The 72089-nt window shown below is 47.0% G+C and overlaps 1 protein-coding gene across 1 annotated transcript; it reads left to right on the plus strand.

The window, feature by feature from the left end:
* Positions 1-4494: 4494 nt before the first annotated feature.
* On the plus strand, positions 4495-58442 carry LOC107191723. Its single transcript, XM_015580822.1, has 13 exons — positions 4495-4729; positions 6878-7120; positions 43553-43702; positions 45384-45578; positions 46411-46496; positions 46798-46994; positions 47272-47389; positions 47611-47850; positions 49603-49760; positions 53913-54028; positions 54170-54384; positions 55366-55814; positions 56366-58442. The coding sequence occupies exons 1-13, from the start codon at positions 4495-4497 to the stop codon at positions 58440-58442; spliced, it is 4479 nt and encodes a 1492-aa protein (XP_015436308.1).
* The last annotated feature ends 13647 nt before the right edge of the window (positions 58443-72089 follow it).

The raw sequence follows: 72089 nt of genomic DNA on the forward strand, positions 1-72089 counted from the left end.
GGGTTCTATCCGTGCCTCCCCCATCCCTGCATGGTAAACGAGTCTCACTGGTAAATATTCGATACGGGGAGGGGTTCAGTTTCTGAAGTGTTCCTCTTATTCAGATCCGTCGGCTGTTGTTCGCGGTATAATAAACAACGCAGTTAAATATTGACGTAGTCGCGAATCGGTGCTGTACAGAGCCGAAGACCGACGGAGGAAAATGAAAAGAAGAGGAGGAATCGCGAAAGGGAGTCGTGTTTTATGCGGTTCTGGATCAACAAAACTTCAAAGCAAAAGGATATTTCAACAACTCCGACAACTGAAATGCCAATTAACCGGACAGGCTTTAAAGAAAAGAAAAAAAAAACAACGCAGCTGTTGTCCCAGGGACGGACCCATGCGAGCAGGGTTTCACGAGGCTGGACTTTTGTTTTCGCGGGCCCGTCTGTCGGTGTGCTTCTCTCCCCAGCGCGCCAAGTAAGTTCATTAACGTAAATGAGATGTTCCTGGAGTGTAGCCACTCATCGGGGAACGCCTCGTGTCTCGAGGACCTCTCAAAGCCTTCTTATCGTTGCTTTAATACGTCGTTATACGCGACGAACACTGTCCACCGGTGTGTCCCTTTACCGACGCGAACTAATGCACGACGAAACTTTTCTAATCTCCGCCTGGGCCACGAGGCGAGGCTCGGGGCCGATTTTTATCGAGTGGACGACGACAGGGGACTCTGGGCGTTTCCATTAACGCGCGTCGTTAACCTCGAACCGTGTCCGGACGACAACGAGGACGATACGAAATGTAATTGAACGCGATTATTTTATTCCACGGGAGAATAGAACTGTCCGACAATTTGATTAATACAGGACTTCTGTGTCCCTTATACTGGTGCGCGAGCGCACGCACACATTTCCTCGTGCACTTCAATTATCTTAATCTCAATAAACAATGGTTCCAGGAAACCGGTGTTTCATTTAAACCAAACACTTCCGGCCCCGCGGACCGTATATACTAATTCCATTAGAGATAAAATGTTTAACTTCGTCCGGGCGTCGGGATCCTAAAGAAGGGAGTCTCTCCGGCACAGCTAAGATTAAGCTAAATTAAATTGCACCCGATCAAAGCGAGGGCTGCCACGCTTTGAGATCGCGCGAGAATGTGTCCAGTCTCCCTTTCTTTCTCTCTCCGAGCGCGAGAAACTTATTTGTTCGTGTTACATGGTCGTTCTAATATAGGTATACCTCAAGGATGTATTAATATCTGACATTCAGATTCGGAGCTTCCTTTATCTCGTGCTTTCGAGGTCGAAACTATCACGTTCTCTCACGTTACCCAACAACGAGGAACTAACGTATTAATGGTAATTTAATAATATAATGTACAACATAAATTTCTGCGAAAAATGAGTTTCAATTTAATGAAATTAAATGACACATTAAGGAACTTCGAGGTCAGAGTTTTATGGTGCGGAACTTTCGAGCTTGCACTTTTCGCTTCGGAATATCCGTTCCATATCGCCGATCGCGAAACCGAGAACCGCGAAACTTTCGCACGATAGGAAACGTTGTCGGTGAACAATTTTTTTTTTCCTTCGGAATACACGATGCATTGGCGCGTAGGCGAGGGCTCGGCCGATCGCGGTACGTTTCTCCGAAAATAAAAGTTTCAGCTTGACACACAGCACCGCTCGGCGGCGCTTCCTCCTCGACGACGTTCCCGATTTAATTTTAGCACTCACGGACTCAGTTCACTCGCGGGTACCATCGAGGCAAAAACTGAGTTCGCGAACGCGATATTCCGTGAGTCATCGTGTGCTCGACGTATACTCGGGAATCGATTCGAAGACGTAGAAAACCAGAGGCAGGCGTAGCTCCACGCCGCCATTTACAATAGTTTGTGGAAAATTGCGAAAACTTGTTCAACGTTCTGTAGACCATACGATTCGTGAACTACCTTGTGATCGGTTTATTGCGCGTTTCTAATACTGTGTGCTCTAATAACTCAGTTGTGTGAGCTGGCGTGAAATGTTCCTTAAACATCTTGAACGTTGTTAAATATTCCGAGAGCGTATATACGATGCATTTGCTGGTATAAGGTAGAAAATCATACAAAAATATTCATCCAATATTAGCTTCTCATCTCTCCCTTTCTCCGATTCTCTGTTTCTCTCTGTCCCTCACTCTCTTATTCCGCGAGAAATATTGAATGCAGAACCTGTAGAACGGGGTCCAAGAATATCCGCGTTGCTAGAAGCTCGCAAGGGCAGCCAAAAGTTCAACATCCTCGACGAAAGCAGCCGTTTACTCTTCTCTGTTCGCGCGTCCACTCGCGGGTGTTTTCTTCCGAAATCGATAAACGTCGATTCTTTAATATCTTCCTACGCCACACACTCACCTTTACTCGGAACACGTTCATGCGGAGCGTAAAAGCTTCGATGTCGTAGATCGTCTCGAACGTCGCGCGAACGATCCACTCTGAAATCGTCGATGAACCGCACCGCTCTAATGACGTTAGTTTCCGTTCCGACACGTCGGCATGGAAACTTTCTTGCGAATTCCAGCGATTCCGTGACTGCATTCTCCAACCGTGCACTACTCCACGGAAAGATCGAGCGGTCCTACGGTGCGCGGAACGCGATTCGTCTGGATGTAAATTGCGTTGGAAATATATCGAGAAACACGTCACGTGCCAGGTAAACTCGGTATGGTTCACGCGTTTTTGTTATTCCCTGCTAAAGGCGGAGGTAGAAAAAAAAGGCAGCTGGGTCACGAGGAAAATGGCGGGTTATTTCGAGCGACAATTAGTCAGTATGCAAATTACGGGTATTCATAATTTAACGCTATTAACCGCTTTTAAGCGGGCGTTAAAACAGCGCCCCGGTTTTATATCGCCAGCGCGTAATCCGGTTTGCCAGTTTCACGCGCGCGTGCAACCGGGAGGGGGTGGTTTTTTTTTTTTTTTTTCGTAAATTTCGTTGAATGATTTTCACGATGGAAACGGAAGCTCTTTTGATGGCTGCTTTGTACGCGGTCTGAATGGGCTAAATTGAAGCTTTTCCGGGTCCGGTTGGGCGCGTCCAGCCGTCCCCGGTCTATTCTCTGATTTTTTGGCCGCTAATTAATTCGTTGCGGCAATCAACGCTGTTTACGCGAGTGCCTGTTTGCGACGGCTTAAAATTTCACCGGAACCCCCGAACAATTTTCCCCGGTTGTGACCGTATCCGTTTCAGAATCACTTGATACACTTTCTCGAAAAACTCGGAGTGTAAAATACATCTCTTAACGTGGTTGTTACAACGTAAACTTCAATATTTACCGGGACGAAAAAAAAGGTAGTCGAGGTAAACGTTTTTTTCAGGATCGTAATGATCTCGTAAATCCGACCGGCGAGAATCTTCCACCTCGAGAAGAAGGTACCGCGGCGCGTATTCTGGCGCGAACGCGCGCGAAGTTTACCAACAGGAGAGGAGCGTTCAATTTGGGTCGAAAATAGAGTGCCACGCACCAGCTCGCTTTCTCCTCCATTCTCTCTCGTTCCCTCGTCCCTTGGTACGTGCGTTCACCCTTGTTCGGACCAAGAATATCCCCGCTGGAGGACACAGAACGGCGTAGGGTCTTCTAACCGTTTAATCGTCACCAGGCCGGTCAGTCTACCGCGGGGACCGAAAAGGGTCGCGGTCTCGAAGTCTTGGCGACCATATTTCAAGGCAATGCACAGTGAAACGCGAAGCTAGAACGACAGGACCGTGAACCATTTCGGTGTTCATTCGATCATTGTACTTTGAACGCGCGTTGAACCGAGTGCAGTGTCGTGGATCGGTGAAACTTTTACCCGTGACGCTTGTGTTCGGTTTTCCATCCAACAATCGTATTCCCAGAACGATCGTGGTAAACAGGAATCGGCGATCGCCTCCAGGTGAAAAACAATCGAGGATCCACGTGAAGAGCCAAGTGGAACGGTAACAGAGAAACACGGAAGGACCGTGACAATGTGATATCGCGAAACCTGCCAGTGTACAATTCCGAGGGTACGCGATCAGGAAGAGGTCGACGAAAATGTGAGCCACGCGCGCGTGCACGTGGTGCCAAAAACTGACTCGAGAACGATCTTGGCACGGCACACGGAACGAAATTCGTGCGGCTTTCCCTCGAGCAAGTGGACCGTTCCGGAACAGTGTCGTCCGTGAAAGCAAGAGCGGCCACCGGGGCCACGTCACGATAACAGAGAGAGAAAGAGGCGAACGTGGCTTGGTTGCTTCCCCCCCTTGCATCCGGCGGAAAGAACGGAAGCCGAAGTGGCAGTAGAACGGTGAAAAATTATTTTTACCTCGCCCCTCCTCCCTCTCGGACTGTTTCTCGGTTTCCCTGCTCGCGAGTGACTCTCTGTCTCTCTCTCTCTCTCTCTCTCTCTCTCTCTCTGTGTGTCACAGAGACCGTTCGGGGGTGCTGTTCAAGGTGCACCCGTTGGAAAGAAATTCATTGCCACACTTTTCCGGGCATCGAACGACCGAGACAAATGTCGAGGATGCTGCGATTGGAGCTGGTTGGTCTCGTGCTGTTGGCCTGCACCCAGATCCTCACGGAGCACCGGGACTTTTACGAGCCGAGGACCCAATACGGCCACTACTCGAGGTTCCACGAGGGTCCGGAACGTGTCACCAGAGAGGTCCGTGTGAAGCAGGGACGCGTACGGGGGATAGTCGTCCAGCCGAGGACCAATCACGATATACAGCCGGTCGACGTGTTCCTCGGTGAGTGTGCTTAAACCCATTCTTAAATTTCATTCGATCCCGTAAACGGTAATGCTTCGAACAATTTCGTCCGTTATTTCACGGACATCCGAATGATAATATTCGATCGAAAGTAGATAGAAATGGGCGTTAGACACCTTATCGTTTAACCGTGAAAGGAATCTCATATTGGCCGGTTCGGAAGTTAGATTTCGAAAATTATTGCCCGGTGACGAGAACTTTTCTCTCGATAGGGACAGGAGCGGGGCTGGGGGTACGGGAACCCATTAAACGGCGCGCAGAAAATTACCTTCGAAATACGTCCTTAAACCCTCCCCCACCCACTGCGGAGTCAATCACAGCTATTGAAATTCGTTCACAATCATCCCCCGGACGGCGAGAAGTTCGGAAGTTCGGGGCCCAATCATCGGGCCAACCCCCCCTTCCTCAATCGAACCCCCTTCGTCCAGCGGAACGATAACACACCGCGATTTCCAGTTTCCGTCAGCTCCGATACGGCTGAACTTTGCCCTGGCGGGAGGCCGAGGGAAAGTTTCGGCTCGGCAGCTGCATCAGCTTCTACCGTTCGCATTACCGCGACGACGTATCCGTGCTTCGAGAATCTCGATACGTCAAAGGCACCGACAACGAGAGCCTCGCGCACGGCGGCTATTTCGGGAATGAACGCTCTGCTCACATCCAACCCCACCCTCTTCCTTTCTCGCGTGTCCACGAGTGTCGCGTGTGCACGCCTCTGCCTCCGCTCGCACACGCTCCGAAACGGCCGTGCACTTTCACGAGTTCTACGGGAGCCCCTGACATTCCTCTGGCAACGATTCGTTTCGTCGCCGTGGAATACTCGCGTGACGCAGTTTCCTCCGGTGAACTCGGTTATTTTTAATTCTTTGTTTATCAGATAAACGGGATAAATCCCATTAGTGTATTTTAACTTGTATAGTATACAATATGTGTTATACAAGAAAAACATTCAATACTTATATGGCACATAGGACACACTGTACTGAGTAAAAAATCATTAATGAACTTAGTTCAACCGTTTCTGAGATATAAACATTTTCGTATGTTTTCATCATGATTCACATACTAGCTTCTTTCATCGCACGGAATGTTTACCTGTTTATGAACCGTGTTCCGAATGGTCTCAGTCAATTCCATACATACCTCATGATAAAAGTTTTGTGGTATTTGTTACGTGTTTCCAGTCGGTATTCAATGCATCAACTGGTGCGTTCTCGGATCGAATCGAAAATCCTTATTGTTGTCGAAGAGGAACACACCGTGTGGTCCGAAGATGATCCCGCGCGTATCGTCGCGATGGGCAATCGCCGTAAAGTTTTATTGGACCGCGACCGGATCGATTAAATTGATCGCGTTCTCGTCCGGTATCCGTGTTAACAGGTTCCACCTTGGCGGCAAGGATCACCGGAGCGATCCATTTTATCCAATTCCCCGGGTTAAATTGGATTCCCGTGCCGCCATCGGGGTTCCTACGTAAAATATTAAATCACAGGGTTGTCTGAATGGGTGGTACAAATCGGACCGCTTGATTGTGGAACGGTCGAGGGGGGATTAAAAAGCGTATGGATTGTTCCCGTGGAAATTGGAACGACCTTGAAAGCTTTGATTGCCCCCATCGGACGGGAACTTAAACTCTTTCGACTGTTGCCCGACTTTTTAGACTCGATGGATAATTAAGAACCCCTTGTGGACCGTGAAGCTTAATCAGACTCCTGTAATTTGCTGCATCAAGAATTAGAAGGATCACCGGGAACTTGATACTCTTTGTACCAGTCACGACGTAACACAACCCAGAATGATTATGCGTGCAAAGAATGACTACTCTGACTATTTACATACGGTAGAATTTCTTCCTGGTTAAACTATATTAATTTATATTAAACTATGGAGCATAGCAAACATATTATTCGTTAATATATACAAGAATTTAATTATGTTAGTCACTTGGAAACGTAAATCAATCCCCAACTACTCCTGACTTCTCGAGATAAGAGTCTTCCTCGTAAAATCGATCGAGAACCAGCCTCGATTCCTTTTAAATCCAAGAACCCTTTTCGACCTCATCCTGGAGTAGGTTCTAACGGAAACCAATTACCAATTGACAATCACGTTCGCCACTCGATGTTCCAGGGGTGCCGTACGCGGAGCCTCCTGTCGGATCCTTAAGGTTCTCGCCGCCGAGATCGCCGGAACTGTGGCGCGGTGTACGCGAATGTCTGGAATTCGCTCCTGTGTGCCCGCAAGTGCTACCGAACCTGCGGGACGAAGTGAAGCCTGTCCGGTACGAGTACCTGGAGAAGCTGTTACCCTATCTGAGAAACCAGAGCGAGGACTGCCTGTACCTGAACATCTACGCGCCCCATCAGCCGGAGGGTAAGCGACTCCGCAAACGGAGATTAATTGTTTCGAAGATCCTCCAGAGCGTCGATGGCAGTTCGAAATCGAGTTCGGATTGGGTCGAGGACCAGTTAGCCCGTTTAGAAGGTGTTTCGCGGAGGCACAACGGTCGATTTGTCAAATTGTTAATAGTTGCCCGAACGTCTCACCTCTCTGTCTTTCGTGAACAAAATCTAAACTTGGGGGGCCTCGAGTTTTGTCTATAATTATACATATATTAAGAGGAAGAGAGAAACAACGTTTATCGAACGAAGTAAAATATGTTCACGATAGAACTGAAAAGAATTTACGAGGCAATGTGTACGGGGCCTCGTGCGGGTCGAAGCGCGTTAACGAAAAATTCTCATAAAAAGGCTTCCCTCCCGATTAATCGTCGCCGAGACGCCGATTTCACGGATCAGCTTACGACTTACGACCGCGAGGAATATATTTCTCGCTTTACTGCTGTTTACGACCGTCCCGGTTATAGCTGTTAGATAATACTGTATCGTGACTTAAAGGAGATTCGTGACCAATAATATCGTAGGGCGCGTAGACGTTAGGGGTTGTAAAAGCGGGAAAAGCTGGAGGAATGTCTGGCGGTAAATAATCATTCCGGGGCGTTTCCAGCTCGGTCGCATTGTCAGAGAGAAGAGGGGAACAGTTGCTTTTACGCGACGATGGACGCTCTAGCGGAGAGAAAATTAGAAAGCTATAAATTCAATGTCCAATCTGCCGCTTCCGATAAATAGCTTCCATTACATAAATAACGCCGAGAACTCATTGTCGGAATTTCGATTCGGAACGCCTTTATTATGGCGCAGGAATGTTTGTTGGTTCTCATAAAAGAGGATACATCTTGGTTCAACAATTTTTCAACTCTCTGTTTATGAGTAAATTTTTTCTGAAATTCCTACCGTCCTTGATAAGATTGGAATTATCTTCCTCGGAACATTAATATCACGGTTCCTTTATGAACGTACTTGTTGATAGAAATACTTTTTCCAAGCTTTTAGCTCGGATTATTGGTGTTCACAATGCATTTTCCTGGAAATGTCTGTTATCCCTAATTTTAAACGCAATGTTTGAATACGTTTCCGGCGGGACGAGAGTTTTCTATATTTTCACGCGCGTGAAAACGTGTCTGGTCAGAGGGGGAGGAGATGCGTACAGACGATTCCTTTTGTTATGAACTTTCGTGCATGCAGACAGTTCATGACGTAACGGATGCATCAGACGTACGCGTAGCTATCGTTGGAAACGGCTGGAACAGCAGCGAAACAGTGCGACTCTTGCCAACGTAGACGCTGTATGTCGTTCGTTCTTGTCTGCGCCAGGTGTCCCGAAGCATCTAATAAAATATCAATACCGGTGAGATGATGCAAATTCGAATAAGTGTCTCAATAACGGAAACTTCTCGAATAGCTCGCAGCGAAACAATTCCTCCGCTTTGATAAAAAAATCTTCTTCCTTCGACACAGAATATTTTTCTTTGAAGCCGTCGAGATTCTTCGGATTCATCTACGTGTTTAGATACACTATAGGACATTCTATCAGCATAGAATTGTACGATGCATTTTCATGGAACGCAACATTTTCAGACGGTCCAAAATGTAATATCATTCGTCGAAACTCCTTCTGGAGTGACTTCTATTCACAGAAGTGATTCGAATTATTTCCAACTTCTATTATTCGAATGAAGTTTGATTCATTAGTGACCCGTAAAAGAAATTTGGCCGCGCTCTCTATGAAATCGGAACCGGGATACTCAGAATTCCCAACCCGTGATAATTGTATAATCGATCAAAGCGCGTTGATGCAGGTTTGGCAAACTCATCCAGTGCCCTTCCGTGTTCTGTAACCCTCCGTGAGGCTAATTAAAAGTAATCCCTCGCGTTCGCGATGAGCCGTTAATTAAGAGGAAAAAATTGTGGAGCGCAGCGTCGATTATCTCCTTTGGGATTACTAGAGATTTTTTCCTCCTTTATTCCTCCCCGACGCCGACGTCGGAACCTTCTCGCGTCGTCTCTCTTCCTCGTCCATTTTCAAGAGGAGACCAATGGTTCTTTTTTCTGCCTTGTCCGTGGATAAGGATGAAAATTAACCGGGTGAGGGGTGTGCTTTGTGGCGGCCTGTAAATGTTTATTGCCCGCTTACGTAGCAAACTTCCGCGCGGCGTAGGAGGACGGTTATAATGCGGCGACGTCGCTGAGAAATTTAAGCACTCCTTGTTCCTTCTTTCCGAGAGTTCTTAAGACCGTGGTAATACAGGCTTAAATATTCCACAAAGAATTGCGTGCGATCGCGGGGAATGGAAAACGAAGGAGTGCACAGCCTCTTTGCCTTACAATGGCTTCACCAAGACCAGTGATTCTTGAATTATACTACACCATACTTATTACCATATAACACGTCCAAATAATGTACGTTTATTTCTGTACATCATTGTCAAATGATCTTAACTACACCTTAATGTCCATCGCTATTAAATGGTCCACGCGACAGGTAATATTCGAAGAAGAATACCGTAGAATAGAAGTTGATCGTAGCCATTTGACGAGTACCATTTACGGTTCCGATTCACCTTCTTCTAAGTTCAACTTTTCGACAGGGATTCTTCTTTCGAATACGCGTTCCCCGATAGAACAGAACGAGAATCGGCTCCGCGTGGCTGGAAGATGCGAAAGGCCGATGAAAGATGCGCCGGCGTTGCAAATAAATTGGAACCGTCCGGCCACCAGTTACAGGGGCTGTTTTCCGGAAGATATATACGCCCTCTTAAATACTGGAGCCCCCGTTGGACGCGAGGTCGAGGAAGGGGGCTGCAGACGCGGGAAAAGCCGCTTTCAGCGGACCTCGCGTCTGCGATAGGACGCTTGTCCCCCCTCCCCTCAACCACGGGCTTGTAAAATATCGGGAAATTCATTAATGGTCGATCTGCGGGGTCCTGTCAAATAAATTTCGCCCGCGGATGAAAGTTACAACGACGCCACCGCGGTGTTGCGTTCGAATGAAAGCGGACAGCAGTGTCGATAGCCTGCTCGTTGTACCATCGCGGTTTTGTCACGGTAGAGAGTCCCCTTACGGTTCGTTTGAATCGAAATTGCGCGAGGAACGCCATTTGCATTCAGGTATTTAGAATACGTGGAAGTATAATTATCCGCGGATGTGAATATTCGATCGACTATGAATCACTTCTCATTTAGGCAATGTAAATATGTAAATTGATTACGATTGAAAATATTTGATACGGTTATCAAAGGAATTATATCTATTAACGGAATGTATCCGACGAATTCATAAAACAGAGAGTTTGGATTTTCTTGCGTAAATTAAGCGTATATGGCGTGTGTTTTCTGCTGTACAGGCTTCCTTTGTAATTCGTGATTATTACGGAAAATAATTACACCCTCGGACGAGATGGTTCTTAAAGTTCATAAAAAATGACTGTTGTTACATTAGTATGCTTTTTTAAATTCATTTTTTGTAGAACCACCAGCGTTGTAAATGCCTCGGAAAATTCTACCCGGCGTGCCAGCTCATCAAAATATTGTAATACTCCCGAGGCGAGCGCAAACATCGAGCACACGGATGGTAAATTAAAAGAGAGCGTACGCAATAAATTCGTAATTTCGTATGCAAAAAGCGTGGCGAACGAATAATTAATACCTAATGTAAATCAAGAGCTCCGTTTCCCTTCTCTTCAACCCCTACCGTTCGTTGCCGATGGGATTATTTCGAATTATCGTGTCCCGAAAAATAACGTGGAATCCGAGAGAATCCTGTGGTATATTCGAAAATCTAACGGACCGTTCTTGTCGACGATCGTCCGCCTGTTCCACGTTAATCGTGTTCCCAATGCGAACATCATAATTCGAGCGATTTAGGGAGTAAGTATGTACTTACGCAGTTCCCAGCCCTCATGAGTGCTGGCCTCTCGACGCGGAAATTTGCTCAGTTTCGAATCGCGAACCTCGTTCTTCCGATGCAATTTCATTCGGTCGCGTCGTCGAAAGGCACTAATTTTTACGGGTAACTTCGTTCCCGGTTAGCGAATGACGCGAAGTTAATCTCCAGGCCACGTAGCCCCGGGCTGAAAACAACGTTCAGTGGTCGAGGGTCCTTTGCATATGGGAACGCATTATACAAGGCCATGGACGCTCGTGGAATATCAAAGAATTACCGGTTTCTGGGCCACGTCCGGAATTAGCGAGCATAATCCTTTTTTGATTTCTTCGCGGACCACTGAAATTCCCGTGCTTGTTCCCTGTGTTTGCGTTCAGTAGGGAATGAAAATTGTATTCGGTGATTCGATGTTTCTGCCACGGAACAGGGTTTCCTAATCCCTGTGTCCTTCGATCACCCTTATCTATTTTCCAATTTAACGGTGAAGGAAAGCTCCCGGCATCGGTGGCGCTCTGAACAAGGAAGAACGCGCCGCACGGAAACGGAAATAAGAGGACACGATTCCGTACGCCGTTCGAAGGGTGTGTGGAGAGTCGATAGGCACGACATCCACGGCGACGACGACGTCTACGACGGGGGGATCAAAGGGTGTACACAGAGCACGGAGGAAACGAAATTTGCCAGGGCGAAATCCGCCCGTCCGCCTTAAATTTGTCTCCGGCGCGGGATTACGGGACTCCGATACTCCGATGCGCCGGACAAAGGGGATCAACGAGCATCCAGCGAGGAGCAAGGATTAAGGCCGACGAAGAAATTGAATTCGTCGGAAATCCGTAAACGCGAGAGGACGCGCGACGACGGGAACTGACCGACCGACGTGTTTCCGGCCTCACACCTGACATTGCTCCTCGAAACTCCTCTTCGACCTGGGTTCGCCATTCCTTCCGCTCTAATGCAATCGGGAAACGAGATCCCGTCGATCTAATAAGCTCCAAACCATGATCCATAAATGCTTGGTCTTCGATGACGATCATTCTGGTGGCTTGGTCCGATTTATCTGGATTGACATTGCGATCGTCGAACGTAGATTTATATACACTATCAGTTCCGTATCATGAACCGATCTCGTGTTATTTCGAGGACTTCCATTTGTCCGTAGCAGACAATGTTGGAAGTTCTAAATCAAAACGGCACCGAATTCACCGGCGAACTTTCAACAAGCCTTTCACCAGGCCAGAAAGCTGGTCGCCGTTAAATTCGCGGCTGTTCCCCCGGGGGCAGAAGTAGAAAGAATCACGGGAGAAGAGGAACAGGGGGAAAAGGAGCAGGGTCGCAACGCCCAGAGAGCACAAAGTTTATGGATCACGAGTCGAGTGCTCCTCTTCTCCGCAACAGTGTTCGCCACTTCGCCACCCTGTGACGTGAATCCTCGTGAAGTTATGGTCCGTTTCGAATCGGATTGGTATCAAACACGTCTAATACAGAAGGTCTCGTTAAGAAGACTTCATAACGAGTCATTAACGGCACTTAACCGTGAACTTAGGCTTTATAAAGATCCTCGACCAGGACACGAGAACGCCTTCGTTTAATTTTTCCGTCCGTTTCTTTTCGGTTATTTCGCCGATCGAAAGTTGCCCTGGAACGTCTCAAACGCGATACGCGAATTCGGAATTATTAATCGAATGCTCGATACGATCGCTTCTGGTCCGCGAGCACGCTCGCGTTCTGAGGTTCTGAACGATCCGAGTGGGAAACGTGTGCTCGAGTGGCACTTCGGCTGGCTGGGAAACCTTTGTGCCCTGGACTTGTCCTCGCGAGTTTCCAACAAGTTCAATTTCTTTTGTGCCGCGTTTTATCCGACGCCGGAGCTACCTACTGAAATGCGTTCCCATTCCATTCTTCTCCTCCTCTCTCTCTCTCTCTCTCTCTCTCTCTCTTCCACTGCCTTCCTCTCCCTTTTTCCCGTGATCCGTTTACTGCGAACTTAGCAAGGCAAGCGGTTGCTTTGACCGGCGACTCCAGACCAGGAATTCGACGCATTTCAGGTTAATTTAAACTGTACACGTTAAGGAAAACGGCTCGAGTATCCCTTTTGTGCCCTTTGGTTATGTCCCCGTTTTGAAACGGTTAAAAAGTTGTCCGGGCAAAAATTGAAAACCGTCTCTCTTAATTTCACCGTTGTTCGACTTTGAAGAGCAATATATGCAGAACGACGATTTTCCTCGAACCCTCCACGTTGCCTGCCGCCTAGCGTTCACGGTTCCTCGCACAACGAATTCCCCTCACTTCCCTGCCCACGGAATATTAATTTCGTTTCACACTTCGGCTAATTGAGCATTCGCTCGTCGCCGGGCGAAACATTTCACGAACATTTGCACGATTCATTTAGCGTGTAACCGGGCCGGGGAAAGGGGAGGCGACAGGCTAACAGGCTGAGGCCACCCTCGCGCAAGCAGCCCGCGAACGAATGAAATTTCCCCGTTCGGCTGTCTTTCCGCGTCGATACTACTAATTAATAGTAAATCAGTCTGGGACCCAGGGTAATGGATGACGTTTTACCGGGTTGCATCAGCGGCGGCGGTGGCGGCGCGTTCACCTATCACGAATAACAGGCGTGCTCCACGTCGGACAGATAACGTCGTTATCAGTGCATATGGGTTTCAGGGCCCACGTGCGTTTGTCATATCTGCAGTCGGTGACGTCGGACGGGGTTGGGGGTTCGGAAGAGGGTGGTCGAACGACAGAAGAGGGAGAATAGTGGCCGTTCAAGCATCATCCCTGTACTGGCTTCGTTCTCCCCCTTCACCGTCCACCTCATCACCCTCCTCCTGCAGACAGCCGTTTGAGATTTCCAGCGCGATTTTCAGGGTGCACCGTAACGTCAATATTAAATTTAAGAGGGACGAGCTGCGCTGCTCTTCTCATCCTCGGGTATCCGTCCAGCGGAAAAACTTTCGAACGAGATCTATCGTCGTCCGAATCTTCAAGGGTTTCCCTTTACGGTCCCCTTCCCGCGCCATCTCGGATCTTCTCCGTCTGCTTTCCTTCGTTCCAACAAACGTCTGGGTGAAATAAGTTTGCACACGTCTCGTTTGCGTAGTGCGCAGTGTCGTAAATACCAGAAGTTATCATTGCCCGTGTGATCGAATTACTTTGAATTCTTACGTCGGTTAATATTCGATGTTTAAGGTTTTCCCTTGTATTTTCCCGCGTTCGGTAAATATAATTGCTAAAATTAAAGTTACCTTGTCGTTCGACGTTCAAATGTTTTGCCTCGCGTACGAACGACACGCGACGACACGCCGCGTCGTGTCGTCGGTTTCCGAATAGGATGGAAGGTGGGAAATGTTCGCGAAAAATTTCGACGGTGTTCCCGATCCCCGGAAATTTCCGCCAAAGACGTCTCGAGCGCCGTTTCGCCGCGGCCGGCATAAAGCTTCGACGCGACGGGTGGGATGTGGTGTTGGAATAGATCAAAATCTGAATCACCTGAGTTCCTCAAACGGGGAATTGAAAATCTGGTCGGACTGTCGTATATATCACACGGACGGGAGGCCACGAAACTCGTTGCGGAAGATAAAACGCTTCTCCGAGAACCGGTATTTTTCAATGCGCTCGATAATATTCTCGTACGTCTGTAATACTGCTATCCGTCACGTTCGACCAGTAACAAATTCGCATTATATTTCAACTTTCATCGTCTACGATATTATTAAACACAAATACTATACAGTAAATCAAATACTATACAGAGAGACCCCCAGGTGTAACGCTGGCTTCTTAATGAGGTTTACCATAGTGATAGAGCTTGGAATTCTGAAGTCAATCTAATTTGTTTAAGCCGCGTATGGCCATTAGTTTATGAAATATTTTATGTTCAATGCCGAGGAGGTTTCGAATACTGGTCGAGAATTTACTGTATAGGGAAGAAGACAAATTTTTATTCAAAAAAATTCTCTCAATTACAATGCAATATTGCATTTCTTAGACAAAAAAATAGATTCATCTTATTCTCAGAAGGTACGATGAAACACCTCGAATCATTCCAATTAAAGCATGGATTAGAATTACAGTGAACTTTTCGTCTGATCACAAACAAACACTTTCCACTTATCGTGTCACGGATCGCACGAAGACACGTTATAAAAAGAGAATTACGCGACGAACGGTATTCCAGAGAGGAATATCAGCTCGTGAAGACGTTGGGTCCCGTTAGTGGCGTTATGGGATCGAGCTAGGGAATTGGCATTGTTAAGAACCGGAACGCCGTGCGTTTCCTCGGCTCGGCGAGTCTCTCGAAATACCTGCACGCGTCCCCCTAAAAGAAACGTCTAATGGTTCCTGTCGCGAGAAGTTGTTTCGGTTACGACGTATTTTCACGCGTTACAACTAACCGCCTCGTTCTGTCGCTCACAAGTCTACTCCTGCCCGAGGACAACTGAAGAGATATTCACAGTTTGCGATGATAGTACTTACCTGGAGCATGACACGGATACTCCTTCAAATACACTACTACAATTCTCTAATAGTACAACAAACTTAACTTTCACCGTGAATTCACCTGAAAAATGTTTCGACGATATTTTTTAAAGGTGTTCGCCAAAGGATACAATCAAGAACTGGGCAATTATACGTATATATACATCACGTGCAAAAAAGAAAAAAAAAACGATATCCAACAGAAGTAACAGGAACACAGCAGAGCGGTACAAAAGTTTCGGCTCGCCAGAAGCAACAATGAGGGAGAAGGAGGAGGATGGGAGGACGCGCAGAAAGTATTGTCGGGCAGGGAGAGAAACGGTAGCCGGAGCGCGCCGTTTATTTTAAGTTCTTTCAGACTCTCCGGCGCACTCCCCGAGAAAGGAAGAAGGCGTCAGTGGCGAAGGAGCGGTGGGGCGGCTAGTCGAGGTACCGAGAGGGTCGGGGGAAGGCGGTGTACAAAGGAAGAGACGTGGAAAAGGAAAGAAAGGTCAGCCGCCGGGTGAGAGAGCGGAGGTATCGTGCTGGAAATAGAGGAAAGAAAGGGCGGAAAGAGAGGGGGCGGGAGAGGGGGCGCCCTCTCCGAACCATTAGACAAATTTTATATATAGCGACTGAAAGCTCATTCGTTTTTGCTGCACATCGTTACCGGCTATTGGTCCCTATTCCCTACCTCTCATTATAATCGATCGTTTAACGCTTTTCCGCGGGGCCGTATTGCACCCGACGAAGCCGATGGTCTGGCAAATGTTCCAATCAGGCGGGACGGCTGGGAGGATCTTCGCTTTTCTACGCGCGAGTCCATTTAGTACCTACCTTCGTCATCGACGGGATTCGCATTACGTTTGCACGGTTTTTATTACGTGCGAGACGTGCAAGTTTTTCGAATTCTGTACTTGGATGTTCAGAAGTTACATATTCCTTATCGTCGTGGTTTCATTTCAGGATACTTCAGAGCGAGATTTTCCGACCTTCCGAAAACATCGAAAATTCTCCACGTTCTAAACGCTATATCCTGGTATGCTAATTAAGGTCATAGACTGTTCTTGCATCAGAACATCGCGTTCCAATTACCGACTTGCCGTTGAACGTACGCTGGAGCAACGCTACCGATGGCAAGATCGTGGCGCGCAGTCGTGTTCTTCTGGAATCGTTCGTTAACCAAACAGCACTTTGCCCTGCGGCTCATTAACCGGCGATAGTGATTTCCTCGAGATCGTCGGGAGATCTCTGCGTCGTCTTGAGAGAGGGGTGACACAGGGCACAGCACCACGACGAACTCGACGACATCCACGGGCCAGCCAGTGAAACCAAATGCCTCCCGGGACCCGCGGCTATTTGCATTCCCTATCTCCGTAGTTAATCGTTACTCGGTAAACAACCGTCCGTGTTCTGGCTGGCGCAGTCCATCGGGATTAACGCCGCCATACAGAGGGGGATGGGGCCCCGCTTCAACCCTACCCCCGAACGTTGTGTAATCAACGACGCCATTCTGTGGAAGCCCCGATTGTTTTCGATAAGCTTTCTTGCAGCCTTCACACATTCGATCGAAAACCACCGGCGATGCGACCGTTTTATTCACCCCTGAAGAAACTTACAGGATTCCGCCCTCTTCCCCGGAACATCGTGTTGCCTCGTGTTCGTGACTTTCTCGACGTTATATTCCTCGTTATTCGACGCTACAAAACGAAACAGAGTCGCTCGGCCGATATCGAGGTTACTTCACCTGCGCTCGCCTCTATATACAGGGGAGCTTACGAGGCCAGGGAGATGGCACTCGCGATCTTTCCTCGGGTTTCATAGACGTTGGATCGACCAACCGTTGAACTTACCGGTCCTCGTCGCGCGAGTGTATCAATTTTTCAGGATTTAACGTAATTTACGGTAAATAGATTAACTTCCGAACGGGGACGCTGTTACGTTTGTACGTTACGTTACGACGTCGAGACTGTTTTCAGCCTATTGGTAGATTCGAGTACGGTGAACTGTTCAACCGGCATTCACAGTCGGCTGCGTGTGTCAACGGTGTGTAAATTGGCCAACACAATTTGTTCCCACCCTGTTTACCATCCTTTTCACCCTCCCCGTTCCCTTTGTTTCTCTCGCAAAATATTCGAGGACGATGTTCATGCGCGCATCGAACGGAACAATGTTTCCTGCACGCAACTACGGGAAATACAAACGTGCCCGGTTTCACCTGTGTAACGCTCGAACGCGAATGATCGGCATCGTTGCTGATCGTTTGAATTCGCTGATATTTGATCGGCCAGCAACGCGTCCAACGTTTCCACGGGCTATTTCTGAATCCCCTGTCCGCCACAGCTGTTTTCGAGCATTATCCATCTCGGACGTGTAACGGTCGTCGGGGGGGAAATTTCTTGCGCGACAGGAACAGCGATGAGATTCGCCGAAATCTGCCTCGGCCATGTTTATACTCCAAAAGTAGACGTTAATTATTGCTCCACGAAACCTGTTCGCCTGTTCAGGGAACCCCTAATTTATCACGGGACGCGCGATTTCGGAAACATCGGTCGACTAAGATCGAAGGAACCAGTCTGGGAACGGTGGTTGAATACCTTTAGCCAGACTCTCCATCCTTCGTTCCCCTTCTCGAAGGCGAGAATCCATTCGTTATTTTGTTATTCGTTCGGGGAAGGGCCGTGTTCCTCCCGCATCCGACGTACGAATCGATCGATCGACGTTTGATTAATAAGTCAACCGGAAAAACAAAAATTCACATAACGCCGCGGGATAATTAATTACGAATTATAAACGGCCGATTAATTGTAGCCGGGATCTCGGGGCGCAATAAATACGAGCGCAGATGGATTCACTGGATCGAATGGAGTCGTTAATCACGGACAAAGCGAACGGCCGAGTGGAAAGAGACTCGGAGTACGGGGGCACGGCTGACCAGGGACGGTTTATTCTACTGCCAATGCAATAATTTCATAGCGGCCTGGGCTGCAATCAATTTCACCGTGCGTCAATGACCTTTATTTTTGGATGATTCCCCGTGAAAGTTATTTAAAAAACAGAATCGGTAATTATTTCTTCGTCCGTTTATACTTGCTTCAAAGCGTCCCTGATTTTGCGCCCCGGATGACGACGGTCCTCGCCGAAGTCCACGGAAACTAGTTAGCGTCGCCTAGCACGAACTTGAACGCGGTACACGCGTGGCATTTTTCAACGAGCGACCGGTAAATCATCGTAGAACCGTTGCCCGGCTTCTTGCGGGGCTTAATGGGTCGTCATATATCTCCCGGCAATAAGTGGCGAGCCCTTATCTGTGCTTGATGTACGGCCAAACTGGGCCTCGGTGTTCCGCGGACGGTTTACGCTCACCGCACGAGGAGCAGCCTAAAGCTGCTTGGCACGCGATTACTCCATTCTCCCTCATTTTCTTCGACTATAGCCCTCTAAGTAATTTTCTCTAGTGATTACGAGTGATACTTTCGATGAATTTTTCGAGAACCAACAAACGAGCCTGGAGGTAAAGTAAACTGGACGATGATTTTGTTCAATAGACCAAACCAAACGATTTTTAACCTTTTAGTACCTTAGATTCGATATATCGGCTTTGTGGGTTTTCCGAAAAAGATCTTTTCATTTTTAATATAATTTAAACACTTGTAACACTTTATTTTTATAAAATAAGTTTACATAGTAAATCATACGTTTACTGAGTAGGAGTAATGAAATTTAAAGAAAAAACGTGAAAACATCTTCATTTTTAAGAGAAATATGTTCATTTTAATGGGTACCTCAGAAGTCGCATATTCTTCAAAATATTTTTGAACGGTATTCGGCAAACTGATAAGGTACAATAAGGGTTAAATATCCAAGGTAAAGTATCCAATCTGGTTATAAACCAGCGACGACGTTAATGGGAGATCTCGCGTTGATTGAAATCTGCGCATTGTGCGTCACCGGATACGGGAATCGCCAGGCATTGAATCGAGTCGTCGGGTGTGGGACGAGGGCGCGGCGTAATTCATCCGTGGCGGGTCGTCTCGTGTTACAAACGTGCGCCGTCATCGGCCCTCGGAAATCACGAAACGCGGGAATTATTAAATACTCGATTAAAAGCATCGAGCCGGCAACGCTTCGGGGGTGGAGGATAGATCCGAGTGCCGGCGGCCGAGCCGAGCGGCGCGCTTCGCCTCGCCTCGCCGCGGTGTAATTACCTCAAATGGTTTTTCCAATGGAACGCGTAATTACGTTAAAGGATTACAGACAGGCCGGAAAATTAAAAATCGTATTAACCTCGAACACGTGGACCGTCGAACGGCCATTAACCGTGACTAATTGAAATCCGACTTAACGAGCCGAGTAACGCACTGAAAGGAATCGAAGTCTCAATCCGTTCGGTGCATTTCTCTGGTGACATATCGGAGATTCTTGTGTGGTTAGCATGCTGACAGCAGCATTAAGATTCTAATTCATGGTCAAAAGACTGTTTGCTCGTTCGAAAAATTTGATAGTAGCATTACTGTTGAGAAGTGATAAAGATCGAGTTTAAGGTGGAACATTTTCAACTGGAATTGTGGTAATTTTCAATCGATCTACGGCGGTAATCGGTAGCAAAAACCGTACTCGACGAAGCAACAATGATATTCCAAATTGCTTCGGCTACTTAATATGGAGAGAAAGCGGCACTCCATGCAACCGCTGTTCATGGCGTATCTGTTGGAGAGCAAGCGACGTCACGGCGGACAGTAACATATCGGCGGTGCATGCCACGGATTTCGGTTCATCATTATGGAAGTCTCGAACCGTGCCGCATCGAAGAACCCCGCCGATAGCGCCGTCTCCCTATGAATATCCGTCTATTCAGCTGGTCGTGTTTACCCGTGGTTAGACCTTGGTCGAGGACCCGGTAAGGAATAGGAACGTGAGCGACCTAGTAATTGCACTTGCCACCGCAACGTGGTTTAATTCACTCCGTTAATGTACCGAATATGCTCGATTATTCAATCCTTTTGTTAACTTAATATCCATCGACGAGAATGCTCAACAAAAAAACTCATTTGGTGATTTATAGAAATATATGTTCAAACGTCCAATGTTTATATTCACCGAACGAAACACCGTTTTTATGCTTTGCGTGTAATTGATATTTTCAATATGACAGGATCGAGAATAGATTTCTACGAATCCCGCGGCGATATTGATTCGGGGTTAACAACGGTCGAATTAATCCAGTACGGATCGATACGTAGAAATTTCAAATTGTTCGAATTTCGGGCAACTGGTTTGGAACGAAAATGCCGGATCATCCGAATCTGGCCGCCGCTGGCGCAATTTAATTCCCAGAATTTATCCAGTCGAGACCTCGGATGGTGGTTCTATTATTAACGTGTCCATCATGCGGAATTGCCTGCTTGATTTTGAATCGGCCGAGATTGACCGGCAAGACTGGATCAATCCGGGTCTTGAAGGAATCGATAACCGTCCGAGCGCGACGGGCCAAGAGTCCCCGAGGCAATCGACGAAACACGGCTGAATGCTCCTGGGCGAACGATGGGGAGAGGCTTAAAAACATCCGGTCGAGTTGATATCGTGTCAGCGGGAACGAGAATATTCATCACGTGTATCGAGAAGACATTTTAAAACCTTGAAAATTCACTGCCCAGGATGTACAATTACATCTATATATGATTTCGTCACGAAAGACGAACGATTTTGATGCCATGTATGCTTCATAGTCTTCAATGCGTAGTTTCTCGCGAGAATCTTCAATCCTTCGTAAGCATCTCTCATCGCGTACAAATCTCAGCGATACGACAAAGATCGCTCGTAACACGGTGTTCCACGGGAATCGTTCGATTCTGGGCCGTTGTGAATTCATGAAGCATCGGGCGTTCGGGGGGAGTACGAAATGGTCGCATGACGAACGGAAATAGACGGGGAGAGCTGGTTAGACGCGCGATCGCTGCGACGCTTCCAGGATCGATGGGATACGTGTTCTTTCGGTACGAGAGCAGTTTGTCGCGATAAATGACGCGAGAAACAATGCCGTTTCTGGCTGGCACTCGCCTATTCCGATTCACGTACCTTCTATTTTGAAATTGAAATTAGAACAGTTGTTCGATCGGGGATCGTGAATCATTCCGCTGTTCGTATCTACCTCGAGTCGCTCTGTTGTTTTCAGCAGTGAGTAGACGGATATTCAATTGAAGGGATAATTGAGCGAAAGGAATAATATTGGTACGAGTGAAGAAAATTGCTGAAAAATGTTCGGTATTAACTATTATCCATAGTTCTGCTTGAAGCTGAAAATCACTGGTGCACCGTTCTTAAAATGAAATTCGAATTCTCTGTTCGAACAATCGAATCTTTCGTCGATTCGAGGCACCGAAATATTTACGCCAACAGAAGAAACACATCGACGAGACGTGGGCGGCGAATGGGTGAACAGAGAGGAAAAACGGGGAAATGTTAATCGATGTCCCTTTTCCTGGGCTACGGAAACCATTAGCCTCGCGTTTCCCAGCTGCCATTCCCATCCCTTCCACCCTTTGCGAAGAGGAATCGTAATGCACACCGAGTAGACGGAAGTTTTCAATCTCGCTAATCGATGTCTCGAAACTTCTTCCCGGGTTGTAGAAACTTCGAAACTTCCTGGCCCTCGTTCCACGGAAGGTTCCGCGAGGTGCGTGCGATCCGATGGGAGTATGATTCATGAACGGAAGAAATTTCTCGGCTATTTTTCGGGGCCACGGTGATAGTGTATTCGTCTTCGCGGTGTACGTAAGACATGAAACCGCTAGTACCAACTGCGAATGGAACGGTATGGACGCCATTTGCTTTGTTAATTTGCAAGTTAAATACCTTGCACGTGAACACGTTGACTGGCGCAGTGAAAAAAGTCGTACGTAATCAGACTCATGGGATTTCGTTTATGTCCCATTATTTTACCGATGAACTTTTAAATGCACATTCAAACTTGTGCCGTACTGTCTATACAAGACTAGAAGAAACTATTATATACTCAGAGATATAAAAAAATACATGATAACAATATTTTATTTCGTAATTTAAAATATGGAACATACATATAGCGGCAGTAGGAACGAAAGGGGTAATAGACGCTGTTACTATTGTTTTGAATTATACTTCGATACTAATTTTACGCAAAAATATTGCAACGGTACGTAAAAATAATCCAGCCTCTTTGGACAGTCTTTGGGTGACGCATCAATGAAAGCATTAACAGGGGAAAATCGTGGAGATTCGCGGATCGTGGAGAGCCGGTGAATCACGATCAAACGCACGCGGGGCACTGTGGAAGATTTACAGAAACGGTCTAAACTGATTCAAAACAAGCCCCAGACACTTCTCTGCTCGCCGTAAATGGCCGCTCGGAGGTAAACGCCGCGGCTGCAAACCCCTATTAAGCATTTCCAAGCTGTAACCGTGGGCTCTGGCCTAGCCCGGCTTCTTACTTTCTAATGAATATAAATATCCATCCCCCTCTCTTTCATCCCCACACTTCAGCCTCCCCTTCGCCGTGTAACCTCGCCTCTGCCTTGAATCCCCATATAATTGTTTCCGAGCGAACTCTCGCGGACTTCCAGATAAAGTTTCTATTATTTTACTAACGGCCGCGGCGGCCTCTCGGCCATTCGACCAGCTACTACCATCTTTCTCCGTCTGCTATCTCGCCTCTCCGTATCATCCACTATTCCGGAGACCGGTCCAGCAGTCCAGGGAAATCAACCGCCGCCGTTTCTGTCTCTCTCTCCTTCTCTCTTGTATTCGCTCGATAAAATCTTACGGAAGTTCCGGCGAAATTTATCTAACCTATTCCTGAAATATTCGTACTCGACGGCGTTGCTTCGCCGCGGACTTCTTTGCCTAGTCCGTCGATAAACTGAAACATTTATCGCGCGTTCAACCGATCGACAGAGCAGTCGGAATTGTTAATGGGCGCGTCGCGCGAACACGGCACGGTCGTTTTGTAAGTTATACATTTTGTACGATATAGATCAATGACGTAACTGCGATGGTGGAGAGGGGAAGATTTTCATTTAAACGTTATTTCATCGTATCACGGTTTTTGCAATGACCATTCGAACGAATTATCCAGTCGGACACCGTCCTGATACGATACAAGTATACCGACGAGGATATGCATAAAGTCTGAGCAAACTTCCTGGGAATCGATACATGTGTACGTATCGTATATACGCGGCGGGTAGTGTAACAGCCTCTAATGAAGTTTCTGCTCGATAACTTCCTGTATCGGAAGGAGACCGTAAATGGTAATTTTCAGCGTTACCCCGGGAATCCGTATTAATCGATAAAATTAATTTCCCGGGGACCGGGGATAGATTTCACCCGGTCCCGCCGTCGTTTTTTCGGTCTGTTTCTTTTTTCCGCCGTTATTATACTGCTACTAATCAATCGGAGACCACGGAGGGCAGAGACAAAGAATTCCAGTATCATACTTTGAGAATATTTTTTTCGTTAAAGATGTCGACCTGCCGTTTGCTTATTCAAGAACACGCGACGGCGGTGGTACATGTAAATAGTAGTTCACTGACAGCGGCGAAAGCGGACACGCGTCACAGCCCGCCGCGGCTCGGGTTAATTTGCAAATGGCCCCGGGATTAATCACGGCGGCTATTAAAAATTCTAGCAACGAATTTCTGAGAAGCGTGGGATGACCCCGCGCCTGCGAGTGCTCGAACAGAATACGCAAATACTACGGGGTTGGAGGGGGGACAGTCCGAAGGCGTACACGCGTTAACTTCGAAACTAATTAATTTAACCCGCGTCCGAATTGTCGGTAGCTAATCGATGGTCCAAGTTCCACTCGAACGAGCTCCGGGCCAGTATTTGATAACAATATATTAGTAGGCTGTATGAAGGATCGTTATACGAAGGAATCCGCGTCGTTCGTAACCGGTATTAAATTCACTATTCCGTTGCCGATTATACATGGTCAATCGTTTCTAATCGACCGCGGCTGTTTCATAACCGTTTACGGAAATTACGCGTTACTGGAAATTACGGCGGCGCGTGTGTGTCGCGGGGGGTATACGGTTCGATCGGGAAAATTATGGCCACCGATGGTGTTGGCTGGCTAATTCCGTTTCGAATGGACACACATTTATTCCAGACCCTCGAAACAATATAATGGAAACGTAGGCGACTGGAAAAAAGAAGTACAGTAAATCCTGGATGAATGTTCGAAGGCTCCTCGGCACTGATAAGGAGAAGTCGCCAGGTGTAACGCTGACTTTTCAATGGGATTTAGCACAATGATAGAGCGAATTAATTTATGAAATATTTCATGTTCAGTGCCGAAGAGCCTTCGACCACTAATCCAGGATTTACTGTATATACAATAGTAACTTCAGCCGTTTGTCCAGAAATTGATAATAGAGAATATACCTTTTCGACGCCTCTGCTCAAATCACTCTCCCACAGAACCACAGAGGCGTTAATTCCCCGTTTCATTATCGTATAAAGACAGAATATTAATACACCAGTGTCCATAGAACACATGTATACGTCCCATTAGAGCCACGTTCTTCCTAACGTAATTAACTCCATCCCCCGTTCAATGCTTTCTAACGAGCACAATGTTGTACCACTGATAGAAGTTAATAAACCACCACGCGATAAGCTCCTCTCCGCGCCGACACAATAATTAAGGACTCATTAAGCCCGGCATTGTTCGCAACCGTTCGTCGGCCACAAGGGAGGGGGTTGAAACGTCGAATTTTCAACGGCGACCGTCAGCATCATCGGCGCCATTCAAGAGCGACACAACCACTTCAGACCTCGGACTTCAGTTCGGCCGCAATCTGCTGAGTGGCGTGTACACGCGCGCGAGCGCGCGTGCGACGTTCATTTCACGGAACCGCCTCGGTCGCTGCGCGCTGGCTTGAAAGCCGTGTACGAGGCCGCGTGGCGAATCGTGCGTTGTCGTGTCGTTCACGCAAATACAGGAATTGCGCTCTGCCATCCAGAGTGCCGGGCGTTAAGAGAAGTTACGGAGGGGGGCCGCAATACGAGTTGCGAAGCCTACCGCAAAGTACTCCAATTAGTCGTGGCCTGGGAACCCACTACGTTTGGAATTTCTGCGTCGGGTGTTCTTCGTTTCTCCATCGAAAGAGAGAGAGAGAGAGAGAGAGAAAGAGAGAGACCGACTTTCTCGCCGGCTTTATGAAATGCCAGATAACAAAGAGAGAGAGAGAGAGAGAAAGAGAGAGACCGACTTTCTCGCCGGCTTTATGAAATGCCAGATACGGAAGTCGCTATGCGTCTTTCCTCCCCTACCACCACGGGGGGAAGTATTTTCCAGGGGAGCTGAACGAGGAGCGAAGTGGCGACACAAGGGGGTAGAAGTCGTCCGTTTCCCTCTGATTAACTGCGTGGGGAGCGATTGAAGAGATCGGACGGTTGAAGAGCAATTGACACATATACCACTACTTTACTGTGCACCTTCCCTGGTCTGGTTTCATTTATAAATCAGTCGATTGTTTGTAGGCTCTCCTACAATGCACACACGCTAATTCGTCACTGATTCTCGTGTAATTAATTCCTTAGTACGATTCTTTAATCCTTAATTCAGATTTCGAAATTCCGATGGTTTTCTAGAATTATGGTATATGGAACTGAACCGAATTTGCTTTGCAATACATAGAAATTTGACGAAACAATAGAGTATTACATTAATTTGCAAATAATACATTAAAAATAATTGAAGCGTCCTTACTTTAAAAATATGGGAAGGCCTACTGCGGTGTCCGTAACCCGAAGAAGGGTTAAAGTAAACCTGCAAAGGAGATCATTTTTCCTTATTCATACGTTCGATGTAATTTCCACCTTGCCACGCTGTTTCATCTGTTTGCTCGGAGGGGCTTCGTTTTAATTAGCAGCCATAAGGCATTATAGAAACAGTCGACGATTCCGCGCAGGACATACGAAAGAAGCCGCGACACCTCGATCGGTGGACACGGTATATAAAGCTTTACGGCGTCTCGTTCTGCTGGATATTTCGGTTCATAACTCAGCAACCTCGAACCCTCGTTTGCGCCGCACAAAAGACAGCCGAGTATCTTCTCTTTCGAGCGTACGACCGGCTACGCTGTTTCTTATTCCACCGTGGAGATATCCTTTCAGCCGACTCGTCGATAACAGAAATACAGCGTATAATAAATCGGGCGGTATCTGTGGAAACGTTGCCGGGATGGTATTACAGGTAACACCTGGGCGCGAGTTCTTTTTCAGCAACTCGTAACGTGTACAATTTTATCGTCAACTTGAAGCTGAACCACGATCGTCGGTCTGTAAGCTGTTTCTTTTCTAAAAAATCAGTGGATTCGGTGTAGGACTGATCAGACAGGACGAGAATTACTTATCGATCCTCGATAAATTAACGACGTGTGTAAGTTCGTGCGTTTGCGACCTCGTAAGCGCGAAAAATTAAAAGGGAACCTCCGACGGGTAAATATTCGGGTGGTTTGTGCTCGCTGAATCGACGATAATTTTCGAGGTATTCGATCCCTTCCACTCGGAGAAAACATTTCTCTCTTCTCGTCAGTGTAACGGCCCGAATAACGGGCTCGCCTCTCTCTCAGCTCTCCGGCGATAGCGTCAACGTTCTCGTGACGTCAATCGTTTTCCACTTGGCCGGTCCCCGACGAAATATACGCGCGCAGCTTTCCCCGCTTTTCCTTCAATCGCGCCGAATTCCCCGAACTGTTCGTCGGGGCGACCGAGCGAGCTATTCGAGGCGCGCGATGCCTTATTTATATATCCGACGCGTATTAGCGCGGAATTAATTTGGCGTTGGCGAGCTTCGGCGCCGTTTGTATTTTTACACCGAACGTACAACAACCAGAGCCCCCGTAGTCGTCGTCGTTGACGTGAAGGGATTGAAAGGCTCTCTCCTTTTCTCGAAAGTCTGACGAAAAAAAGAAAAACGAACGCACAGGTGAACACCACGAGCCAAACGCGTTCGTAAGAGGTCTTTTAAATATTCAAGCATAAATATATATTCGACGCTACGTCCCAATTCGTGGCGCACGTGTGCAGCCTTTCGGAAACCGAAAGAAATGCTGGAAAATCGATGCAACCGAGGGAGGGAAAAAAATGTGGAGGTATGAAACAGAGCGAAGAGCAGCGCGTTGGAGCATCGTGACGGTGGCGGCTGAACGAGTACGGCAGTTTTCGATGTCGAATAATTTCGAAATGATTATCGTCTCCGTCGATGCGTTTAATTCTCTCGAAACGCGCGGCACAGATGCATCCGGGCGACGCGGGCCGTGCTCGGGCGGAAATGTCAGTATCAGACGACTACCGATGCACGGAGGGGGCGTCGAGTGTACAAGAAAACAGTGACGTCAACGGGCGCAGGAGGAAGGGTTACAGCGCGGGGAGCTGGCGACCCAATTTTTCCATTTCCGCGGCCGGGACTTCGGAGAATCACGCGCACGGGGATCGTGGGAGATCGGTGGGCGAGGCGGTACACCCGGAGCTCGAAGGTGGGAAACGAACGGCTATCTCGACGAACTTCTTTCTTCTCGTTGCTGCTCTTCTTCTTCTTCTTCTTTTTTTCATCCGGAGCTTCCGGTGGGTTCTTTATTTCGATACGTTGTAAAGTTTTTGCGGCCTCCGAGCACGGTGGTTGGGGCTGGGCTTCGCTCGTTTCGACCACGAGCAGCTCCGAATAGAAGCACTTCGAGGAGCCGAAGTCTTTTTTTTTTCTTCTTTTTTTCTTTTACGGGAACGATCATTTGCGTTTACATTTCATTTTCAATCAGGACGTACAGCCCACGCGACGTTCATCGAACCGGGGTTTATCGAGGAGCGGTAAAAGAAGAAGCCGGGAATCGACCGTTCGAAGACGAAATTTCCCGAACTTTATTCCGAACGATTGTATCTCGATCGGCGGCGCACCTGGACGTCGCGTGTTCGCGCTGTATCAGGATATTGCCGCCCCTCGGAACGATTCATGGGTAACGAGACCGCCTTGGAATTTCGTTATTTCGTTTCATAAAACTCTCTGCGTCTTTCGGTTAGCTATCTTCGAGGATCTTCTCTCGTATTCCGTGAACCACGGGACTGTATAATGTCGACGAGTATCTTCGATGGAATTGAATCGCATCCACGAGGGCCTTGGTAAGGAATTTGTAACGTTTCCGTGCGCTGGCAAAATATTCCGCCAGGTTGTAATCGCCGTCGCGCGTTTCGACTAATCCCCGACGATAATACGATATTACCAGGCGATATGTTGCCGCGCGGATTTTCACGGGATGAACCGAACACGCACGAAGCCGCAAAATTATTGGGCATTAACTGTACTGCGGCTACCCGCTAGCATTAGGCATTTTTTTTTTATTCGGAGTCGCGGATCCCGACAATTATGATCGGCGAATCGCGCTGGTCGGAAACTGGTGAAATATTACGAGGGGGATTGGGAGATCAATGAACGAAAGGCGGCGCCATATGTCATGGGAAACGCGCTAAAACGCAACAGCGATTCGCTAATTCGATTTTCGCTTAACGCACGACAACCATGCAAATTCTGCTCAATCGATTATGCCCGTTCGCGTTAATGTACTAAATACGAGTATAACTTTTTATTCTTCGTTCTCTTATGCGTAATTATCAATTGTCCCTGGAATTCTTGATAATTTATTTAGTTTCTGTGTTCTACCTTTTATCTGGAATCGTTGTTATCGTTACCCAATCGGTAAAATATGTAAATGCAAGCTAGTCGTTTAAGTCGGTCTGTTCAGGTAATCGTTCAAGTGCCACGGATAATTAATTTGTCGGATTAAAGTTTCCGTAGTCTTGCTCTCATGGGATTTGTTCCTCCCTCGAATGAGTGACACAAATATACCGATTCTTCTTCTTACTCGTGGTTGTTACACGGTGGAATTGAAACGAGAAGGTTTTAATCTGTCCGTGGATGCGAAGTATTCTGTCACGTTTTGTTCGTACCTCGCGCGTTGCAATTTTCGCTGGTGTTTGCAGGGAAGAGCCTTTACCGAAACGTCGAAACTGACAGCTCCAAATGTTCAATCCCATAGAACCCCCGAGGATCGTTTGATCGAACATACGTAGAATTTGAACAACTATCGTGATCAAGGCTGGTAAGGTGTACTGATAAAACAGAAGTATATTTAACTGAATATAGAACGGTACGCTATATTTAAGATTACAGATAACGATTCTAAAGCTCTTATCGATTTGCTGGTTCACAAATTCAAACTGCCTCCGTACTAACAGTAAATCCAGGCTGTAAGCTTATCTCAGACCTATACGTTTGTACGATGAAATTCATTCCATACCTATAAATTGTCGAATTTCGTGTACTAGTATCTATAATATTGTTAAAAACGAAACTGTCGAGTTGAATTCGATCCAGTACAATGAGAACAAGAGACTGGACAGGGCCGTGGCCTTCCGACAGGCGTGTTCCGTGACGCGTTCGCGTCGCAACGCTGACCAATTTCGGACGCGTCGTCTCGGTGCTTGGTCGAACATAGCGTCCGGCCTTTCACGCGTCGCTTGACTCTTGCACCGGTTATTGCGCTTCGAGAACGGGGGCCACCCCCGCGAATGAATTAACGAAGCAATTAATCAAACGCTTCGGATAATCAACGAGCAACGTTACAGCGACAAGCAAACCCGAGCCGGCCGTGAACAACCGATCCGTGCCGATCGTAGCCACGGGTAATACCAGCAAGAGTAAACCCGAAACGGTCCACGACGCGCGTAATGACATTTCGACGGATCGATGCTTTAATGAGCCCCGACACGTTATGTACTTTTCGAATCGTGCTTCTTTTTCTCCGTCGTTTCTAGTCCTTTTGGACACACACTGCTCTTCTTTACTTCGTAAATCGCGACGATTTCACGACTCGGTGTGAATTCGTGTCACCTTTATGCAGTGGATGCACCATGAAATTAACACCGCTACGACGCGAACTATCGATTTCTGGTGAAATGCTTTATTTCACGACGTTCTCGTCGGTATTGGTCCAACGTTATCCTATATTTTTCGTAGTTTGTCTACGATGGTTGTATTATTATGCTTACCGACCAGACGACGCCATGCCCCCACTCCACTCAGGAGATAAGGAAACCTGTATAAGAACTCTCGCTCAGGAATGGACAGCTTCAGTTCCTAGTTCCCAGGTAGAGCCTACCCCCTCTGACCAAACTTAAAAAGAACAAAGAACAGTTCTAATATTCAGCACTCTGCTTTCGAAAGTGAAGTGAATTGAAGTTCAATTCCAATGTTCAGTTAATACGTTATGCGGATCAGTGAATGGAAATAAAGTGTTGCTCCTTTTTTACGAAGACCATAGTTGTTTTTTTAACAAGTTTCTTTGAGAATATGAACAGAGGTTAGTGTTAAATTTTTTCTTATGATACTCCGTGGAATAACAAGTCGAAAATACATAATACAATTACTTTGTGACGAGTACGAATAACTTGTTTTGTTTCCATCGTTCCGTTACCCACTGCTGCACACGTACAGATTAGTAAACACCCGAATGACGTACGTACGCGCCACCTGTGACGCGCTTCATTCTAAAGAAATTAAACTCAAAGCGTAAACTCACTGGCCAAGCGAACCGCCCTTGTGATCTTCATGCGGTAATATAAATGGAAATTAAAGCAGGAATAATGTATCTTGATGCGCGCGTTGTTCGGATAATTTAATGCCCGAAGCAACATATTAAAACGAACAGTGTATCATGCATAAATCTTGCCGCGACGCGTGTTTCATTGTATAATTAAATCTAACCTAAAACCAAACCTCGAGTAATCGCACGTTCCCTCGTGACTCTTGATCATCGACAGGAATTCTTATCCCGTTGAAGAATCCCCCTGTAATATTGATCTAAAGCAGCGAAACCAATTTCTAAATTATTCCACCAGCGAGAGGGAAGGCGAGAACCCTGGATCGAATAACAAGGAAAATGGCTTGGCCAGGTCTCAAACTCTGCTCGAAGATAATACCATCGTTTTTCCGTGTAAACTTCCCCCACCTCGATCGTTATCGGATAATCGATATCCTCGCGGAAACGTTAATTATCCACAAAGGAGTCGCCGAAGACGATCCTGGGCTGTCTGTTTGGATTGATTCCACGGACCGTGACCGATATTCGATTGACAGTGGCGACGAGCTTGCGGGCCTGTTGGATCCGAGCAATCAAAAACCGCGGTAAATTCATTGCCGTTATTTCCATGCCGGCCTGACACGTACGTGCTCGTCTAGCCGGTGGCAGAGGGAGGTGAGGGAGAAGGGGTGTGATCTATTTCGCCGGAAGTGGCGGCGATCGATTAGCAGAAAATATATAGCGATTGACGTGCGGCGGCGGTGCATCGCTCAACCGATTGTAACGGTATCGGCTCGTAATTTCGGAAAACGACGCTCGAGGCAATGCCGCCGCTACGAATACAAACAACCGAGGGACACGAGTACAGGTCCGCTCGTTCAAAATTGCCAACCACCCACACCACCACGTTCGGTTTCTCGCCTCTGTTTCCTCGCTCCGTTGAACCACCCCCATTCTGTTCCCCTCCTATCCCAGGGTTCGTCGTTTCTTGTCTGGCTCACCGATCGCCCCCTTGATAGAGTCTGTTCACGAAGATATTCATGTGGAATCTGTACACCGTGCTGAGTAGATACTGTCAAAGAGAATTTTGTGAATGGTGTATTCTTAATCTTGAATCAGAAGTTTTTTTTCTATACTATCGTAGAAAGTGTAGATGTGTCTGCGAGTGTTTGCAGTGTCTGTTAATAACATCAAAAAAAGATCTACGTTCACGTGAATATGTATAGTTTACTTGTATCAGTATTCACTGTCATTTAATATTTTCCAATCGTTAGTTACTCTCCGATGTCTCTTCAATCTTTCCCTTTCCATTTTCCATCCTCTCGATGAATCTTTCTCTGTCCCTGTTCTCCTATGGTAGCTCTGTCCTCCTCGCGTTCTCACACCATCGTTCGAAACGTTTCACCCTCGACCCTCAACCACCACCCCTCGGCAGCCTCGTGTTCCACGGGCGGCCTCGCAAATTCTCCGGTTCCTCTGTACCAGATTATGGCGCCTGCCTAGCCTGTAAACTACAAGCTACCCGGCTGTAGTCACACTTTGTTGCCCGTTGCTCGCCAGTCATCGCTGCTGTAATTTGCCGGACTATTTGCCACGGCCGGACATTGCGTCCTACTTCCTGTCCGGCCGTGTATCCGGTGTCGAAAAACCACGCCGGTACGATCGACGTGGAGCGGTTGTCGGGTGGGCCGTGAGTTGCGTGCATCACGGGACTCTTCCGTCATCTGCAACCCCCTTCGCCCCTCTGGTGAATCGTTGAATCCTCTCCAGCGAGCTATGTCGTTTGTTAATTATACCGTTCTGTAACTACTACACTCGACTTGAACGTCGAAATTTCGATCGGTCGCTCTCGATGAATTCCCATCACACGAACGTCCCAGTTATTCGAACGCTCTTGTCCTCGAAAAGTTCGAACAACCAAAGTCCATCATTCGTTGAAACATATAAATATGGTTTCCTACGTATATATAGATGTTACACGAATAAATTTTACTTGACCCCCTCGGACAACAGAATACGGTATTATCACCACCATTGTACTGGAACCTTGTAACCGTGATATCCAACTCGAAACTCCCATGTCTCGCGGCAACCAAGAAAACCCAAGCCACCCCTAACTTTCTTGAACGCTAATCCTCGTACAGTGGACAATATTGTCCGTGTTCATTGGAGCTTGGCGCCGGGATTCTGTGACATTGTCCCGTAATCCAGATCCAAGGAGCGAGGCACCGGTCTTGGTCACCAATGAAAGAAAGAAGATTTCTAGCGTCGAACCGCTATACGTCCTGTTTGAAACGGTGGTCAGAGAGGCGGAAACGGTATCCTTGGATGGTCTCGAAACTGGCTGGAATTTTCCTTCTGGCGCATTAGTATTCCCCGAAAGTCGTGGTCACCGGCGGCGTTTACGACGGGCTTTTTCCCATCCCGACGCGGTGGAAAAGCTTTTAAGCTCCGCTTTAAAAAGGACAGTCCGGTTATCGCGGCCCGCGTAAATATATCTGGACGCGGGCCGGGGGGCACGGCAAAACCTTTGCCGTTTTCTGCCGCCCTCGCAATATCTGATAACGCTGCGGCGGTACTGAGCTCCGCTTCATGCATTTAAACGGTCAACCTTAAAACGTTATTACGCTTAATAATGCCCGCTCATTATTAGGTTCGCCGACGCCACTGGCCGATTGGTTCGACGCGACGTTGTTGTTATTTCATCGGGATATATGCACGTGTCGGTATAAAGATGCGGCAGAGGATATTCTTCTTGTAGTGAAAAATGTGGAACTATATTATGAGGATAAGAGATTTAATGGAGATTTAACAATACAGTATTTTCTCGATCGCTGTCTGACTGTTTCTACACGATTTTTGTCAGGGCATCATCCCCACTATTGGGCGGAGGGGGAGGCCGTGGAGCATGTCAAGGGTATACTTTGTTCTCCCCCCCCCCCCCCCCCCCCATTTGCAAGGGTCTGAAGCATTTCTCCTATTCGATGCTTGACGCGAAGAGGACTCGAATGTTTGACAATAATCGCCCGAACACTGTACTGAGAAGTGTTTGTGCAGTGTGTTGCCATCATGAAGCGACTATTGAGTTGTATGAGTCAATCAAATTGCAGTACTTCCGAATAATGTATGCCTCGGTCAACAATCGTTCATCTATCTGTTCATTACAGATTCGATACGAAATGAACTGATACAACTGATTCAGGCAATTAGAAGTAAAATATGATACTGTCGGACGCATGTACTATTAATTGATGAGAATTAGGGAAACTCTGGTTTACTCTAGTGTAAACGTGATTCGACAGCGTTGATATTCGATGATTACAACGTCAGATTTTCAAAGGGTACCTATGTAATCCTCCTATAAATTATAGGGTAAAAGAGTTTATCATGCTCAAACGCGAGGTAGAATGTAATTATTTAAGTTGTTAAACCCGGTGTAATTATTCCGTAGAACTTGTTTGCAGTCTCTATTCAAAGCCGAGAGTTCCTTGTGAATCAACAAGTAGTCTGAGCCAGTTTCTTTTTGCAAACCGAAGAAGTAGTTAAATTGGATTAAAAATTTATTTTCCCTTGCAAATTGATGCAAGACGCTGATCCAGTTTTACGAATAGACCTGTATTCTGATCCCGCGCTATTTCTCGACTTCGATAAGAAAAAACCAACGGTAGCTAGATTATAATAAATACGGCAATTGTGCTCCCAATTACCAGGCCAAACAAGATATCCGCGCCACGGTGGATATTGTATCATTACCACGCACCGCGTGCTCGTTTTCATAAATGATTAACAACGATCCACGTGGCGAGGCTGATTGAACGGAGAATGGTTTGGAGGTAAAATTATTTAACGTCAAACGCAAACAAGCACCGATCGATCGCGCGCACGCAAGCCTCGACTCCTACCTTCTACATTTTTTCCTTGTTTATTGTTTACCCGCGACGGAACGTAAATAAACCGGCATTACGGGGGGAGGATATGCGTTAATCCATGCCTCCGTGAAGTTATACCAACGCGGCGGGCTGATGCCACCGCGGAGAGAACATAATTGCTAATAATTTATCGCGGCGCAATTAAATTCTCGGTTGCCCCAGGAGCAACACGGTGGTGTTTATAACTCTTGCAATTTTTAATCGTCGGTTCGCGAGCAGAGACTACACGGAGATACCCATAGAGATTACAGACATCTTTATTTTCTATGCTTTTTACTGTGACGAAGGGACGCACAAAGTTTTAAAAATTAGATTTTCCTTACGCCGTTGATCTCAGTGAAAATAATAAAATTCAGAAAGTTAACGATTAATGATCCATTTCTTCTTGCTGTTCCCTCCATCCATTTCTTAGTGCTTTATTCCCAACTGTCTCGAAGAATTGGAAAGCAGTCTCGTTTCGTTCGCAGAAAATGATCGGAACGTTACGGTTCTCCTCTGACCAACGGGAGCAACGTCTAGGGGGTGGGTGAAAAGAATTCCACGCGAGGAACTGCATTTTCCCAGCTGCAAGATGCTCGGAAGCCACTGCACCGGCGCAGCGTCATATTACATTCGTCTCCGGATTTTCATCTCAAAGAATTATGCCCCCTTTCAGAGTTCCTCGACCATTCACTTTTGGAGGCACTGGAAATCCGTCGTTATTCGGCTCCGGAACGTCGAGCCGAGCGGACGGTGTGCATCTTTTATGCAGAAGCGCGTGCACCTACCGGGGTAACCACCGATCCCGTGGTAGCTGGGCATCTTCACAGAAGAGCCAAGATGCGCAGCCCCGTTTGCGATTTTCGGGGATTCCTTTCGGACAACCGACGTGTTCGTTTCACCGCGAAACCGTGCCAGCCGTACAGGGATTTGGCAATTACGGAGAGAGATGTTTGCATTGCCCCGCTCGTCTGCTTTCCTTCGACCGTCCAGTCGTTTTGTTTACAAAACTCGCCGATTTCGGGTCGCCTAATCTTTCCACTAAGCATCTTGGGCACTCAACGTTCTCTGAACCGGCGAATCCGCCCATTTCCCTATGATAAGTGAGCAAACACAGAAATAGAACCGAGACATCAAGTATCACAACCGAAGGTAACGATATCGAAGGAAAGACCGTGGATGGACAACCGAGCAAACAACCGGTGTTTCAATCCAGGCTGCGAATAAATTGTTCTCAATATGCTTGATCGACCCCCGTATCGGTGGATCCAGTGGATAAAAGATATATAATCACGCGGATCCCTATCGTTGAACAAGCACGATACATTTCTATGCAGATTCGAGGGAAAGTCCCCGAATCTGGGACCGAAACGAAAAATGTTCGGTATCCGTGGATCACACGTTTTCTTCTCCTGGTTTTCACGACCATCTTTTTCCTTCGTTTCTTTTATCCTTCCTTATCCTTCGGCTCCTCCGGTTGGGGAAACAGAACCGTGAGAGATCCGAATGCTCGATACGAACACACTGCGGTTGTGGATACATGGTCCGGCAAAGCCTTCCATTATCCTGGACGACGCTATTCAATCCAAGCTACACGTATCCCCGATGTATTACGCGGAGCGTCTCGAGTAGATAGGACGTCGTCCCAACGATCGCCCCTCTCTCGCGTGCTCGACGTTCTCCATAAACAGATCCGTTTATCAGCGACCGGGGCCTGTGATAAACTCCGTCGCCCGGACACGAGGATCCGTCAAGTCTATAGAAGACGTTTTCAACCCTCCTCCGTGTTCGCCCGGAGAAAGAAGCTCCGTCGCATCTTTCTCCCTCTGGTCAAAGAACGGGGAATCGGAGGATGTGGGTAGCATTGTTGGAAAATGGGTTCGGCTGATCGAGAAAGAACTTTGTCAGAGAAATTCTGAGGGGTGTGTAGCTTTGGAATGTTTTCAAACGGTTCGCGACGAGTTTTTGTCGAATTTCGAATTCTGATTTCGCGTCCCTCCTCGACGTAGTTACACGCGATAAGAGCGAACAGATCCGACGAGGGATTCCTCGTAACGTGCAAAGAGAAACCATCGAATTGATCCTTACCCTCGGTTCAACTCTTGTCATGTCAACGATACCGGATTATCTGCCTGTGAACCCCTGGAATTCTTATTCAAATTGGACACCTCCTTCGACGGCGACCCGGAATGTCTTGAATAAATGTATAAATACGAAGGAATAAACAATGCCTTGTTATACATAAATTGAACGAGGGATCAAAGATTTGGGATACAAATTCTCCAAACATCCATCCTCTTCAACATCGATATCTTGAGCACAGTAATATACATTATTCTATATACCCTCTAGAGGTGATGTAATACTCGTATCGTATCTTTTGCAACACGCAAAGAAACCAAGTGAAATATCGTTACGGTATTAATATATCAGTATCACGACTGTAGTACATTAGGAGAACAATAAGGGACTTGAACTGCATTAGCAGCGAGACCGTTTTAATATTCAGGCTGTGCTCGGTCGCGAAGGCAGCTGCTCGATTAACGTTTCGCTGTTACGCCCGGCGAACTAGCGGATAACAGGCAACGAACCGCGAGAGTTTCCGACACCGGGCCTGATTGCCGCCGTGAGGGGGTGAAAACGGAGGGGCGGTTACCCCCCAATCCCCGCAGCTGGTGTTACGCCATTTTCCAACCAGCCGTTCGGCAGTCTCGTTTCTTCGCGATTCTCGCGGCACGGCCGCCTCGTAAAAAGCGGACGACACGACTTCGCACTTTGCCTGCACGGAACGGTGCCGGGTCGAAGGGAAGCTCGCGAAAGTGGCTGTTGTCTGGCAAAATGTGGCGCCGATAAATTCATATCGGGACGCCCGACTTCGACATGGGAGAGGGTTTTATTAAACGAGTTTCGTTTCTCGGCCGGATCTTCGGTTACAGGTGAGGGGTTAACGAAAGACGTGGGTGGGGGATCACGAAGTTAGGGGACGAGAAGTTAGAAGAATCTTGCGACTGGAAGGACAACAGAGAATCCTCGGAGGGCAGACTATTTAACGATAGACATGGATTTATACCGGTTGGTCCCTTTCGCAGTAGTATAGGTCAATAATTCTCGCTGCAAGTAGACATTGGATAGTTTCGCGTTCATAATTTTTATCTCTGCAGAATACCACTGCGTTCTGTAATATAATATAACATGCGCAAGAAGAAGGGAAAAAGTGATTATAAAAACGCTGTAGTCGTTTTAAATAACACGACGATGTTTTGCCAGTTACGGGGCATAACGGTAATCCCGTATATTACAATTACCGTTCTTGGTATCTTCCGCGCACCTGGGCTCCGTTGTTTCAATTTAATTAGATAATTAGCACATTTGCGTAATTCAACGTTCTAGAAACAGATACTCTGCGAATGCAACGAATTCATACATCTGTACGATACGTTCAATTCCCGCCGGGATCGTGGCTGTAGTATTATAGTTTCTAGTATTCCAAAATAACCGAACACTCTTCGATAGTCGTTTGCACCGAAAATGTACTTCGAAGTTTCAAGTACTACTTAGAAGACTGTAAAAGACTGTAGGAGATTCGATACCGAGTAGCAAGGAAGGGACATTTATCGAGTTGGTAACGACGTCGCGTGAACATCGTTTAACCTTCGACCCGTTCGGAGTTGTTCAGTGAAAAAGTGGTTTCATAAACGCGACGACGGGGCACAACTTGAGGAAATGTTTCCTTGCCGAGTGCCAAGTCGCGTTACGACCTTCGTCGCGAGCCAAATGAAGTTCAGTTCCGATGCCGCTGCAGCGCGTCGAAAACAACCCTCTAGCTTTTACTGCCACCTCTCCGCCCCCATCCTCTTATTACCGTAACCTTTTTCTACTTTCTTAACGGCATGTGGTGTAGTACAAGAACGAGGGTTGCATCTACATTCGCGCTTCTTTACTTTTCCAGAAGGTACAAAGGTACATATGTACACACCTAAATGACTGTCAACGATCTTCGAACGAGTTGTTAAGAGCAAAAGTACCCTTCCAACAGATTCGGAATGAATCCCGCAAACTGAAACTTTATACCCTTCAATCCAACGAATACCGTTTCGTTATCCGTTCAAGAAATTCTCTCAACCCCGCGGCCGTGAAGTAGTCGAGAGTTCAAGCTTTGCAACACTCCCGGGGGCAACCCTTTTCAAAGCGCCCGGCTGTTTCACGTCCCTCTACTTCTGGATCAAAATTGCAGTATCAATAGACCTCGGGGGTGGTCGTCGAGGCACGCGAAAACGCTACTGGTGCCGGCATCTGTTCGAGCTTCGACGAACCCCATGGCGGCTTGAAAGTTTCACGAGTCGACCTCCAGATGGCGAGAGCTTTCGTGTTTTCTACCCCTGTGGAGCCACCCGGCTGCGCAAGGTTGGGATCGTCCCTGTTGTTTCCATCGAAACCTGGACATTGACATTACGGGGAACGTCATTGACCCCGAATCCTCGAAATCCAGCCATTTCGAGGCCGGTCGCGATCACGATGGGTGGCCAGCTTGAACGGTCACATACCCCTCGCTCCCCGCCAACACCGTAAATACCGAGAACCAGAGGCGTCGCTAGCTCGCGGCGCCCATAAAAGAAAATCGGCCGTACGGGGGCTTGAGTTACGACGCCATCGACGTCCGAGCGTCGTATATACGTCAGCCATAAATATTTATCCGACGCCGCCGGTCAGAAACGGCTAGGGGAGTGACGCGGGGGTCCGATAAAAATGATTACGCCGCGGTAAAAACCGCCACCCACCCGCGACTCCGTACAGGAGATGGGGGTGGGCTCGTAAATCGAACGTTGATTTGTTTTATGTAGAAACGCCGTGCGTCGGCTGGCGACTACGTCGATTCGAGTCGTGAAGTATTCCGGCAGAGCACAAGTTGCGCGCGCGACGGCCTTTTAAGAGGAATTCGACAATGGGAACGCTAGCTGGTTGCTCGAGTCGATAGGAAGACTGGAAGTTTTAATTTTACGAGGCCTGCGATCGTAACTTCTCGTCGTATCGTCGATGGCGAGTTATTGTTTTCGCCTCCACACCCCCGAGCATCACACTTTGGGTCTGCCACCGGTTATTGCTACGAATTCAGCCCGAAAGCGGAGTTGCAACCGACTACTCTCGCGGCGGAAATTTAGGTCCGTGCGAGGGGGAGTATGATTTAGGGTTCTTTGGCAGGTTTCGAAGGGATGCATATTCGAAAGTGGTTGTGCAACGAAAGTATTTGTTTATCGGCTAAGTTTTGCGGATATTTCTGTTTATAGAGGTGGGGTTGGCAGTTTCGACAGATGGAGCAACGTAGTTGCAAGAACACGGGGTAAAGATATTCTATTTATTGTGATTCACGACATATTTCTGTGTGAAGAAAATGATAGATACGTACGATTTAGATCGTACTGTAAAAAATCGAAATAATCGTGCCTTAAACGGTTGGATTAGTGTACCGTTGGAAAACACCGAAGACCACGGGGAACGAAGTTTAAAAAGTAAAACACGGTGCCATGTACGATATCGGGATATTTACTCGATATCGTCGCGCGGCAAAGTGTGCCACGCGATATCGTTTTACAGGTACACAGCCAGCCACGTTGCTCCTTTTATTAGGATATAGATTCGCGTCAATTGATTTATAGCGGATGGTTTGATCCTCGGTAGCGATGCGCAACCGGCATCCAACGTCGGAGCAAGATGAAAATATCCCCGGGCATGCGTCGCCATACGTCAATTTCTCGCTGACTGTATCGATCCACCCTTTTAATTTTCATGGAAATTTCACGGTTCGAATTTGGTCCGTGAGCTTTCACCTTTATCTCCGCGGTCGAGTGGATGACTTTTCACGACGATTTTTTGTTTCTTTCCGATGCTGGTATTAGAATATAGAAATGGCGTGAATCCCTTGGAGAACAAGGGTGATTTATACCCTATTTTTTATGAATTTATTGTGAGATGGCAATCTGTTAACTATGCGACAATATTACAGCTGGGATCAAAGATTATAACCATATTTAAGGTACTTTTCTCCTAAGAAGAAGTCTGATTGACACTCTCGAATCGTCTTCCGACAATTGCACTTTAAGAAGGAATCGAGAGAAATTGATTTTTTAAAAGTCTACTCTTTGGATGAAAGGTCAGACCGAGCCGAACATTCGATCAACATGTCCGTGACGTTCAATTTCCGGCCTGCCAATCACCAAAATCTCTATTCCCATCCTTCTGCATTAATCTGCAAATTAATTCGAACGAAACGAAGCAGTCTTGGCAGCCTCGTCGACACAATTCCTCCTCCTCCACCTCCGTATGACATCGTCACGGGGGAATCAATTTCTGTGACCTAAAAAGCGAGAGTTAATTAAAATGTTCGAACCCGCGGGTTTTCGAGATAACGCACGGCCGCTACTGGACCAAGCATCCTTTACTGACGTTTTGGGGAAACGATGAGAACCCCGTCGTTAACCATAGAGATAAACCACGTAACGGTGAATAGGGGTGGGATCACACAAGGTCCTTTTTAACGCGTCCGTTTGCAGGGAAACGGAACAGAAAATAGATCGATACGATCTTATGGAAGCGACCATGCGGCACATTTATTACTACCGGAGTATGTTCCGTATGATCGCGTCGACCTATTTCTCGTTACGCTTCCACACCACCCATGGGAATGGATGCCTCGAAAACCACCGAAAAAATTGTCTTCTCGCCGGCGAATGGTGACTAAACCGAATTACACGCGCGTTAGTCGAAAGCACGATTCACCATAGAATTGATTTTTTTTTCCCCAAAGACACAACCCCTTAAATTTAATAGAATCTCGCCGGTCCGATTCAGTGCGATTTTTTTTTGGAACGCAATAACTCACCCTTCCCCGCACCTTTCCTGTGAAATATTAGAACGTTATAGCACGTGCTTCGGTGGTCTTTGAATGCTTTCCGTGCGAGAAAAAAAAGCACCCTTTGAAATTTTATATTTATTCGCGACGTGTCTTGACACAAGGAACACGATACCATTGCAGTGAAACGAATAACAATGGATGTAGCTGTTTAAATAATTAAAAACAAGCATCACAGCGGAAAAAGAACCATGCACGAATAATCATCATTTCTATCCACCCTGGTGTATTTAATTGGAGTAACGGTAGGTTCGTTATTAAATGTGAGAAATTTCCCGCAATAAAAAGAGGCCGCAACGTCGGACGGAACTCATAAACAACGCCCCCCGGTTTCACCCCTACACGGCAAATGATTCAATTCGACCCCACGGAGGGTGTGATATTTCTCTGACAGTCCATAAACGTGTTAACAGGTCGTCACCGACAGTGATCATCCCTCTGGCCGTCGTTCCGACGTTTATTTCTTTCCTGTTTACTTGTAATATTTTTTCGCGCCCCCTAACGGACGTCTAACCCAGCCGTCTCGAGGATGATATACAGCGTGGCATTACCATAACAAATTCGGCTCTCGCCGCGAAATACTAAGCGAAGGATTACTGATATCTGCTGCGGGGGTTGCGACTAATAAAGCGCAATTTTTTCTCTCCCTCTCTCTCTCTTTCTGGTGTTCGCTCGCACGGCCCGTAGATGGACGAGATAAAGCCGGATGGTAGCTTTCGAGATTGGACACGCGCGCATACCACCGCCATTATATTTCACTCCCACAGAAAAAAGACGAACGTACCTGAGAGGAGGATGGAGGGGGGGATGAACTCCGCCGAGACGTACCTTCCGCCGGAAATTACTTAAGCAACAGACTCCTCCGGTCCATTTTAAAGAAACATTTGTAACTGGAAAGCACCTTCTTGGTGAAAGTTGTAATTGTTTCGAAGATCAAAGGGATGCGAAGTGATACTATAGCCCTTTATTTTGTTTTATTTTTTTCTTCGAATTCGAAGCTTACCTGACATGGAGTCGAAAGGGTTGATGGCACCATAGGAATGACGAATAGGTACAGCGTTCGACCGAGCCCTTGATCAACACGGTATTCAAATGTCTGTGCGAAGTTCGCTGCTCGACAGGAACTGGAATCGCGTAAAACAGACTCCCCAATAAATCTCGTGGGCTGCACAGGGGGTGGCGGCCCGGCGGCTCGCTCGAGTCTAATTTGTGGATCGTTCAGTAAAAGGAAACTACGTCGTCTACAGGATGGGAGAGAAGAATTTATAGATACCCTAATACCGAGAACTCACAGTGAATAGTTGGGTAACAGAGGGGGCAGGGGGCGAGAACGAGGAGGAGGAGGCGTGAGTGATAAATTTTGGAACTGACTTCACGCGCGCGTCGACCCCCATAGGCAAACTCCGCCGATAATTTTTCGGCCAACGTAAATCAAAAACCGTCGCGGAAAAGCACCGACAGTGAGGACACGACCGTATAAAAATCGTAATTCACACCGAACGTTACTGTTCTTAATGTATACACGAATGCAATGGGGCAAATGACTGCTATGTAATTTCGATCCGAGAAGACAGGAAGGATAATTCCCATAATATTTCATTCTTATTAATATCCCACGTATGTCTGATTTCAGGCCAAAAAACACTGCGAAAATATCCGGTGATGGTGTTTATTCACGGGGAGAGCTTCGAATGGAACAGTGGCAACCCATACGACGGTACTATATTGGCAGCTTACGGGAACGTCGTCTTCATCACCGTCAACTTCCGTTTAGGTATCCTTGGTAAGTAGATTATGCGTTTTATGGTCAGACGCATTTCTAGTAGTGCAGCTCAATAATTCCGTCCGACTAGTATGAGGCAACCGTTTGCAATACCGTGTCATTCCAAAAAAAATTGACCAGATAAAAGAAAGTGATAACACGTGTTGTAGTAGTACGAAACACGATCGTTTCGGATCTGAAATTTCGTCGAGCAATGTGGAACAAGGTTCCCTCGGATCCTATCGCGAATTTATGAAATCTTACGTGAACCCCGTCGGTGGCAGCCTAGCATGAAATCAGGAATTCTGCTTCATTAACGTTCACGCTCCGTTGCGCCATCGGTTTTTGATCTTTGACGAGGTTCGTTTTTATTTCTCTCTTACGACTGTCTATCGATCCGTCATCTTGCCGCGCGAGAAGCATCCAGTCGTTACCCGGGTAGCTTTTACAGTCCGCTCGTATGAATAACTTGGTTCGAGTCCCTTCGCCGTTGCAACGAAATTCCGGAAAGTTGCTTGGAATTTCGATCGTTCCGCGTTATTCTCCGACTGGATCTCCGTTTGCATAAATTTCCATTGGTATGGAAATTGAAGTGATTCTAGCAGTATGTTTGGAATTACGAAAATAGAAGGAGCAATTTCAAGGTGGAGGAGTTTTTACGTTCGGAGGATACGACATTCGAAGCTATTGAAATTCAAATTATTTGTTTCCAAGAATATCTTATTTCGTATAATATGGAATCTCGTGCCGTCGAGCACAAAACGTTTCACGGAATTTTCCGCTCGCGGTTTTATTATATTGACGGAACATTCATCGGGCCCGCAGAAAAGCATCCTATTCATTACTCGGCAGCGCACAAAGTCACGACAATTCCGTGGGTGACCGTAAAATCTCGCGCGCGGCCCTCGTGTGTCCGCGTATCGCGCGAAAGAAAACTTTACTCCGAGAAAAGAGGGGCTCGCTGGCCGAGACAAAGGAGTTCTTTTTGCCCCCGAAACTTCCCATCGATCTCCGCCGTTTTTCCGTGGCCTGCTCTATTTTTTTCCTCTCTCCCTCCGCCCCCTCCGCCTGTCTCCGTGCTCCCCGCGAGACCCCCGTAACGACGAGCTTCCGCCTATCCTTTCCCCTAAAATGATAACGCGACCGCGCGCGTGCAATGCAAATGGACGGACGTCGCGGCGCGAGCTGCAGCGCGCTACATCCGACAAGTGGGGTGTTTTAAGAGGGGAGGGTACGGTAGAGGGGAAAAAAAACGAAGAGGCCGCGGAACCATAATCATAAATTAGGTTAAAGTGCTGGGAAGGCGCTTAGTTAACTTCACCCCGGTCCCCGCTACCACCACCACTACCACCCGTAACCGAGTGCAGTTAGTTCGCGAGGAGTCCACGGATAACTTCGGCCCTTCGCAAAACAACGGAGGAAAAATATGGCTGCCAGCGAGGGGCTCGTGCGACTAAAAAGAACGATCGCGTTGCACGAGGTTGGTTTACAGTCCGAGCTGATTTCTTGGTGCACGGAATAGGCAACTGTTTTCCCACCGGCGAATTCCCAAGAATTTTTTCTCGATATTACACCAGGGGTAGATAACGGTCAATTATAAAATGATGAAAGTTTTTCAGAGATAACGGGAGTTGTTTAATGAATTAAGTTGCATTTATATAATCTCATTTACATATAAATATGTGTGCAACTGTGATTACAGGTTTTCTGAGGCCAGGTACGAGAGACGACACAGCAAGTAATTTCGGACTGCTCGATCAAATAGCCGCGTTGTTCTGGCTCCGAGAGAACGTCGCCGAGTTCGGTGGCGATCCGAACAGCGTTACCTTGGTCGGCCACGGTACCGGCGCCATTTTTGCTAATCTGCTGCTTATCAGCCCTGTGGCTAACAAGAAAGGTAACGGTTATTGCGCTGTCGCGTGTTTGCGACTTCTGCGATGCTTGGAATATTAAGAGGACGCTTTTAGGTGGAACATGTAACCTCCATTTTCGCGGCGGTGATAAGAGTCTCCGCCAACTTGGACTTTGATTTTAAAAATGCGGGGCTAGGCGCGATTGGGGGTTCCGGTGAATAAAGACCTTTTTCCGTATCGTATAATATTCAACTATACTCATTTAGGTCAGTCCCAGAAACTTATTCGATAGTCTCAAAGTCATCTGTCACTCCAGCATTGCGATAAGTAGTATAGGTCGTTCAAGGTCAGACACGCTTTTAACTTCTATTAGCATAATTATAGGACCATAGTTTTCCATCGAACATCAATCAACGCCAATTCAAATTCCAAACAATATTATTTAATTGTGTCGTCATTGTCCACGTCTCGAGCAAATAGTGTAACTCAATCGTAAATTTCCGTCGAGCCCCCAAACGTCGACAATCGCGTTCGAAGAAATAAGAACGGCAACCGTATTGAGCGTCAGAGAATGTCGTATCCTCTACGAGGACTCGCGTGCTCCCCGGGGAGCTCGCGAAAGAAAGGTATAACCATCCGGAAAAGGAGGACGAAGAAAAGAGGAACGACGATCATTTTTCACACCCACGGGCGGAGGCCAATGGGAAGTTTTCTCGTCGGACCTGGGGGCCACAATGCCTGTCTGTGTCCGGTCAATAATTATATTGTGCAATGAAAAATAACCGGACTTAATATTTTACGAGTGAAGGGCGCCAGTTGTCCGATCCTGGGGGACGCGTGGTTATTAATCGTTATTCCGCTCGTGTGTGTGCGTAGGTCTGTTTAATCGTGCCATACTGATGTCCGGATCGGCGTTGAGTGCGGATGCTATTGGTAAGGCGCCCCTGCAGATCACGAAACAGGTAGGAGACCAATTTTCAAATATAATAAAGCAAGGAAAAAAGTTCGAAGTTTCTAGGAAGATTGTTAGAAAAATCAGCTTGAAACAAATGTTAATATTCTCCGAGGTCGACATACCCTCGACAGAACTTGTGCTTGCGGTTGTAACGTAAACAAAAGACCAGAAAAACGATACGACAGGTTGCCGCGATTCGAACGTACCTGGAGAAGAAATATCGTTTCTCGTCGCGCCCGCGTGGAGAGAACTACGATCGGAGGAACGTTCATTGGAACCGGTGAGAAACGGGCCGAATCATTTTTCAGGTGGCGCACGCTTTGAACTGTCCTACGACGACCGACAGCGATCTGGCGTTTTGTTTACGGGGCCAGGACGTGAACACGCTGCTGGAAGTGAAGATTCACAAGCCGAAATACGTGCCGGCTTTCGCGCCGCTGATCGATAACGCCGTAATACCGGACAAGCCTTTGAATCTAATGAAAAACCCACAACTGTTAGGCAGGTGAGAACGCTGTAACGTATACAACATCTCGCAACAACGATTTCTGAAGAAAATATTATTTTAACCTGTATTTCGACCGGAAATACTTTCATTAGAAACTTTAATTCGAGGTTCAGGATTATTTGCGAATACCAATTCGATGCTCGGGTTTGTACCATCCGTGGTAAAAGCTCGTGAAGACAATATATAGAACGTGCCTGCATTCCGATATTGAGCCCTGATCCCCGGCAGTGACTCTGGGCGGGAAGCTTGTGATATTGAGTTTTCGTTTCTGTAGGTTTGATTTGATGTACGGTGTCACTGAGTCGGAGAAATTTCATATTCTACCACCGGTTGCTTTGTTGCATGGAATGATGGATGGACAAAGGGACGAGGTACTGAAGGATCACGCCAAGGTATGGGTTCGGTGACTCGAACGGATAGCGCGCCAGTTTTCGTTTAAGTGTGAAGAAGATTAAAACGTTCCTGGGGAGTGTGGGAAGGGATGGAGGGAGTATGAAAGTTTCGGTGGATGAAATACCGTTTGAATATATTTCAGTTGAATGCTAGAGAATCGAGGGAAGGACTCGGTATGCATTCCGGGTAGCAAAGTGACGCGATATTTCTTGGTCGGCAGGCGACGCACGAACTGGAACCAGAACTCATCCTATCAAAGATTCTGGAACAATACGGCGATTTCTCGGCCGGTTTCACGAACGACTACGCGACGAAGAATCGGGATCTGGTGCTCGAGGCGCTCTCCGACAGCGGGACCGTGGCGCCATTAATAATGACCGCGAATTTGCATTCAAGGGCGAACCCGAAGAGCTACATGTACGTTTTCTCGCATCCGAAGGCGATGCAGGACTACTCTGGCGTAAGTACGTTTCTGTTCACACGTAGCCCCATACGTTACGCCCCCACCATTCCCCCGCCAGGAGTTTGAAATTTATCGAACGACCGAGACAGTCAACGTTATCTTGTAAGAATGATTACCTCTTGGCCAAGAAATTCCATCTCCCCTGTTGGAGTGAAAAAGACAAATCCATCTGTAAAAAAAGAAAACAGTGTTTCTGATGTCTTCGTTTAGGGGTGCACGTGACAGTCTCGGTAAAAGTCATTTTTATAGATATACACACCCTTTTCGTTCACGAGTCTACGCGAATAAAAGAATATACAGCAACGAAGGAGCTGTTAGGCCAAGTCCAGTCGCCCGTCAGCTTAGAACGTAGAAGCCGGAACAGCTTTCCCTCCACAAGCCCGACCCGAGACGACCAAAGAAATTTCACATTGCTGCTGTCTCGTGCACGCGGGGCGGTCTCTTCGGCGAGCTGACAAATTCATCCGGGTCAAGGATCCCGGAAGCCGTGAAAAATATTAAGGGAGCGCATAAATCGCGTCGGATCTTTCCCCCGTCTTCTCGGAGGGAGAGGACAGGGATGAAACTGGAGCACGTACGATTAGACGGGTGTACTTTGCATTTTATTCATTTTCCCCCGCGCCAGGATTCCTTAACCAGGGGCGGAGGGACGGTGAACAGGGGAGCGTGACCTACTGGCTATTCATTGTATTCGTGGCCGCGCCAACGGAACGACGAGAGAGGGGGAACGAAAAATCCCGGCTACGAACCCATTTGGAGCCGGGCCAACTATTTTTATCGTCGCTGCGTGCCGGCCTGTTACGCTCGCTCGCGGAGAGTACAGTGACCGGCGGTGTCGTTAAACCGAATGTAACAACGTTTCTGGTTTTCAACTCGGGGTTAGAGGGCTGTCGGTGCTGTTGGATATGAAATTTACGAGAGACACCGGGCCACCGTAGACGGTGATCGTACAGAGAGAGACCGCGACGCAGGGGTACCATTTAACCTGGTATCCGCCGACCATTCTTGCGGATGGCGTCTGGGAAACGATCGAGGAAACCAACGGCAAATTGGGAAACTGGTCCCGATGATTAGTTGTGGATTCTTCGTGGCCCTCTCTTTTGCCACCGTTTTCATATCATCAGCACAATGTTCGGTGATATTAACCCATTGAGGACCGTAAGCGTACGCCCCGCAATGATTTATTCCTTATTTTTGGCACAACCATTTCAAATTTTCAGGTTTCTTCTCAGTTGTATAGGAAAAATAATTGTTAGGTTAAAATTTAGAAATAATCTACTTGTAACTATTTTATTGAACCATGGTGATACTTAAGGGAGGAAATTAAATCCCCCGATCGTCACTGGGTTAACATGCACTGACCTAGAAACTTACGATTTGTCATCTGTAAAACGTTAATTAAATGATATTGGTATCCGGTGTACACCAGCAAGATCGAGACCTCGATAGAAATATCTTGTTTCAATTATAGAAGCAACTATTCCGCTCAGTGACATAGGGCACTAGTGGATACGTATCCGTTGAACGTATCGATTGTCCAGAGTTAGGAGCGTTTCTGATAAGTTACGATTGCGCTGGAGGATCGGGCCAGAGAGCATCACGGGAGTTAATAACAATGGCCCCGGGGGTTTTCGAGGACGGTAGGAGCATACTTGGCCCTTCTTCTGGACCGCGAAATTTCGGCGAGCTAGCCGCGCGAAACTTTGTTTCGATGGGAAAGTATATCGAGTGGCCTCGTTATCTTTGCAGCAACAACGCCAGCGCACCGTGCACGGCGAAGAGCTGCCCTATGTGCTTGGTGTGCCTCTCGACGGGAATAAATACGACCTTCGTCGCCGATACAACATCGGGGAAACTCTCTTTTCGGAGGCCATGATGAACTGGTGGTGCAGCTTCGCGTATGTTGGGTGAGTTTCCCTCGTGTGGCGCTCCTGTTCGCGGTTATTAATTCCCTTATAACATCGTATCCTCCGTGGAAAATTGCAATAACCTCGCAATTACACTATTTTACGATACACGTTTGCCGAACTACAAATTTCCGTACCGAAAACAAAGCTACTCCTTCGAATGTTCTTGGAATTATTGAACGTATGAAAATAAACGGCACAAGCGTTCACTGGCTTTCGTTCGATACTGCATAATTGCGATTAATAATTTATCGAACCAGACGTACGCGCGATAAATAACGAAACTAATTGAAGGGGGGTCGAGTCGCCTCATTTAACTCACGTTTTAATTATTACGGCCCGTTTGATCTGTATGGAATGCTGTTATTAAATTGGATAACCTCGAGTGATAAATATTGTACATCTTTAATTCGCAAATTTTCTATCGCGCATTGTCACTGTGCTTCGCAACGAAAATATAATTTGATAAGGTTACAGCGGCGGAAACACTACCGCCGTATTACCTCGAACCACTAATGCCGCTGGCCAAGTGTAACGGCGTTTGGAAGCCCGAGCTTTCGAAAGCTCTCAAATCTTCAGCGACGTTGTATGGCCGACGGTTACTCATGTCTGGCCGTTGTTTATGCCACGACCCCGTGAAATTAGCGAAATCCGATCAGGTCCCGGGGAACGGAGGTTGTTGCGCTTATTAAACAATAAATCTAAGCCGTCGTTCGACGTTGGAAAAAAAAACATTTTCGTTGTAGTTCTGTACCGTTTACGATTTTACAATAAATCTCGTGAAATTTTATAGAATTTCTGGAACAATAGGTCGAACACACGACACGAACCGGTGCCCCGCGGAGAAACAATTTCGCGCTGTACAGAGAGAGAGAGAGAGAGAGAGAGAGAGAGAGAGAGAGAGAGAGAGAGAGAGAGCCCCGCCGGGAAATTTTCGCCGGCCTGAAAATTCATTATCAACCGGGGGAAGAGGGGGTGGTGCGGAAAATAGACCGAAGCGCTTTCAAACATGATTTTCAATTAATCCTGCGGCTTTGAATATTTATGATTTTTTCTCTCCGACCCGCGTAGTTGGCCCCCGTCACTTGTAACGTCCGGTAATTACGTTTCTCGAGAGAAAATGCATGGGAACGAGACTGGAAAATTAACCATGAGTTCAGTGAGAAGTTGTCGATGCATGTCGGGGAGAGCTTGTTTTTCGCGGATTTCCATCAAAGAATCGTTTGTGAAATTTCGGATGAGGTATTAAACAGTTTCACGGGGAATAACAAACTTTCGATAGAAGTATGACGCGATCGGGAGAAAGAAAAAGATTAGTGTAAAAATCGTGTTCGATGGCGGTATTTTGCACCCTCGTTTTCTTCGTGAACAGACATCGACGGTAGTAACTTTTCGATCGGTGAAGCTTTTGATATCGGCTGAAGCACGAGCGGTCCTGTTTCGCTATCGAGTCGGCTGCCAGCAATTTGACGCTTGTTATTCCAGCACAGGGCGGTATCGGCTGAATTAACGGGCCCGATACATCGGCCATTTTAATTTTCTCGATACAAGTAGATTACCTATACACACGAATTTTCCGCGCGTTTCATCCCGACTAAGGGAGAAAACGGGTGGCAAACCGCCGGGACCAATCGATTTGCCCGGTTTTATCTTCGAACGAGCAAAATTTTCCCTCGTATTTCAACGGAAATGGACCACGCGCTTTAGGAGATAATTTGCGAGAGTATACTCCCTCGATAATTAAACGTACGGGCTGATCGACTCTGGTTACGATTCTTCTTTTGATAGTCCGTCGATCCTTAATTCGACTGTATCGATAGTTCCGTTCAAGATAAGTGTGTATACCTGACGAATGACAATTTCGTACGATCAAGCGGTGAAACGATTCACTGTTGATACCATAAAATACCGATGATTGAAATGTTAACCGAATACAAAGCTAAACAAAAACTTCCTGTAAAATTTAATTATCGGTATCGGTTCGGCGTTTAATCATTTAAATTAGTGAAATTGAAATATCACAGGCTTCGTGGTACGTTTAATTAAAGTGCGCATTTAGTAGAATGTAATCTGCACGTGGGTATTTCGCAACTGCATTCGAAAATTAGACATCTCAATTCGATATATCGAATTGAATTCATTCCGTTCTACTTTTTATTGATATTCCACTGAATTTCCATTGTTTCCCGTTTCGATACGTCTGTCCCAAGGTATCTTTCGAAGATCAATACGACTCCTCGTTATCATCCGCGGCGTTTTGATCACCGTATGCTACTACGTCGTACTGTTATTGGAGATTCTAACGTTCGGGAGTATTGTCAATAATATTGGTCTTCGGAGAACGACAGCTAGAGCACTGGCGAACTCGGTTATTGATTAAACATGAATTAGAGAGCTCGAAGGTACACAGTGTTCTCATAAATAACATTGACTTCTTGATAGCATCGTCTACGGAATACTCTGCTAATTCTCGTATTCTTCCATTCTTTGTTTCTTCCTTTTATTTTACAACAAACCTTCTATTCCGTAGTCGAACTTTCCAGTTTGATCCCCTTCATCCCGAATGATGACTAGGAATCCGAGCTAATTGACTCCTTGACTTCCAACTTTATCGTTCGATTCGGAACTTCCACGTAACAGTATCACGTTCACGCAGACACAGAATCTCCCGTGTCGCGCTCCACGTGTCTCGATACCCCGTGTACGTACAATATGGAATTCGATGCCGTTACAAATGAAACGAATAAATAAATATTTTTATTATCAAACGTTATGTACGTTCGCCACGGCCGCCCGTTCCAAGGAAATCGAATCCCCACGAACCGACAATATAATCGAGATTCTACCGTGTTCCTGGTAAACTCTCGCAAGGAACATTTCCATCGGTAACTCCACGTCGACGGAACAGGCGCAGTATCATTTCGCCGGCGCTCAAATATCGGGAAGCCGGCCCAATATCGAAATTTTGATAAAGGGTAACTCTACCCTTCTACGGTTACGCGGCGATACTCGCGCCTTCGACGCTCCTGTAGGAACTTTCCCTCTGAAACAAGTATCTCAAAGGGAAGGCTATTTCTCCGGGAATAACGTTCTACGATTCTTCCCTCGAAACGGCGTTCGAGCTTTCCACCGATCGTAAAGGTCCGTCGATCAGCAGGTCGGTTAGACCCGGTTGGAGAACGTTTCCACTTTTGTCGACCACGTCGATAACGATTCTCTTTCGTGGAATAGGGTGGAGGGGTTAAAACCGTCATCGATCGACAATTGTATGCGTCCTAGACGGAACTATACCAGCGAGGAGAAAGGTCTTTAAAAGTCCTCGTCGTCGTCGTTGTTGTTTAATGGTAGTCCGCTATTTCCGGATGCAGAGCGATGCGCCACGCCCTCTGCTTATGCATCCAGTGCATCGCGACGACCCCTTCCCGAGAGACGTATTCTTACGAGGAGAGGACACAGTGACACGCGCGATATCGATCAGACTGTGTCACGTAGAGAAACGGTGCGGTAGGTACACCATGTCTCTGTGTGTGTGTATGTGTCTCTCTCCCTCTGTACGTCTGCCTTCGGTCCGCGTGCATTAAACAGCTTTGTTTCGCTTAATTGGATCGACCCAGTTCTTCGGGATCCGATGACCTGTCGCGCGATGCATATGCATTCGATGCGACGGGAAATCGTGGGTTCATGGACCGCGGTGGCTGCCTAGACAGACAGGATGCAAAGGGTTGTACCGGTGATTTTTAATGCCCGGTGTCTCGTCGATATCGCGGTCCATGAATATAGATTACAGAGTAACACGATCTTGGGCTTTCTTTCAATGGCTTTGTTTCTTATTTTTCCGTTGATCATTGAATGGACCGATGTCGAATAGATTTGTTCGTACATGTATATTGTAAAAGAATGGAAATGCAATGGTGCTTAATTAGTTAGTACTCGTCCCGAGAAACAATCGATAGAGATGTATCGGAGAATTAATCTAGATGTCGACACGAATAACTTCGGTACAAGCTCTGTTACACTGCAATATATGGGGTAATAAGGGGTAACTTTTGTAATTTACGGTCTGGAATCAACAGTATATCGATTCCTGATCGTTACGGCCGGGGATCCTATTGCTCGTCAAATTTCAGCGATCATTTGTTCTTCACTGTCCAGGAATCCAAATATCGCGAAACGGTACCCGTACCTAACGGACGGATTGAAGGAATGGGGCCAGTACGAGATCGAGTGGCTGGAATACGATCTCCAGAATCAGACGTACTTGAATCTGAGTGAGTCTACGTGATGTCGTTTTCCCATCCTCTGCACGATCGAGAGCAGAACTTTATCTCTTAAATTTAAACTTCGCCGAAGATCTTATGGAATTAGTATTAAAATAATAAAAAGGGGGGCGTTTTTTTCTATTGACGCAGCGATTCCACCGACAATCGGTTCACGGTATCGTCCGGAGGAGATGCAGTTTTGGAACGAGTACCTGCCCAACATGCTCCGTCATCCGAACAAAGATATTCCGTGGCCGATCCGACCGAAGGGGCTTCGACCGCAGATTCTCGACATAGCGGACGGGATTGGAAGGTACGCGAACGCGAGCACCAACAGGAACTACGAAACCTACGGCATCAGGTCGGTAACGAGTTCGAACAGCCTCCGTTGCGGGCTCCTTTGACTCGAGCCACGGATTTAGATTTCGGGTCTGGGAATTTCTCGAGACCTTGAAACGGTTTGTTCAGACTTCGAGACTGGGCCAGAGTCTGTACGTCAATTTCTGGCTAAAGATGGTTCCAGGATCGCCAATTTAGAAAATTAAAGATGTCCAGCCCGGTGTGGTTATCGCTTTTACTTTTTGGAGAATTCTTTGTACGATTTTAACTTGCACTGCTGCTGCTGTGAAAATTATTACCGGCGGTGTATTGAATGTAATTTCTGTACTAGAAAAAGCTCCAGTGGATGCGTTAATTGAAAAAGTAAATAGACTCATTTCAGCGTACATTTATGCAGGCACGCCGGTATTGTTTCTCACCCGTGGATAGAATATTTAATGAAACGTCACTTGCACCCCATTGCATCCAACCCCTTTCTCCCTCGAATGCTTAACTGTCTGCACGCACCGGTTGAGTGGAATTTATTCAAACGTCTGCGCAATGAACTAACAGATTAGCAATTTAAAATTTCAATTACGCGTACTATCGTCGCAACATCTTCCATTCGGAGAATCGAATTACTGTTATAATATGTACAGTTACAACCGTTTATAAACAATAAAACAATTCCAAACTACGTGTTTATTGCAAATATTTCTATAAAACCGTCAAATCATGCGGCAACAGTTTTATTAAATCTGTCAATATTCAGTTCATCGAAAGTAAAATTTTTCACAGCACTTTGACTATATTGTCCCTCTATATCAAAATCCATTGGTATTCATTTGACCCTTACAACAGTCGAACGTTCAATATTCAATTGTTCAGAAGTAAAATCGTTAATTCTATCCGACTACAGTCTCACTGTATCCTCGTGCAACACTGTCCAACTCTGCAAATACTCAATCCTTCGATCTTTAAGGTATCCAATAAAGTTCCCACATCTAACACCGGCCACCGCGACAGAGGCGACGGACAACAAAGCTACAACTCCGGATTCCACGAGTCGACCGGACCAGGAAACCGTTCTTCAACCGACAACGCCAAAGAGCTCATCGGTGATCACGATGCTGACCGGTTTCGGTGTGGTGTTCCTTCTCATAAACTTCACCGCGTTCCTCTATCTGTACTGCAAGAAGCTGGACCTGAAGAGCAAAGAGGCCGGTTTAAAGAGACGCGCCAGCCAGAAGGACGACTCGAAACGCGCAAAGTCCGAGAAATACGAGAACCACTACGGAGAGCTCGGCTATAAAAGCGATAGCAAGCCGGATCTGAACGACGTGATAAAGAACGACAAGGCGTACGACAACAATTCAAACTTCGGCAGACGATCGAAACTCTCGAGACAGAACTCCGGCTCGACCATCGATACCCACATCAAGGTTAGGGAGTGGATACAGCAGGAGATCGTGCACAGGTCGGTAACGATACGGTTTCCTTGATCGAGCCAGTTCGATCGCTTTGAATCCCGTCCTCCCGTTCGCCCTTAGTAATTGAGCAAATTCGAGAAGTCCCGGCGAATTCGTCGATCGTAGACGAACTTGGCTGTCGAGTAGTCTGCTAATCCAATTAGCGGTTTCACATAAAGAGACGCCGCTTTGGGACTCGCGGGCTGATTCCTTCGGTTCCGAGCGTGTCTGGATCTGGCAAATGGAGAATTTAATAGATCGAAGTTTTTGGCTGATCTGTCATGAAAGTGATGGAAGCTTCTTCGTGTCGGGAACCCAAAGATTTCACTGCAGTTCGCAAGTTTTGGTTGGTTAGAGTAATTGTGACACCAGGGATTCAGAGGGAATCGACTCTCTCCTGGCCCATCCCACGCGTGCTCTAGCGATTGTCATATGGTGCAATTACAGCAGACGTTTCAAGGAATTGTTTTTCGATTGTCATGCCCCGCCAAAACTTGTAATCTGCAGTCGGATCCCTCTAGAATCATCATATATCGAACGTTCATGTATGTTTTCAAAGGTGTTCGCCTCGGTTCCTCCGGAAGACGCGCGAGACCCTGCAGCGGGAGCACCAGGACAAGCTGACGAAACAAGAGGAGGAAGAGAAGAAGAGGTTGGAGGAGGAGATGCTGAAAGAGAAGAAAGAGGAGCCGATATACGACGAAAGTCCCGCGCTGGTCGTGCGGCCTGGCAAGAAATCAAAGCTTCCAAAGGTTTCCGTGGGCATCGACGCCACACCCGCGACCAGAACCGAATCGATTCTGAACCAGGTGCCTATTGAGCTGGCGAAAGGCGTCGAGCCGTCAAACGAGTCGTACGAGTTTCAAACCGCTCCTCAGGTGGTCGTGATCGAGCACCATCACTCAAGGAGCGACCCGCTGCCGATGGAGAACGTGTTGAAGAGCGTGAAACCGAACTTCTCCACGCCAAGGATTTACGAGTCGGATTCCGGTAGCGCGAGCAGCCTGTACGCGAAGATTAATCCGAAACTTAAGTCTAGGCTGCCTCGTCTCGAGCTGGGCGTCAATCCCGAGGCATCTATCGCAGACGAGACCGAGGAGATTTACATAAAAACGGGATCGAAGTTGACCACGTTCGGCGTGAACACTCCACAGTGCGACATAAACGTAACCTGCAGAGAACCTGTCGCAGAGAGGGAATGCATCAGTCCGGAGGAGGCTCTAAGAACGATCAAACGCAGGAACTACCCGAAGGTCCTTCCAGACATCGAGAAAAGGCGATCGCTTCCGGCGCCTAACAGCCTTTTCATACCCAAGCAGCATGCCAATTCGTTGAGGGACTATAGGGGTGGGCTGCATTCGTCCCCGTCCTCTCACCAACCGCCCCAACCTCCTCCACGGATTTTCGGTCCGTCCAGGAGCCTGGATTTTGCGGAGGAGAACGAGACCCAGTGCGAGGCCGAACAAGTAACGACCAATCTGCACATTGGTCCACTGCTAAGAAGGCAGGATTGCTCGGGGAAAAACAATTCTGACCCCAGTATCATCGACTCTCTCGACGAGAGGATAGACAGGTCCTCCAGGACACAGACCGGAGGCAGCGTGGACACAATCTACTCGAACCCCATGTGTCCAGTTCATGGGATGACACAGCCAATTTCTCACAGCACGGACAAGAACATTGGAAGCCCAACCGCCTTACTGGAAACGGGTATAGGGAATCCAAATTGGTATAGGTCCCCATCAGGGAATGAACCTTCCATAACGATGGCGTCCTCGGAGCCACGAATCATGAGTAAAGGACCCGTAAACCAAGTTCAATTCGGATCCAATTGGGAGACGAGAATTCCTGCCATGGAGCCCAGGATCGTAATCACCCCAAGGGTGGGTAATCTTCTGGGACAAGCCAATCAGAATTTGAGTCAGACTGTCGTGAACCTTGGAGATGTTTCTTCGATCGATCGAATCGATAGAGAACTGGGAACGGCTGTTCGATCAGACTCAACACCTGCGATCGGTGCTAACATCGTGAACAGATGTCACGTTGGTTCAGCGGAAAAGCTTCAGCCCGATCCAGCGATCACGTGTTCCTCCCCAGAGTCAAGGATACCAGCTTTAACCAACATGGACAGAAAGGAGCCAAGAATAATAATCACACCGAGGGATCCGAAAGGCTCTTCCTCGAATCTGAAGCAACCGAAGATCATCATCAAGCCCACTTCTAGCCTGCAGAGAACCAGGGACCACAGGAACATACCCAAAGTTTCAGCCATTCCGCCACCAGAGGCACAATGTTCGCAGAGCAACGAGAGGGACAGACTCGTGGAACAGAGGGAGAAACCTCCCCTGAAGGAGAAGCCGAAGGTTACAAGAATTCCATCGTTTTCCAGGCGCGTGGACGATACCTCGAGCGGAATCGAGAGGCCTTCCGTTCCCGTATACGCCGAGAAGACGGAAATAGTGCAGAGGGTGGAGGCAGTGCCCGGCAAACTTGTGAGCGTGTCCGTGACTGGTGACGGGAAGTCGAGCATTCCGACGTTGCAAAGGAAGGACGCCGAGAAGTCGTCGAGCGTCGACCCGAGCAACGGGAATACGAATACCGGGACGATCAAGAAGAAACCGGTGAGCAGGAAGTAGACGCGTGAATTCGTGAAAAATGAATGAAGAGGAGGAGCGAAGATGTTTTTTTCCCTTCTTCGAGTCCGATTGCGCCGAAGAAGCTCGTGTGAGAGTGTAGCGCGGCGCCATCGAGGGAGAAAAATGAGTTTAGTAGGATTCCGAGACGTCATTTAGGCTCCACGAGGCTGGAAATTGACCGAGGAAGACTGCGCTGATATTACGGAACGTCTGAATCCCCTGAATTATGATGAAGTTAAGCAATATAAATTGGACGGAGTCGGATATAATGAAATATCAGCTTTATATTTAATTAATTTTCACAGATAACGCGGTAGAGTACGTGAATATCAAGTCGAACGGCAGGCTAGGTCGCTATTTAACGTCGATTCATCACAGGTTTGTTATTACAAAGTGTAATCAATTATCCGGGAGACCATAGTGGAAAAGTAATGTGTGCTTTTCGAGCATGTAAATATTATTTTTCTCTGTTTCGCTCGAGTCTGTTGTTTCCATATTCGATTGATATATTGATTCGAGTCTCTAATGTAACAGGCAACGTAATTGATCACGGGACACTTGTAGAATAAGTTTGTAGGATATTTTATCAAGGAAAGTATTGCATTTGTATAAAATGATTATAAATAATATCGTTGCATTTTTAAGGAGGTGTAGATAATAGTGTGTGTATATGATCGTCGTGTAAATAATATTGTCTGTCAGATGAAGCCGAGGAAAGGACTTTGAGCGCACTGTACAGGTAGCATCGAAGTCTCCTCTGTCTCCGCGAGCACGGAAATTTTTAAGGACCATCTTTTTATACTACCAGAAGAAAGAAAAGAGTTTGAAGTATTTTCGTATCTTACGTACCTTAATTTAAGGAACCTTATTAATGTAAGATAACAATCTCCACTTACAAATGGTCGAGCTTTTCACTACAACCCATCAAGACTATACTCGAGCATGCAACAAGTGTAGCAATACCTAGTCTTTTTAATGCATTTCTTATGCTTCCATCGTGTCATTATTTATGCGAATGAAATATGAATACAAGGTTCTTCTTATTTTAGACAGTATCGTCATTTAATGCTAATCCCATCGACTCGAGTGTATATTTATTCATCGTAGCCTATCGTTTTGTACGAACGTACGTATGTCAGCTTCGATAAAAAATTTTTCGTCCACCTTTCGCAACGGAAAATCGATGGCTGAGTGCGTTCCCGTGCGAAGTGTCGCGGCGAGTCTCCGGTTATCATTTTTCAGTACGTGGCTGGCATACCATTTATCTTGGAACTTTAGCTTTATCCGCGGGGAACTTTATTATTGAGTAAAACAAAGTCTATAAGTTATCGCGGAGAGCCCGGTATGTACGCGCGAAGGATTGTCTAGGGGGTGGTCGGACGCGAAAACGGACGGTCAACTTCGCCAACCTTATTCTCGCGCCGTTCGCTCGCGAATCGAATTGATTCCGGGAAGTTCCAGTCGAGTAATACGATTTCCCAGCCGACCGATAAAGAAAGCTTGTTTCTTCCCTGTCCCGGATTTACCCTGATTACCACTCGAAGCGATTTTTATCTGAACAAAGAAGTTGGATAATTGGCAAAGGATTAAATATTTCTTCAGGAGATAATATCAAGTGATGCTGTAAATTAAATTGAAGTGGTCAAACAATCTTATACGCTCCAGTTATACTTGAACGCTTAACAATCAATTATCGGTAACCGTTCATAATGAATAGTTCCTCCGGTGGTGGTATACGAAACAATCATTCTTTATCAAAAGCAAATCGATCGACGGACGAGCACGGAGGTTGTATTGAAATATCGCTTACATTGTCTCGTAAAACGTGTATCGCCGTTGAAACAATAGGGTGCGAGTGAATCGGCGACGTTTACGGGCGTCCTTTATCTCGCGAAATGTGCAAACACCAGCCCTTCGTCATGTTCGTGTGGAGGATATATGGGAGGCGGTGGTAAATATCGCGGATACTTTTCCGTCGATCGATTGTACGCGTTGAAAAAAAAATAGAAAGAAGAAAAGAAAAACGATCGAAACTTTACAACCCATTTGTTACTTTGACCTCCGGTGAACTCGGCCGACATCCAATTTTCGCGCACTCGACGGAAAAATAGGCTTCAATAAGGGGAGAGAAACGCACGGTATACAAGCTTTCGATTATGCGGCAGTATACCCGACAAACCTCATGGAGCTCTAAAAGAAAATCCACGGTTCGTGTTATTTATCATATATACACGCAACCCACGTTCCCCGTATAATCTTGTTCCATCCGTGCGTATTTTGTATAGCGTAATATCCGGAGATGTAAGATGGGGGAGGGTTCCCGTATTTCTTCACCCCCTTTTGTGGCCCGTGAAACTGGCGGGTTATCGACACCTGTGAAAATTGTTCGACAGATCTCGTGATTCATCGTGATTCATTGTTTACACGTCACTTCGCGTTGGAGGAAGCGGAGCACGGTACGTGGATGAAAGTTTGAGCCCGCGACAGAATACGAAATTGAACTCCACCCCCGTCGTTGTGCCAGACGGACCCTCGATTTGCCAGCTGGCGTAATGGCGCGGATTTGATAAATTTCGTGGACGTTTAATGGAACGAGACACGTGCTACTTGGGTGGTAAGTTTCTGTATCGTCATGCAAAGGCGTAGGAAGTATCGCACCGATCCTGTCCGTTCGGAATACATATTTTACTTAATTACTTGCTCCCTACCAAAAGTATAAAGATAGAAATTTCAAGCACACCGCGCAGCACCACGATCGCTTGGAAATTAATTTACATTACAACTCGCCAGTTCATGAAGCGTCGAAAAGGGAACAGTATCGATGGTGGAAATTCTGCATCTGCTACCATGACTGGGAGTGCACACGCGCGCGCACGTATACACACAGCCAAGTCGCGTTCGCGCGAGTCTACAACGGGAAAATATATCCAGAGGCGGCGTCGAGACAATTTGCATTGCTAAACGCCGTTTTACATTCGATTCGCTGCTGCCGCCGGCTTCTTCGACTCGAATGTTTGCACACGTAGGCATGAGACCCGAGAGTTGCGTGAAGTTTCAAGGGAGGATGGTTGTACACCGTGAAAGTTACAGCGATCGTTTTCATTAAATTATTTATCTAGTATACTAACGAAACTGGAATATCGGCGTACCAAGACAAAGAAACGAAAGGAACAACCGGGCCCAGAAGAAAGATCGCAATGAACCTTTGACAATTCTTTATCATTCGTAACGGGAAAATGTTCCGTGACACGAATCGTCGATTTTGCGAAACGGAAAATTTATCAGGAAACTTTTCTACGCGACGAACAACCCGATAATGAGAGATACATTCGTTGTTCCGTATCCGTGCCAACAAACACTCGAACAAACCGGATAAAGGATGGACGTTTGACAACGAAATTCGGTGGGGACCAGCCGGCAGGGACGACGGGATAACCGACAGAGAATCTGGAAACAGAGAAACAGGAAACGGCGGGAACTGAACCGAACGATTACCAAGCATTAGTTACGGAGAGAGAGAGAGAGCGTAACGCAGTTTCTCGGTACAGCAGTTTGGAAAGCCGTAATTGCAAGACAACTCCTCGTTCTCCGGTTGACGGGGAAGGATTAGCGGGAACGAGTGCTTACGCGACATCGTGAAACCGTCGTCCAGTACGCGTTCAGTCAGCTTGACAAACACGGGAACCGTTGCCAAATATTGCACGACTACAGCACCGTTCAAAAGTCTTAGACCGTCTATCAAAAGTACAGGTTTTTAACTCTTCGAAGCACAGATGGTATGAAAAGTTTCCCACCTTTTTTTTTACTACTCAACTCGCAGGGTGGGATGTTATCCATACCATCTTTAAATCGTAGAATTACTAAAAATAAAACATAATTGAAATATAATAATATTTTGACACATTTTATATAAAATGATGACTGTACAACTAGGCATTTTTTTTAATGAAAAATCCTGTGCTTTAGAGTAGAATGGATCATCCGCTCTAACAGTAGACCCTGGTATTCGAAGTCAATATTTATACGTTTTCATATACATATAAACATGCATTGCTGAAAACTGAATCCAGGTCATGGGAGTTTGAAAAATCAAGAACGCAGGGATCCGCGAGTCGAATTAAAACGACGCAAAACCAGATTTATAGTTCTTTTCCTGCCGCGCCGCGAGACAGAAGTCGAAGTCGAACTCGCGAATACAACCAGCTAGACGTACCAACATTTGTTTTCTTATGAATAATTCGCGGAACCAGAACACGGGAATAATTCATGACGTGTGTGCTTCTCACGTCAGCCTAAAAACGACTGGGATTTATTGGAGGATTCGGAAAGTTGGCGGTCCGCGCGACAAACTGTTTCCGTGGATATTCTGTCCGCGGGACGATCCCCTTTAAACGTTAATATCCTCACCACGGTGGTCTGAAACGTGACACGGCGATCCTGCGGCGAATTAAAATTCGAGAGAGATAGAAAGATGTCCGCTCGTTTAGGGGAACGGCGTGAGGTGGCTGATGGCTTAATGGGTATGCATTAAAACGAAACTGGCCGCACACGTCCACGGAATTGCGGCTGATATTTCAGATCCGGACGTGAATTGCGGTGGAAAAGAGGGTAGACGACTGAACAGGAACCCTCGACGAGCCCAGCGAACGGTCAAGTCCCCCAAAAAGGATCACAATAATATTACACCGTCGTCCACCTACATATTAAAAGCGATCTCCCGCCAGAAAAACGAGGGAAAACGGGACGAGCCCTCCCTATCGATGATGTCCACTCGACCTACAAATCGGAGGCTCATCCTACTCAGCTTTCTCCAATGTCCATTCACCAGAGCCTGGACATAACCCCCTGAAATGTACACTTTCTCCCGGTACGAGGCTTCGGGTTTTACCCTCGAAAAGCTCTGAATTCTTATTCCGCCGATCCAAACTTCACGCTATCGATTTTACATTTCGTGAATATACTCGGAGCATACAGAGTGTCGCGGGAGTGTTTAGTGTCAGCAGGACCACCGAACAAATGTTTGAACAGGCAAGTTCAAAAGCGTCTGTACACCGGCAATTTCTTAAACTATTTATCGCCAGTCCCGGTGACACTTTGCGTATAAAATAGCACGATGTAATTCATCGTCGATGGCTGCTGGCTGCAACGTCAAAGAGGATCCCACCATTCTCTCATACCCTCGAGCTACGTCGAGGCTGACCTCCGCAGCGTCACTGCATAATTACCGCTCACGAAGTGCTAATCAACCTCTAAACAGCACAAGTACATTCGTCTCTTGTTATCGCATCTGATACTAGGGGAAGGGCACTGCGAGCCCGCGCAGCCTAATTCCCTGCCTTCAGGGCTGAGCCAATTAATAAATTTGTACCGCTTGGCTGGCCACAGAACAGGTTGTCTCCGCCTCTGCGTCAAGAGGTATCCATTGTTACCCGGAGACAATGCCCGGCTACTTGCCAGTTCGGCCTACCTAGCCATCCGCAGTAACGACCGAACGCGATGTTAGATTAATATGATTTTAAATCCAACACGTCTGCCTGACCGACGCGACGTCTGTTTAGTCGAATCGAAATTCGCTCTAGGAAGGAGGAAGAACGACAGTTTCGAGGATGACATTGAGTAGGAAAAACAGTCGACGGAGAACTCGCGAAGCTTCCTGGATCATCAGCTTCTATCGACAGTATTTCGTAAGCCATCTTCGACGAATCTGTCGATCGACGGAGCCGCTGCGATCTTCCTTCACGATTAATTTCTCCACGAGTCCGTAAGAGAGTCGAAACGTCTCTGGCCACCGTTTCCTCATTAGTCATTGGCGCCGAGATTGCTTTTCCATGAGACTGGGAGCGAATGTATGGAGATGGCGATTCTTACGTCAGAGATCATCGCTGAGTATCTTGTAATAGAGCCAATATAGTCGATCCTAGGAGATCAAATATTTACCAATCGATTCGGATGAAAGGCTTTATAAATATTTTAACGACACTCATTTCACGCAACCTCAATCCCACAGCTACGGTTTCCCAATTTCATTCTTCGACCCGGGAAAACTCACAGTTCCGTTTTCACGGTCCAGTTGCCCGATGAGAAAGCCAAGGGGAGAAGGAAGCAACCTCGCGATCCAGCTCGACGGTGAACGCCGTTGGCTCGATTACCGACAAAGCTCGATTTCGTAATCGCATTCCGCGCGAAGGGCCGTACTCCAAGCGACATATCCACAGGCGATATCGATTATCGGATGTTCGAGTGATTAAATGCATCTGCGAGGCGTAACGTTTCGGCCTGAGCTCAGTGGTAAACGAGCCGGACTACTCGTAAATCATGGAACAGTGTATTTCGAGCGGCTCTTTTTCGTTACGATCGGCAGCGAAACACAATGAACCCGGGATTCTCCGAGTGCAATTCAACGAGATACCGCATACAAGACATCGGATAGACCTAACATGCAACGTATTTCTCTGTTCGCATATTTTCAGCGGTATCCAAAATAATAAATTTATTGACACTAAATTTTTTATGTTTGAAAAACTCTTATTTCGAATAAGATAATTATGGCTTCGACACGATTGACTACTATTGCACACTGATTATGACAGTAGCCAATTGGTTATTCAGAGAATATTATCCTATAATTGAGGAAGCAAATCAATTTCCACGTTATTCAGAGGCCATGCTATTCGACACGATATATGCTGAAGCACGCGTTAAAGGAACGAAGTCGAGGTCGAAGGACGAAGTAGGTGCAGGTGACCCTACAGTCGGTGCAATAAAAATGACCCTAACAGACTGTGTAGATATTTAAATACACGTGTGCCTCTCGGTGCATTCTGAACCGTGCGCGGAATTGATCGATCGGACTTTCACGCTTCGGTATTTGCTCCGTACGATGGAAAGATCGAAGAGCACGGCCAATGGTCCAGCCGGCGAACGTTACGACGCGTGTACACGTCAATCGACCCTTTTGGCACTGCAATTAACAGTGGCTGACAGGTGTAGAGGGCCTATCGAAGCCATGCTCGCCTATCGGAGGAGTAGAAATATCTATAAAATAGCTGTACAATCGTCAGAAATATAAAAATATGAAAAAGTAGCTATCAAAAACTCGTCACGGTTAAGCTCGGAAGTAGGTTTTTCTTGTCGTATTTGACCCGATATTCAAAATTCACCGCCGAATAATTTTTTTTCTCGTGTCGTCACGCACGAATAGATCCTTCGTCTGTTCCCCTGCGCGATGTATATGCTTAACCCGGGAATGGATTACGCCCGTAAATGAAATTCCCGCGAGTGCGAGGGAATGGACGGTTTCTTCACTTTGTGCCTTTACATTTCATTGCCCCCGCCGTGCTGCCTCGTAAAACTATGTCTTATCTCGCCAAGGGTAAGTACCGTTTGAGTGCCGGTTTATACGAGGATCGTATCTGGGAATGCTGCTTCTTAAGGTCAGGCCTCGAATAAAATTTTGACGACCGCTAATTCACGAAACGATGTTATCTCGTCTGACGCGCGATCGATCCGCCGGGAGCCTCTTTTGTTCGGGTTCTAAGTATCCGAATCAGCTTTACGGTATCGCTGCTCCCTCGGGTGGGTGGGTCAGGTAATTTAATAATTGAATTCCGGTGGGACGAAAATTTATTCGATCGATCGATCGATCGATGCGAAAGGGGAATGTAATCCGTCGGATGATCCATTCATCGTTATCTCGTTCGATGGAGCTTTCGTAGAAATGATTAGATCCAATCGAGCAGGAGCGCTGAACATCGTTGATACACAACAGAGAGAGGGAGAGTGAAAAAAAAAACACTAACCGAGCTCGTTTGCAACTGTTTCAACGATGGAACGGCTCTCAACGCATTTTTTTGCGTTTATTGTACACTCGAACATGGGGCTATGAATGGAAGCATTCTTCTTTTTTTGCCCTTCGTGAAAATGGTCCTCGACGGGCAGTTGTCGGGAGTTTGTCGATCGACGTTAATTCAATCAAATCGTTTTTCGAAATAACGCCTCCACCCTTCCTCCTATATCTGTCGCCTCTATTTCCGCGTGGAAAAATTTACCGGCCAAACGCAACGATCGTTGTCGTTTAACAGTTTCTGGGGGTGGGGGGTGTTTTGCTTTTAAAAAGAACAACGTGTACCTACTACACCGCAGACAAAAATATTCTTTCTCGTCGCGCGATAAACCAGCACGATCTACCGAAACGTAAATTACAACGAGACCGGACAACAAAGTCCGGTTTATCGGGCTGAATTCCACGAGGTCGAAAGGGGGCGAGGCCGTTTCTTTTCGGGTACGACGGGATTCCAGCGTTTCTTTTCGTCCGGTAATTAATACCGAACGCAGGAAATCCCCCATAGGGGGAGATCGAGGGACAACGTCGGGGGTGAAAACGGGGGTGAGGGTGGAAAGAAAGAAAGGGGAGAAAGAACGCTGCAATTCCGGGGACACGGTCCTCGTCTATCTATAATGAAATCTCCAGCAATATTTTCATCGCGGCGACTCGCCAAGGACCGCGACGGTGCTGGAAACCATCCGGACACCGTGAATCCAGCTAATGTTCCTCCGGTTATAATCCCGGGCGTTTACCAAAAACTTTGAATTTTCACTGGCGTGCCATTTCTCGTGCCATGAACAGGACACTGAACATCCTTTTTCTTTCTACCTGTCGTTTGTCATTCCCCACCGAATGCTCTTTCCTCTATGATGTCGATCAAATTGAATTCCACGCGTTCACCTTTGAACGCTATACGAAGAGTGTCTGTCTAGGAGAATACCGGCAAACATTTTTCATTTCAAACAGTTCTTCGAGCGATATCACGCGAGTTAAAGAAAAAGAAAGAAGAATTCAACTTCACCGATTGAAAGATTAAATTACACTGGAAAATGATCGTTTCACTCGGTGTCTGGCCAGAAACGACATGTTCTACTTTCGTAACGATAACTTACGCCGTAAGGTAGGTTTAAATAAATTTTGTACGTGTTCCTAGTTGGATGTATCCTCGTGCGTTTAGCATGCAACACGGGAAGGCCCGAAGCGAACCGATAGGTTGAAACGCGAAAGAGGGAGGAGGGTCAAAAAAAAGGACGCTTGTTAAAGGGTCACGTTTTTCCTCTGCTCGTTACCGAAGCTGGCTTACGTGTCTGAATCATCAGCGAGCCCGCTTTCGTTTCCGATCCGTCCCTCGTCGTCCTCTGCCTCCGTCACACGCTGCACACCTTTGCCCACTCGTTACAGATTTCTATTTTGTCCTGCGACCCGAATGCGAACGGCGAGCTTCGTGTTTCATTTTATTTCCACTTTGGCCGCGGATACGGGGGACCGGAAGCACCGAGGAACACGATCCAGCCGACGCTGTTGCCGACGCTCCTATAGCTTGTTCCAGCGCGAATCTGTTTTCCTCGGTTCCACTGTTCTCCCCTCGAATGGCATTAGCCTTTCTGCGCGAAAGTTACTGGGATTTTCGAACCGCTGCTGCGAGTTTCGATAAAGCCCGACGCGATTATATTCTCTGAATAACGTCGCCATCGCTGATGCCGCGTATAATGCTTCTTTTCAACGATTTTCTTGCTCCCTGGACAATTTACCAAAGGGGAATAAGATGTGCACGACGTTAATCGAAGAGTCGACTTGCTTTTGGCATAATTGTTGAACTCATTTCAATGATACATTAAAATTTCAACGTTATATCTTCTGTTCACCTTGTTAGAGAACAGCGAAGGATGAATATTCAAAGAGAGTTTCGCTAGTTGTAGGAGCAAAATAATTAAAGGAGACCTGACTGTTGTATAACCAGAGCCAAAGAATAGGGCGCCATTTAACGGTAACGCAACAGTATTCCTGATAATCTTCGGACCTATTTCATTTTTTACGTTTTCATTTCTTCTGCTAACGGTCTTTCTACTCCAACAAAGTGAAAACGTATTCTCGTAAGGGGAGATCTGACCTCTTTCTACGGATCCAGTCTCATTATGGTAAGAAATAATTAATAATCGCGAAACTTTACATCGGAGTCTCTTTTATCTGATAGCAAGAGCAAGTTCAGAGAAACAATTAATCATGCACGATACAGTTACAGAATCTATCGCTAATTCAACAGGCTTCAAGGAGAGTTTGTAGCTTCAATGAAAGTAATATGATCGTGATTCAAGGCTGGCACGAATTAAGATTTCTTGTGGCCCAGGGCTATAAAACATTCGAGGGCCCCCTTGGTTGAAAAGCGGGGCGGGGTGGAGGGCACAACATTTATTCTAAGTAAACTTAAATATCATTCAATCCTACAAACATTTCATTATAACGAACAATGCTTTGTTATATTTTAACAACTCTGATCCGATTTATTCCTACATTTAATACAACTTTTAATTATTTCAAAAGGGAAACGGTAAAGAAACTTTCTTTTAATTATTTTTTGACATACAGGAAAGGCTCAGATCAGAGTCCCCTTTAAAAGTGGAGCTCAGGGCTATAGCCTCCTCTAGACCCCCCTTAATCCGACGCTGATTCAAGGGGATTCATATTATAAATACTGCAATGTAATTCATTACGAGCATACGGTTCGTATTCATGACTCCTGAAAGAGTTCAAAATGCCTACACGTAGATATCCCAGTCAAGACACTCTGAGTACTCGATGTCCTTATCACTCGTTCCCTTAGCCATTCAATTCCTCATAAAATTGACACACATTATTCTTATCAGTCCTGGCCCAAATCCTTCAATGGCCAGAGCATAGAACGAAGCTCCACCAGGCGCCAGTATAAAAGAGAATGGAACAGTTTTAAAAGAAACCGTCCTGCAATTCCATTCGATTATATTCCACGAACGCCCGCGACCGAGCTTTCAATGCTCCAGGTCGCAGCTAAGCAGTGGGGGCATTCGGTTAACCATTCCCTCGGCGTTACCTTTCGTCTGGTTGCGGCTGGCCGCGGCTCTCCTCCACCCCGTTTTGTTTCACCGGCGGTCTAAATTGAATTTCACACTGCGTTTTCATTCATTTTCTTCCGGCTTTGAGGATTGCCAGCAGCACCGCCGTTCGGGCACTCGTCGGGTCCGCGCGGAGGTCCACAAAGATCGGGGGCGAATCCTAGGGCCGGTGCCAGCAGCTGCTGGTGAAGCCAGTCACCTTCATTCAGCCGTCTCTATCTCGCCATCAGCGTGTCTTGAGAGACGGTCGACAGGGTGATTCATCTTCCGGGAGGGGATTATTGTGGGCTGGGTGTGCGCGAAAGCTCCCCGTGACCCGTCTTCCTTTCGTGTCAGCTTTTCGCACTTCTTCTTCCCACCTCCACCTCTTCCCCCGTTCCCCGTTCCGTTGATCCCGTGCCAGGAGGTCCCTGTGCCCGTTCTCGCGCCGAAACACGTTCCTCGCTGGCTCTCTGTCTCTCGTTAAACCAAGACCGTTCGACGGGTGAACTCCGACTTCCAGAGCCCTCAGATTCCTCCTCTGCCCGTCAGTTGATTTTCGAACATCGGTGAACACCTGCTTCAGCCTCGTTAATACGATGGGTGCTCTACATCCTCCTAATCAGTACACAGAGCGCGGCTGACAAATGGAACGAAAGTTACGTTGCAGTTTTCGTTGGGAGGTGAGTCGCAGGTTCTTTTTCCAGATTTCCTCGAATACTTCTAGCCTCCGTTCTTGGTCCATCGGCGATTTTTGTCCGAATACACGAACAGGATAGGGAAATCGCGCGAATTCATTAATATTTCGAGTGACCATTTCCGTAATCAGTAAATTCAGCAGAGCGTACATTCGGCGCGCAAATATTTCCAATGAATATCCCAATGGCAATAAACCAATCGAATACTACACGAACGATCGGAGTGCGAATGCAGTACGTTAACGGATTTAATGAACACTAATTGAAAGCGTGTGTATACGATATGAAACGATGGCGTAATCTTGTGGACAGACAGCTGGATAGAACGAAAGAGGAGCACGTTGCACCTGATTCGGGAAGATTTAATAGGTTCCAGACGCGAGGGAATAATTGCCGCTTATCGATCGGGCTGAGATATAGATGACACGTTTAATTACGATACGACGGATACAGGTGTTCGCAGATGGCCAAGAACTTACTAGTAAGTTCAGGATCTCTTCCCACCTCCCTTCCTCGTGGGGATAGCGCCGGCGGCAGCGGCTAGATGCCGATCGGAAGTTGAAACTGGGCGCCGATGTTTCAGCAATTCCGAGACGCGGACAGTAGGGTGGGTGGGTTTAAGAAACTGACACCAACACGTGAACTGTTTGGTAGTTTTGCGAACCGAAGTGATCCCGCGTTCGGTGTCACAGACTTCCCTAGCAGCTGCAGTCGCCTTCCTCAGGGGAAACTAGAACTGCCATTACGTCAGGTACACGGTCCTTTTCATCCCCTGCTGTGTTTATATTTTACTGTTCGATGCTGAGTACATTAAAATTATAGTAAAAGCTCCATGAAAATTTCAGACTCGAGATCGCTTCAAAACTTTCACGGTGCACCGCGTATCGTTTCAATACCTCAGAAATCTATTTTTTGTCCCGAATCCCGAGCCTTCGTCTTACAGGTTCTCAGCCCTCTCAATGGTGGGGATCAAGTAGAAACTCTCACGAGGAACTTTCTATCCAACTCTCATGAAGCCTTTACTGTATATCGATTTAACCCTACTTCCCGTTAAAATACAGTTTCGTACAGTAACTCGTTCGTGAACGTGTACCACCAAACGTCACAACCTTTCCAATCGATTATTTGTCTGCCAATAACCAACAGTCTACTCTGTTCACGGGGTCCTGTACAATCAAGTACAGAGCACGTGAGAAAACCTCAAGCTAGGGAAAAACCGCAAACAGGGTACGTCCATAGAAGCGTGCCTGTTCGAAATCGGACACTTTCAATCTTCCCTTTCACGGTGTCGGACATTTTGATTAAGAAATAACGCCATGGCGGCTGAGTCCCCGCACGTCTCTACCCGCGAGGCGCGCGAACCAGAAACTCGCTGAAAGTGGATAGGATATGCGCCCCAAATGCCACCGCAGCTGTTATAACTTTAACCGAACCGGCGGATGCGCTCTTGGTGTGCGCTCGTCCGTGATTCCCCTCTTCACGGTGTATATCTTCGTTCGAGAGAGGCGCACGCACGCATCGCCCGGCGCTATCCCCCAGCCACGGTATATTAGAGGGATTCTTTGACTTCGCGTACACCGACATCTTCGAAGCCCGTCTAGTCTTTTCGCTGCTCGAGGAAGAGGAAGGAGGTGGTGGAGTTTGGGGGGGGGGGGGAAATAGGTCGCATCGAAAGGTTTTCCGAAGTACCAGAAACGTAGCGAATCCCGAGCGAAAGAAGGCGTTGGGCTGCCGCGGATGAACGCATTATCCGAATGGCGGGGACTCGAGCTTCTCAACCGAGCCTGGGTCGGAAGGATAGAAGGTCTTCTTCTGGGCTGTTGTGCTAGTGGGTCTTTCTACGGTGCACACGTTTCTCTGGTGATTTCACGTGTTGCCACGTGTATATAGTAGAATCTTTATAGTTCCAGATCAACGTACAGTGAATCCTCGATGAGTGCTCGAAGAATCCTCGGCACTGACGAGGAGAGATCCCCATGTCTAACGCTGACTTATTAATGAAGTTTAGCACAATGAAGTTTGGAATTCTGAAGCCAATCATATTTGTTTCAGCCGC

This window comes from Dufourea novaeangliae, unplaced genomic scaffold (assembly GCF_001272555.1).
Source record: "Dufourea novaeangliae isolate 0120121106 unplaced genomic scaffold, ASM127255v1 scaffold228, whole genome shotgun sequence".
Lineage (NCBI taxonomy): Eukaryota > Metazoa > Arthropoda > Insecta > Hymenoptera > Halictidae > Dufourea > Dufourea novaeangliae.

Coding starts and splice junctions, on each gene's coding strand:
- LOC107191723 (XM_015580822.1), top strand. CDS start 4,495: ATGTCGAGGATGCTGCGATTGGAGCTGGTTGGTCTCGTGCTGTTGGCC. Junction 45,579..46,410: donor CCCTGTGGCTAACAAGAAAG/GTAACGGTTATT, acceptor GTGTGTGCGTAG/GTCTGTTTAATCGTGCCATA. Junction 47,851..49,602: donor CGATGCAGGACTACTCTGGC/GTAAGTACGTTT, acceptor TTATCTTTGCAG/CAACAACGCCAGCGCACCGT.